Source organism: Nicotiana tomentosiformis, chromosome 2, assembly GCF_000390325.3.
Source record: "Nicotiana tomentosiformis chromosome 2, ASM39032v3, whole genome shotgun sequence".
NCBI lineage: Eukaryota > Viridiplantae > Streptophyta > Magnoliopsida > Solanales > Solanaceae > Nicotiana > Nicotiana tomentosiformis.
The window spans coordinates 25,985,635-26,055,324 of record NC_090813.1 but is presented as its reverse complement, the minus strand read 5'-3'; the positions used below and the strand labels follow the sequence as shown (position 1 = coordinate 26,055,324).

At 37.8% G+C, this 69,690-nt stretch overlaps 3 protein-coding genes and 3 long non-coding RNA genes across 6 annotated transcripts; 3 read left to right on the top strand and 3 right to left on the bottom strand.

Moving 5' to 3' along the window:
- Positions 1–34,188: 34,188 nt before the first annotated feature.
- LOC138904507 (uncharacterized) lies at positions 34,189–35,752 on the bottom strand. The gene is made up of 3 exons (XM_070193008.1): positions 35,646–35,752; positions 35,018–35,154; positions 34,189–34,691 (listed from the first exon to the last, which is right to left on the bottom strand). Exons 1-3 carry the CDS (start codon positions 35,750–35,752, stop codon positions 34,189–34,191), a joined length of 747 nt encoding a protein of 248 aa, XP_070049109.1.
- Positions 35,753–35,797: 45 nt separating this feature from the next.
- Positions 35,798–36,841, bottom strand: LOC138904506 (uncharacterized). The gene is made up of 2 exons (XM_070193007.1): positions 36,361–36,841; positions 35,798–36,273 (listed from the first exon to the last, which is right to left on the bottom strand). The coding sequence occupies exons 1-2, from the start codon at positions 36,839–36,841 to the stop codon at positions 35,798–35,800; spliced, it is 957 nt and encodes a 318-aa protein (XP_070049108.1).
- A 925-nt stretch (positions 36,842–37,766) lies between these two features.
- Positions 37,767–40,763, top strand: LOC117281406 (putative disease resistance protein RGA3). The gene is made up of 2 exons (XM_070193006.1): positions 37,767–40,673; positions 40,747–40,763. Exons 1-2 carry the CDS (start codon positions 37,835–37,837, stop codon positions 40,761–40,763), a joined length of 2,856 nt encoding a protein of 951 aa, XP_070049107.1. The 5' UTR covers positions 37,767–37,834.
- A 38-nt stretch (positions 40,764–40,801) lies between these two features.
- On the top strand, positions 40,802–43,859 carry LOC104115998 (uncharacterized). Its single transcript, XR_004512038.2, has 3 exons — positions 40,802–41,576; positions 41,959–42,144; positions 43,121–43,859. It is a non-coding gene; the product is annotated as an uncharacterized lncRNA (long non-coding RNA).
- Positions 43,860–44,136: 277 nt separating this feature from the next.
- Positions 44,137–48,483, bottom strand: LOC138904359 (uncharacterized). The gene is made up of 2 exons (XR_011413427.1): positions 48,405–48,483; positions 44,137–44,204 (listed from the first exon to the last, which is right to left on the bottom strand). It is a non-coding gene; the product is annotated as an uncharacterized lncRNA (long non-coding RNA).
- An 848-nt stretch (positions 48,484–49,331) lies between these two features.
- On the top strand, positions 49,332–54,333 carry LOC108948463 (uncharacterized). The gene is made up of 4 exons (XR_011413741.1): positions 49,332–49,715; positions 49,817–49,963; positions 50,103–50,222; positions 53,962–54,333. It is a non-coding gene; the product is annotated as an uncharacterized lncRNA (long non-coding RNA).
- Positions 54,334–69,690: the final 15,357 nt, after the last annotated feature.

Genomic DNA, 69,690 nt, shown 5'->3' with positions numbered 1-69,690 from the left:
ATGGCCAAACGCTAGCTAAATCGAGGTATTCCAACTTAGATTTTGTTAAAACTCGTATAAAAATGCATATTAGTTCTTTTTAATGTGCTATATGTTATTTTGTGATTGTTTTGTGATTTAACTAACTTGTTATTTTTTATCCGGACTATAGTATTATTGTGCTAAAAAAATTAGTAAAATAGAGAAATTGTTATTAGTTGTTAAAAAAATTGTTAATTAGTTACTTTTTACTGTGGTGTACTATGTATTTTCGTGATTATTTTTTTATTAAATTAATTTGTTTCTTTTATCCGGTTTAGATTATTTATTTGCTAAAAGACTAGTAAAATAGATAAATTGTTACTTTAGTTCCCTGTAATGGTATCTTGTAATGTAGTGCCCTTTTAGCGTTGTAAAATGAAGTGTCATTTAACGTAGTATCCTTATAGTTATTAAAATTAATCATTTAAGTATCTCTTAAACCCAAAGATACGTAAAAAAAGATGATAGTTCAAACACAAACTCTCTCCAATTTTAGTCAACAAACGTAATAAAATAACATGAGAAAGCAATAATATTTGTCAAACTAAGTATTATTTAATGAATATTTAATCATTAAATCTTGTATAGTTATGAAAATTAATTAGTTAATTTTATTATAATTAAAAATAAGTGAGTAACTAACAAACAAATAAACTAATAAAACTAACATATAAAATAATAAACTGACATATAAAATAATAAACTAACATATAAAATAACAGCCCTGATGAGTGTTAAATCGGAGAAATTTTCTCATCATGAACACAAGAATTCGGATACCTTGGTATTATCGGGCCTCAAATATCGAGTCCGGAACCAAAATGTGAATATTTAATAATTAAATCTTGTATAGTTATGAAAATTAATTATTTAATTTTATTATAGTAAAAAATAGGTGAGTAACAAACAAACATATAAAATAATAAAACTAACATATAAAATAAGAAACAAACATATTAAATAATAAACAAACATATAAAATAGTAAACTAACATGTAAAATATTAAAGTAACATATAAAATATAAAATTATAATATTAAAAATGTATCAACCTAATTAACAATATAGTAAAAATATCGAATAGATTTTAATATTAAAGGTATTGCAATATATTTAAGCAATGAAAAAGAAAAATACTTTAATTAATATTGTTCAATTTACAGTAGTCGTCATGGAGGTTCTGCCTTTGCATCTCGGACCTGCCTCGCTAGAGCTACTGTTGCTACATGCCGAGCATAGGTCTTCCTACATATAGGAGGGGCAGTTGTTGGCCCGGACGTTCCGTGCTAGAAGAGTAGACGATATATGAAACTTTCGTAGGGCCCACCATCTCCATTCCCGTATAGTCAGACGGCTTCAGGATACGAGTTTCTATAGGATTGTTGAGATCGACCGGCTGCAGCTGGATTTGTCGTTGATCACGGCTTTGATAGAGCGGTGGCGACCGGAGACACGCACATTCCATTTACCCATTGGCGAGGCCACTATCACGCTTCAGGACGTGGAGGTTCTATATGGGCTGCCGGTTGATGGACATCATGTTGCTTTACCGCATGCCATCAGAGAGTATACGGGTTTGCAGTACTTAGAGATATTGCAGCGGCTCACCAATTTCCAGTTAGCGGATGAGGGTGCATTAGTTGGGGCTAGTCGTCTGCAGTTGACACCCGTCCGGCTGCATCTGGAGGCGATGCATACTGACATTACGGATGATACACCAGATCTTCATATTAACTGGTACACGAGGTTGCTGTTGTTGCTTATGTTTGGAGGGGTATTGTTCCCGAACACTTCGGGAAACCTAGTCAGCTTGAGATTTCTTCATCATCTTGAGCGGCTAAATTATTTACATGATTACAGCTGAGGTGCTGCTGTTCTTGGTTACTTGTACAGGCAGATGTGTCGGGCGAGCATGGTCACCCAGCGAGACGTTGCCGGATTTTTGCCGCTGTTGCAGGTGAAAACATAGTCAAATACTCTCTTCATTATAACATACATAGTAAACATATATCTTAAATTTTACGTCCACATTGTATATTAGGTTTGGGCCTAGGAGCGGTTCCTGCAGTTGCAGCTACCTCTACCACCCTTCGCTTCGGATGCACCACCTCCGTTTCTCCCTTTAGCTAGGAAGTGGGTTGATAGGCGAGGATATGGACGTGAGTACGAGGCTCGACATAATCTACCCTATTGCAGGGATTTGTTGGATTTGTTGGAGGGCGCGCAGGTAAATGTTTACTTAAGTTTACTTGGCTTGGCTTATATGTGTTGTGTATTCTCACGGTTCCTGTCTTTACTTAATAGTTCATTTGGAGGCCATATAATGACGAGCTAATAGCTGGTTTGCCCGATTATTGCTCGACCGGCCGAATTATGTGGAGCTCTTCCGCCCCATTGATGTGTCTCGATATTGTCGAGCATCATGCCACCGAGCAAGTCCTTCGCCAGTTTGGTCGACCATAACTTGTACCTCCACCGCCCGCTTGGATCAGGGCACATTACCATCGTGATCATCGTTCCAGGGTTGACCAGACATATGTGGCATGGCTAGAGGCTCAGATCGAGATTTGGGGCCAACGGTATGACTTGATTCCTCCACCCCCTCCACCTGAGCGTATGGATGGTGAGCATGAGTATATGGGCTGGTACCGCAGCGTTACCTGACTTTTCATTAGGAATCCCGTTCATCGCGCTGGCGGTTGGTACGTTCCATACATCGGGAGGCATAAGGCACTGGTATGTTATTTGGTATACTAGCTTATAATGTTAACCTAGAATTCCATAATTAATACTTTACATATTGTGCAGGCTATTGGCCCACATCTGTTCTACCAGTTGGGACTACAGATGCAGCAACATACCGGTGAGGGAGCAGCCGCTTTGCACGAGTATGGCCGACAGGTTATAGATATGGCTTCCTGGACATTGAGGCGAGCTCGAGATGATGAGCGCTTAGGATACGAGGCTGATTATGTGGCTCCATAGAAGTACCATCGTGGTCCAGTAGTGGAGCCGGAACGTGGTCGACGTGGCAGGCGTGCCTAGAGAGGTAGGGGTGTCCCACGAGGTCGTGGGGGTCAGTGAGGATGTGGTCCCCAGCAAGGGGGCGTTGAGGCATCTGTTGAGGATGTTGGAGTTTATCAGCCGTATGACCACCCTGAGCCAGACCATTGTCCTAGTGATATTCCATCATTCAGCCTGCAACTTACTCCAAGGACTTCGCAGGTGACCCCGTCAGATCCATTATTGATCACGGGCACGACCATTACACAGCAGGAGTGGGATCAGTATTTTTCTGATCGACCAGGGCCATCGACGGTTGCTGAGGATCGTCCGATACGAGAGGTGCATAGTGGGCGACGACTGAGTTATGTCTCATCATCGAGGGATGCTGAGGATCTTTCACGGGATTTGGTTAGTTTGTATTACTATTATTTATATTTGTTTTTATCTCATTGATTAGTCATAAATATCTAAAGTATTTTTTTAAGGCATCATCCTCGCCCGTCACAGAGGCACTTTGTGCGATACTGACATGCCTGAGACAGATGATTATATTCAGGAGCCCGCCGAGACCATGGTAAATAATAGTAGCATTATTTATGGTTTACATTATATCTGCATTATGTTTTTATTTCTCGGGTTCTTTGTTATTTTAATACTACAACACAAAAACAAACATAACAACTTAACATAATTTAAATTTGGTACAACTAATGAAAATACATGATACGGAAAACATAAACATAAAATACTAGACTCAAAACATACTTGTGTTTGTTTAGTCACAATCACCCATTATTCTCTACTTCAACCACTTAAATTTCTCTTCCAACCTAGTTTTTCTTCTTCCGCCTCTTTTAGATTCTCCTTAACTGCCACAAGTTGTTGTTGTAGTTTAAATATCTGGAGTTCGTATTCACCGGTCATATTCCAAATATAGCGCAAATAATGTTTGTAGTATTCCTGATTAATGGGTTCATCGTACCATTATTCAAATGTACATTGATTTTTATCCTACAAATGGGGACTGTAACACAACACTATCAATAAACATGTTATATAAAAATATTAACAAACAATTTTTCCAAAACAATAACTTACAAGTTGTTGACATATCCAGCGTCTGCGCCCCACATTACCATTTGACCAATATGGCTTCAAAATTGCACGTTTGCCACAATAACAACTTGGTATATTATTGCGTCCAGACATTTCTTAACGCAAGACAAATGAAAAATTAATGGAAAGTTTTCTACTTGTTTCGTTAAGTGAAAATAATAACTAAAATGCACTAAGTTTTTATAGACAGATATTACACATAACGCATATTGGCGCGCACTATGTTTCGTGTGATAATGATTCTTTAGGGTACAAGACAGCTTTTTCAGAATGACAGATTTTTCAGGTCGACAAAACAATACACATAACGCATATTGGTGTCGCGCTATGTTGCCGTGATAAGGATTCTCAAGGATACAAGACAGCTTTTCCAGAACTACAGCTTTTACAGAACTCTAGCTTTTCTAGATCGACAAGATATTAAATATAACGCATTTTGGTAGCGCCCTATGATTCTTTAGGGTATAAGACAACTTCTTAAACTGAAACAAGAGATATGCATTCAAAGACAATTTGAAGAAACATTACAACATCGATTTAAAAAATGACACTAACATTTAATAAATGGTTCACGAAGAGGCAAAAGGGTGAAGGTTCTTCAACAGATCCCATGGAACACGTCTTAACACTATCGATCCCTACCTTAAAAAAAATATGCTAGGTTGCTATACTGATTTGGTTGATGACAAGTGGTATGGTGTTCTGCGACCCTTGGAAAATAAGCCTATCAATATACACACTGATCTCAAAGTTGCATGGCACATTATTGAGGGCGAAGCGCATTCTCAAAAGTCTGAAGGTATGCGAATTTGGGGCGAAAAACTACAATGGGTTCCCCTTTATACAAAATGATCTAATTATGAAGTACTATGTCGCTGGCATGGGCTTGTTGTGCCACAAGCACTGTCTGCAACCTTCCAAACAAACACACACAAAGATGAACCAGAAGTGATTCGGCATTTGATGAAGGAGATTCTAGAGATGGAAAAGGCACTAGATGTTCATCATGCAATGGATAATCTTAACTTCCAGGGAAGAACAGATAATCAGTACTGGGATTTACTAGAAAATAAAAAATTGCATAAAGACAACGATTATCCTGTTTTTCCAACAGTTGTCGAGTAGGAGGGACTACCTAAATTTCTACCGCATACGTTGAACGTCGGAGTCCCATATTGCTGTAGAAATCTAGCAAGTGGTCTTATTGATGATAGCGATAAAATACAAGAAATGTGTGCCAACTGGGACCTAGATTACGATTCCCTCGGTCCCGAAGGATATGTACACGATGTTGACGAAGAAGATGAAGACAATGACAATGAAATAGTGCAATACAACGACGATAATGGCGAATGACAATTGTTCTTTTCTTGGGGTGTATGTTAAATTGTTGTACTGAAGTATTAATGCTAAATATCATTAAGACTTAACACCAATGGAAACATAATTTTATTTCATACGTTCTGCAAGATGAATATATACATACACTTATTACAACAAATTATTGAAATACAACACTACAGAAATCCTTGATAATTGGTCACATTGCATGAACTTCCACCGGGAGTTGAATTACTACCGCTACCCAAACCAACTGAAGGACATTTACGACGGCTGTGTCTTGTAGCATATGCCACATTTACGCACATAAACGGTATCACTAACATCCATTTGGTTTCGTATATACGTTCTTTTTTGCACTTGTCGTGGACGTAAATAGTCTTTGTTACACACCATTTTAAAAGATTCTGGCGGCCAATAATGCTCGGCACCCACTAGCTACAACTGCCCACTATAGGTGTTTAAGTATGCAACAATACTATATTCTTTATCAACATAGTTGGTTGCCGCGAAACCTGTATGTTGAAAGCACTTCATGGCATCTGAGCACGACATGTGGTAGATGGACCATTTCCCACAAGAGCATAACCTTCTGGCTTCATTTAAGATGTGTGTATTGTTCCTCCGGTTTTGATGGATAGCGGTGCAAATTCCAAAAATATTTCGCTTGTTGCAATACTGTAAATATGAATGCCAATGTGCTCGCCTCCTGTATTTCTCAAATCTTTTCATTGGTATTGGCATAAATTCAACACTCCTTTCCATCAATGACGATAAACCTCTAGCCCTTTCAACAAACCTCTCCGCCATCTTCTTGAATGACATTCGCACCATGGCAGTGACATGCAATCCACGTACAGACTTCAATAACCCGTTGAAAGAGACACATTTATGTCATAATTCCCCATCTTCTTCCACCATCCGCATGCAAAGTCCACTTGTCAAGCTCATGTCACATTAACCAACAATAGGCTCCTGGGTATTCCTGCCTGATCGATTTCATGCGCCTCCTGAATTTACATTCTTGGTGATCAGTTGCAGCCATCCATATTAAATCATGCAAATCCTTGTCGGGATATGCCTTCTAGAAATTGGCCTTCAGGTGCCTCACACAGTAACGGTGGTAAGCATACGGTCCTTCCATGCAGGCAAATTCTGTATAGAACTTAAAATACCGCCATACCGATCAGATATTAGACAAATACCTGAATGTTGTCTGACAACGTGCTCCTTCAAGTGGTTCAAAAATAGTGTCCACGTATCTTGGATTTCATTGGCACAAATAACAAAATCTAGGGGAAATATACCTCCATTAGCATCTACTGCAATGGCGATCAACAACTTAATATCATACTTTCCATAGACATGAGTGTCGTCTATGGATATTACCGGCCGACAATGCACAAAACTATCAATTGCTAGTTTAAATGCCCAGAACACATAACTGAATATATGTTCTAGTATTCCCGGACTCCGCTCAAACTTCCATTCAACAACAGTCCCGGGGTTAAAGTGTTGCAATGCGGCCATGTACCTGGGTAGAGATGCAAAGGATTTATCCCAGTTACCATAAAAAATTTCAAACGCACGTTTGCGCCCGAGAAATGCCTTTCTTTTGGTAATGGTACACTCATATTCCTGGTGGACAAATGTTATACACTATTTGATCTTGTATCTTATGGACGCTTCAATGTGTGAAATCAAGACAATAGAAATCAAGTCAACATTCAAGTTAAAATGATTCCCACTGAATGTGTCCATTTCACAATTGTGGGTGCCAATGTATTTACCCACAACCCATATATTTGTTTTCTTCTTCCTCGCACGCAGCATCCAATTACAACCCGTAACCATCTACATCAAATAACCTTGTATACATCCGGAGATGATTCTGCTACCATCATCTCACGACACTCTTTTACGTTGTACATTCGCACCGCCCTGCTTAGGAGAGCTTTATCAGGAAAAAGCATGCCCTTTGACAGCACAATTGCTTTAGATTCATCCTATATTGCTGTCTGAATTTCGTCAATATCCCTTTTGAAGGAATCCACATCCGGCATACTTGTTAAATTATCAAGGTAGGGAATCTCCCTTGAATGAAACGGCACGTGAGACTCATACACTCTTGGTCTAACGGGAGGTGGAGCATGCTCCCTCGTCAAATAAGGTTCAGCATTCTCTCCCTCCTCATCATTAACCTCATCAGGGAAGGGTGTGTCATCTCCAGACTCGTCGGCATTGTTGTCATAATCACTATTCTATTTCTGACTCTGCGCATCTTCCAGATCCCGATTAAATATGTCATCTTCAGCCAATTGAGTAAGGACATGACCTTCAAGTTGCTCATTTTCACTGCACAACCAACAAAATAATGAGTTACTCAAATTAATCCAAACTTTACATATAGCTTTATCACTTCACTTACAAATCACAATGTGTTGACATCCCATGATGGACATTATCCTGTTGGTGATGACTTCCGGATGGACCACCATGATCCAACATACCAAAATTAGGCATATTCCAACTGGGCGTTGGTTCATAACTTATAAAATTCATATCTGGCTGGTACCCCATTTGGAATATATGAGTGTTAATACAAATTTAATACATCAAAAATAAACATCGTAACACAAAGGAAAATTGAAGTTTACCACTCGGCTTGTGGATTATATAAACTAGGGAAGAAATTATTTTCTCGCTCCTCATTCGCCCGTGGAGATAAGTTTTGATCAGGCCAAACTCTTTCAGCCGGAACTTGTTCGGTTAAAACTGCTCCAAACTAACCACCCGATGACTGAGGAATATCCCTAATTTGCGCAATCTCATTATTGCGAACGTCTTCAGCCTTGACGTATATTTCCAACATTTTTATCATAAGAAATTCCCGGTATTCATTCGGAGTCCTCAAAAAATCTCTCAGAGTTTCATCGTCTTCGATGTTAAACTCAGCATAACAAGCAACCCCGTGCGGAGTGACAGAATTCGGATATCTTCCGGTTACATTAATATTCACTGAACGTTTGCTCATATTTATTTTTTTACATAACAACGATACCAGTGTATCATACTCCATTGTAAGTGGTAACTTAACATGACACTATAGAGATAAACTATAGCTTACTGAGTTATTCGCCACCACAACCTCACCCCCCAATATAATGAAACCCTAATTATTCGCTCTTCAGATATTATGACAAAATACAAAACAACTTAACGAAGAAATATTTTAGAAGACTTGAGAATATTTATGAATGGATTTTTACAAAATCCTTAACCTCTTTAAATAAGGCAAAAACCAATCCCGGGGGTAGAATTATTTGAGGTATAGCGCCTTAAATATGGGCGCTATACCCAATTAAATTATTATTATGTCAGTTAAGCCTAGAAGAATTATTGGTGGGCCCACATAATATATATAGCGCGGTAAGGAAGTGCTTTATATATATAACGTCGTTTAAAAGGGCGCTATATTTAACTGGGCAAACAACCGTTAAGGTATAACGCCCTTTAAAAGGGCATTTTATATATTATGGTCACCAGTTATTTTTTCTACACATTATGGTTCTTTGGGTTATACCTGTTAATCGGGTCGGACTGACCCGTTTACAACCCGGTTCAACCCAATTCAGCCTGGTACTGTAGCGTTTGGGGGCGGGTTGGGACGGGTTGGGCGGGGAGCGGGTTTTAGACGAATAATTTTTTGATACAGGTGCACCGGAACCCGCTAAGCCCGGTAACCCATTAACGGATTTTTAATGGGCTACTACCCGGTTCAGCCCGGTATCCATTACAATTATTTTTTTTAATTTTATTTTCTGGACCGTTGCCAATGGTCAAATTCAAAAATGACCGTTGGCCAACAACCCTTTTTTGCAGAAATGGCTATTTTGGCCTACCCCCTTAAGAAAATAGACCCACCACTCCTAATATTTGATAAATTATAATTTTAACCTTTTAAAAACTATAAATAGCCCCCTTCTTCTTCTTCTTCTTCTTCTTCTTCATTTTTCCTCACAATTCACTCTCTTACTACTCTAATTGTCTCTCAATTCTCTCTTGATATTGTTGATTATTGTTCTTAAATTCTCAATTACTTAATTGGTACTATTTTAAACCCTTTTATCAAAATGGCCATTTGTCGCCAATTAATCAGTGCTTTATATTCTTATATGGATATTGAACCAACTGAAACTCCTCATATTGACACATGTATTTCTGATCTAAACAAACATTTACAAAATTTATATAATTATTATGCTAACATTGTTGATGCTTCTTCTGCTGTAGATGCAAATATTCCTTCAAGTTCAGTTTCAACATCTGGGACCGGTGCTTTGGATGATAATGATGATGTTGAAGATTATTTGATTTGGTCTACACTAGAAGAGCATCAACAAACCAGTAGAAGGAATATTGATGAACTCCAATTCTACTTATAAAAGTCAGCAAAGCGCCGCACAAAGTAATTTCTACCGCTGGGTTGGTGGAGGAGCAACTCAAATCAATTTTCTGTTCTTTCGACCATGGCTCGAGACGTGCTAAATGTGCTGATTTCAATAGTCGCATCAGAGAGCGCATTTAGTCAAGCAAGGCAGCAACTAGGAGATATCCGTCATTCATTGGGCAACAACGCTTTGGAAATTCTAGTGTGCTTCAGATATTGGATAAGATCAGAACGGCGAAATCAAGGGCGTGACAAGGTAGATTAAGCGGAGGACCAAGAAATTGAAGATATAATGGTTTATGATTCCGATTCAACCAATGCCGAAAATCACGAACCTCATGTTGACATGAATGAACTTACAAAAATGATGCAAAGCATGTGATGTACTATTTCTTATTTTTTATAATTATTGTAAACTTTTAATTTGCAAGTTCAAAAATTAAAAAAATCAAAAAAGAACTTGCAAATTAATTTGAAGTATTATATATTATTCAATAAAAATATCAAATGAAAGCCTTCGGAGCTTGATCCTTATATATTGCCTATTAGTCTTATTAAATAATTTTTTGTAGCCACTTACTTTCAAATTTTAATTTTAAAATTTTAAAATTCAAATTTGAAATTTAAAACTTTAAAGTTTAATTCTAAGCCTTAAAAATTTGCAAACACTTAAGTATCAATAACATTGAATAAGAAAAATAAAATTTAATTAAAAAAAAAGTAGCCCGTTAAGCCTGAACCCGGACGGGCCCAAAAAATCCAAAAATGTACAACCCGCTAACAGCCCGTTATCTTAGCCCGCTAACCATCCCGGAACGTTAAACAGACTTGCTGGTTATTTTTGTATACAGCCCGTCCCAACCCGCCCGTTAATCATCCATACTTTGAGTCCAAAAGTATCACATTTTGGTTCGAGACTCACCATTGTTGTCCAACTTGAACTTGCATTGACTCTTCTGACATTTTTTTACTGTATTTTTTGTTTGGTTATTGGGGAAATGTACGCGTGGTATACTGATTTATACTTTTGGATAGATTTGGTTAAAGATAAATTATGCAAGAATTAGTATTGTATTAAAAATTAATAATACAAAAGCTATAAAGGATTATAGTGCATGGATTATTTCTTATAGAATGTTTAGTTTGACATATTATAAATTTGTATATAATGTATAGAGTAATATAGATATGTTTAAAGTTTGTTACAATCACGAGGGTTATCTTTGGTTCTCGCATAATTTATACATGTTATCTACGAAAAACATAAAAGTAACAACCAAATATTGTATAAATGAATACTGAATTTTAGTTTCAAGGGTTATTTGGTTTGAAGATCTAAGGTCTCACAAACGTGCACTTCCCTTATGCATCCAATCGCTTCACTAATGTGAATAGGGTATACAGAAGGGTAGGTTGGTTATATACTCTTATGCGCCTTCCTTCTTCGAACCTTTTGGTATGTATTGCCCCCTAACTATAGATCATATCCACCAGACAAGAAACTCAATTCCGCACTGCTGCTGAGTCAGCAGGCATCGGTCCATAGAACCTATAAACAGGAGATGGTTGTAGCGCGAAGTATTCTTGTGCACCTATGTCATAAGTTATGTAGGCATTACTGCACGGACTACTAATATAGGATATTAATAATATATTGACAAGTAATGCAAGAATTATTTTTTGATAGGTATTTGGTATTGTACTAAAATAAGATATATAAGATATTATGTAAAATATTTGTTTATTCTATACATTAAAAAATAATGAGTTTACAATTATACCCTAAAATTCTAGGAAAAAGACAAGGGTAGTTTTGTCCTTTTTGATGTTTTTTTCCATAAATAAGCTATACATGCATTATTATTCCATACAATATTAAAATTGGTGTGTAACTTTATACAAGTATTAGCTATACATGAATAGAAAACAAATACTATTAGACTCTCTATAACAATATTATTACTTTAATAGTCATCGTTCACTATAAAAGCTAAATTTCTCTAAGAACCGATTTTTTAAATGTTATATTTTATCTCTCTATAACACCTTTTTATCTATAAAAGTAACATCTATTTTTATAGCAGTACGCTTTATATAAAATTACCCCTCTATAACATCGATATAGAATCTCTAAGATCACCAATAATAAGTTTAAAGATTTTGTTTGTCACAACCCAAACTTCCTCTGTATAATGTCGTGATGGCACCTAGTCTCTACGACTAGGTAAGCCTAACAAATCGCGAAAAATAACAAAACGAAAGTAAAACTTGATAATTAACAGAAGTGGATAACTGAATAACCAGTAACAATGCCGCTCGGCATGTACAACAACTAATACTCAATAAATAAACAGTCTTCCCAAAATTCGAAACATCATGTGTCACAAGCTACAGAAGGAAACTAGTATCTCTATACACCAGAGTCTAATAAAAGAAGTACGGAAAGTAAATGACATAAGAGAGAATAGAGGGAGACTCCGAGGTCTGCGGACGCGACAGATGTACCTTGAAGTTTTCGTACAACAGCAAGCACTCTCAGCTAATAGCGGGGCTGATAAGAAGTACCTGGATCTGCACACAAAACATGTATAGAAAAGTAGCATAAGTACACCACAACGGTACCCAGTAAGTGCCAAACGTAACCTCGGTCGAGTAGTGACGAGGCTAGGTCCGGCCCACTAGTAATTGATAAATAAGGCAAGAAAATATACAGTATAATAAGAGACTAGAATTTAACAAAAGGAAACACAACAAAATAACAGTACAACACAGGGGTAAACAGTAGGGGATCTCCCGAGATACTGTCTCGTAGTCTCAAAATAAATATGCAAGGAGAACACCCGAGGTAGCACCTCGTAGTCTCAAAAGTAAATATACAGGGAGAACTACCGAGGTACTGCCTCGTAGTCTCGAAAGTAAATGTGCAGGGAGAACTCCCGAGGAACCGCCTCGTAGTATCAAAGGTAAATATACAGGGAGAACTCCCGAGGTACCGCCTCGTAGTCTCAAAAGTAAATGTGCAGGGAGAACTCCCGAGGAACCGCCTCATAGTCTCAAGAGTAAATGTATAGGGAGAACTCCCGAGGAACCGCCTCGTAGTCTCAAAAGTAAATGTGCAAGGATAACTCCTGAGGAACTGCCTCGTAGTCTCAAGAGTAAATGTATAGGGAGAACTCCCGAGGAACCGCCTCGTAGTCTCAAAAGTAAACACACAACTCAAATCAATAAATACAACAGTTAACAACAAGAATTCTACAATTAAAACTAATAAAGAATAAGGAAAAACAAGAAAATAACTTGGCATGCTGCACAGAGTTCAAATAAGCAGTTAAAGCACGTACAACTGCGATATTAGACTAAACAGGATAACTATACCTATTGGAATAGCTCAATTAAGAATGAAAAATAGATTATTACTCACTAAAATAGTATAAATCAAATTAAAAGGAAAACAGGTTGCTGCTTAGTAAAATCGGTTTTTACAACAAATAGCCTGTGTACGTACTCGTCACCTCACGTACATAGCGCTCACATATCACAATAGTTCCAAATCCTAAGAAGATTTCTCCCATATAAGGTTAGGCAAGCCATTTACCTCGAATCGAGCTCAATCAATCCGTAAGAATGCCCTTTCCTCGATTATCCGACTCCGAATGGCCCAAATCTATCCAAACAAAATTGCATATCATAAATACAACTATAATAGACTCATCTAATTAATGAAATCAATACTTAAACAAAAATTCTGAAATTCGCGCTACAAAGTCGACCCGGGCCCACGTCTCAAAATCAGGTAAAAGTCACAAAATATGAACACTCATTCACTCACGAGTCTAGCCATATCAAATTCACAAAAATCCAACACCAAATGGTCCTTCTAATCCTCGAATCAAACTCTCCAAATCCCTAGTCTCAAACTCCCAAATTTCACCTTAAATATACACTAACTAGTGGAAATATAAATGGGGAAGCAAGATTATTGATCAAAAATAAGCATAGGAGACTTACCTCTAGAAATCCCTCGAAAATACTCTCAAGAAATCGCCAAACCCGAGCTCAAAATGTTAAAAATGAGCAAATATTGCGAACCCTTGCATTTAAGTGTTTTGTCCAGAAATCTCACACCTGCGGACCCATTGTCGCACCTGCAACGCCGCACCTGCAGAAATTTCCATCGTAGGTCCGGACTTGACTTACATACCTGGGTCCGCTTCTGCGATCAAAAGGTCGCACCTGCGAACAAATGTTCGCTTTTGCGGACTCCCCTTCTAGCTCACTCTCCGCATCTGCAGAACTTCAAGCGCATCTGCGGGTTCGCATATGCGACAACCCACTTGCACCAGAGACCTCTGGCCACTTTCCTCAATCCTGCTTCTGTGCTTGGCCTCTCGCACGTGCGTGTCCGCACTTGCTGTCTCCCCCTTCGCAGGTGCGAAACACCAGAAACCAGAAAACTTCAGCCATTTTCCTAAGTTCAAATTCAATCCGTTAAGCATCCAAAACACACCCGAAGCCCCCGGGACCTTGACCAAACATATCAACAAGTCTTAAAACACCATACAAACTTAGTCGAGCCCTCAAGTCACATCAAACAATGCTAAAAATACGAATCACCCTCCAATTAAAACTCAATGAACTTTGAAATTTTAAACTCCTACAACCGATGTCGAAACCTATCAAACCATGTCCGATTGACCTCATGTTTTGCACACAAGTCATATTCAACATTAAGGACCTACTCCAACTTCCGGAATTCCGATATCAAAAAGTCCACCACCGGTCAAACTTCCCAAAAATTCAACTTTCACCATTTCAAGCCTAATTTAGCTACAGATCTCCAAAACACAATTCGAGCACGCTCCTAAGTCCAAAATCACCCAATGGAACTAACGAAACTGACGAAACTCCATTCTGGAGTCGTCTTCACACAGTACCAACTACGGGAAAAACTCTTAAGACTTAAGCTTCTGTTTTAGGGACTAAGTGTCCCACAACACTCCGAAACCAAAAATAAAACCTCCCGACAAGTCACATAAGCAGAAAACGATACGGGGGAAATAATAAATAGGGCATCAGGGCTATTACTCTCAAAACGACCGGCCGTGTCATTACATACCCACTCTAAACAATCGTTCATCCTCGAACGAGTATAGAGACATAACTGAAGTGGTGTAAAGATGAGGATAGCGGTTGCACATATCATGCTCGGTCTCACAAGTCGCCTCCTCGACCGGCTGACCCCTCCACTGAATCAATGTTCTTTGACCTAAGATTTCGAACCTGCTTGTCCAAAATAGCCACTGGCTCCTCAACATAGGATAAATCCTTGTCCAACTGGACTGAGCTGAAATCCAACACATGAGATGGATCGTCGTGATACTTCCGGAGCATAGAAACATGGATTACTAGATGAACTGCAGAGAGACTAGGTGGTAGTGCAAGTCTGTAACCCACCGCTCCAACCCTCTCAATAATCTCGAAAGGCCCGATATACTTAGGGCTCAATTTGCCCTTCTTCCCGAACCTCATAATACCCTTAATGGGTGAAACCCAAAGCAAGACCCGTTCCCCAACCATGAATGCAATATCTCGAACCCTCCGATCCGCATAACTCTTCTGTCTAGGCTGGGCTGTGCGAAGTCGATCCTTAATCACCTTCACAAGTCTGTACCCAATAATCTAGCCTCCCCCGGCTCGAACCAACCCACTGGGGACCGACACCGCCTCCCATATAAGGCCTCATACGGTGCCATCTGAATGCTCGACTGATAACTGTTGTTGTAAGCAAACTCCGCAAGTGGCAAGAACTGGTCCCAAGCACCTCAAAAATCTATCACACAAGCACAAAGCATATCTTCTAGTATTTGAATAGTGCGCTCAGACTTTCTGTCCGTCTGAAGGTGAAATGTTGTGCTCAACTCAACCCGAGTACCCAACTCCCATTGTACAACCCTCCAGAACCGTGATGTAAACTGCGTACCTCGGTCAGAGATGATAGATACCGGTACGCCATGAAGCCTGACAATCTCGCGGATATAAATTCGAGCCAACTGCTCGGAAGAATAGGTAGTCATCATAGGAATGAAATGAGCTGACTTGGTCAGCCTATCCACAATCACCCAAACTGCATCAAACTTCTGTTGAGTCCGTGGAAGCCCAACAACGAAATCCATCTTGATCTGCTCCCATTTCCACTCCGGAATCTCTAACTTCTAAAGCAATCCATCTGGCCGCTGATGCTCATACTTTATCTGCTGGCAATTCAGACACCGAGCTGCATATTTCACTATGTCTTTCTTCATTCTTCTCCACCAGTAATGTTGTCTCAAGTCCTGATACATCTTTGCGGCATCCGGATGAATAGAGTAGTGCAAACTGTGATTCTCCTAGAGAATCAAGTCACGCAAACCATCTACATTGGGCACACATATCATGCCGTGCATCCTCAATGCACCATCATATCCAATAGTGACCTCCTTAGCATCACCGTGTTGGACCGTGTCCATAAGGACAAGCAGATGGGGGTCATCATACTGACGCTCCCTGATACGATCATAAAGAGAAGACCGAGAGACCACACAAGCCAATACTTGACTCAGCTCAGAAATATCCAATCTCACAAACTAGCTTGCTAAGGCCTGAACATCCAATGCCATGGGCCTCCCTGCTGCTAGTAGATATGCTAAGCTCCCCAAACTCTCCGCCCGGCGACTCAAAGCATCGGCCACCACATTGGCTTTCCCGGGATGGTACAAAATGGAGATATCATAATCCTTAAGCAGCTCCAACCACCTTTGCTGACGCAAGTTAAGATCCTTTTTCTTGAACAGATGTTGCAAACTCCGATGATCGGTGTAAATCTCACAAGGGACATCGTACAAATAGTGTTGCCAAATCTTCAAGGCATGAACAATTGCTGCTAACTCAAGATCGTGGATAGGATAGTTCTTTTCATGCACCTTCAACTGTCTGGACGAGTAGTCAATCACCCTACCGTCCTGCATCAACACCGTGCCGAGACCAATCCGCGACGCATCACAATATACAGTATAAGACCCCGAACCTATAGGCAATACCAATATTGGGGTTGTAGTCAAAGATGTATTGAGCTTCTGAAAGCTCTCCTCACACTCCTCTGTCCACCTGAATGGAGCACCCTTCTGGGTCAGCCTGGTCATAGGTGTTGCAATAGATGAGAAACCTTCAACAAATCGACGGTAATACCCTACCAAACCAAGAAAACTCCGGATCTTCGTAGCTGAGGATGGTCTGGGCCAACTCTGCACTGCTTCAATATTCTTCGGGCCCACATGGATCCCATCACTCAATACTATATGACCCAAGAATGCTACTGAGTCTAGCCAAAACTCACACTTTTGAAAATTTTGCATATTACTTCTTTTCTCTCAAGGTCTGAAGCGCAATCCTCAGGTGCTGCTCATGATCCTCCCGAGTCTGGGAGTACACCAAAATGTCGTCAATAAACACAATTACGAATGAAAACACTGTACATCAAGTGCATAAATGCTATTAGAGCTTTGGTCAACCCAAAATACATCACCAGGAACTCGTAGTGACCATACTGAGTCCTGAAGGCAGTCTTTGGGATATCTGGCTCCCGAATCTTCAACTGATGATAGCCTGAATGTAAGTCAATCTTGGAAAACACTAGCACCCTGTAACTGATCAAATAAGTCATCAATACAAGGCAATGGATACATATTCTTTACTGTAACTTTGTTCAACTGGCGATAATCAATGCACATACTCATAGAACTATCCTTTTTCTTCACAAACAAGATAGGAGCACCTCAAGGTGACACACTGGGCCGAATGAATCCCTTATCAAGCAACTCTTGTAACTGCTCCTTCAACTCCTTCAACTCCGGAGGAGCCATACAATATGGAGGAATAGAGATGGGCTGAGTGCCCGACAACAAATCAATGCCAAAATCAATATCTCTTTTGGACGGCATGCTTGAAAGATCAGCTGGAAATTCATCTGGAAAATCCCTCACTACTAGGACTGACTCAAATGTAGGGGTATCAATACTGACATCTCTCACATAAGCTAGATACGCGTCACACCCCTTCTCAACCATTCATTGAGCTTTAAGAAATGAAATAACTATGTTGGGAGTATACTCTAAGGTACCTCTCCACTCTAATCGCAAAAATCCTGGCATAGCCAGCATCACGGTCTTAGCGTGACAATCAAGAATAGCATAATGGGGCGACAACCAGTTCATGCCCAAAATAATATCAAAGTCTACCATGCTGAGCAATAATAAATTGGATCTGGTCTCAAAACCACTAAGAATAACCAAAAACGACCGATACACACGGTCCACAACAAGAGAATCTCCCACAGGTATAGACACATAAATAGGAGAACTCAAGGAATCACGAGATACGCCCAAATACATGGCAAAATAAGAGGACACATAGGAATAAGTGGAGCCTGGATCAAATAAAACCGACGCATCTCTATGACAGACCAGAACAATACCTGTAATGACAGAGTCAGAAGCAACTGCCTCTATACGAGCTGGAAGAGCATAATATCTGAACTGGCCTCCCCCTCTAAGATGACCTCGACCTCCCCGGCCTTCACCTCGAGCTAGCTGAGCAAGTGGAGCGGTAGCTGGTGCTGTAATCATAGCCTGAGGACCTTGTGGAGCACGCTGTGCCTGAGAAGTCTGTAGAGGTGCACCCCTCCTAAGTCTGGGGCAATCCCTTACCATATGGCGAGTGTCGCCATACTCAAAGCAAGCTCTCGGAGGGCGTGGCTGCTATGACTGACTCGGGCCAGGTCTGCTGGACTGGCCGCTAAAAGCACCCCGTGCAGGAGGTACACTAGATACTGGCGGTGCATAATAAGGCTCCTAGGGTCTAGAAGGGGTTGCAATACCACTGGCGGCCGGAAGAGCTGAATGAACGGGGCGACTCACATAACCCCTACCTTGGCAAACTGCAGCTGGGGCACGAGTACCACTGTAAGTGCCCGACTCTCGATACCTCTTGGACTCCCTCTCCTCTCTATCCCGAGCAAGCATGACCTCCAATCTCCTAGCAATACTCACGACCTGCTGATAAGAAATATCCATTTCCAACTCCCTGGCCATACTAATCGGGATACTGGGGCGGATTCCCTCAATAAACCGATAAACCCTCTCTCGAACTGTAGCAACCAAGGTCGGTGCATGTCGGTCCAAATCACTGAAGCGAACTACATACTCTAGCACAGTCATAGCACCCTGGCACAGCTTCTCAAACTCCGGGCGCTATGCGTCCCTAAGGCTCTGAGGAACATACTCCCTCAAAAATATGTCTGAGAACCAAGTCCATGTAAGTGAAGCTACCTCAGCCGGACTACTTAACTCATAAGCACGCCACCACTAATGGGTTGCTCCTCTAAACTGGAATGTAGTAAAAGAAACCACACTCGACTCTGCTATGCCCATAGTACGGAGAATACGATGGCACTCCTCCAGAAAACCATGGGCATCATCTGTCGCCAATCCACTGAAGGTAGGAGGGTGGTACTTCTTGTACCTCTCAAGTCTGAGCTGCTCCGCCTCAGAAGCTGTTGTCCTAACCCCGGGTTGAGCTGGAGCTACCGGTTGTATTGGTACAATCTCTAGAACCTGGTCGACCTGAACCCGCTGCTCTGGAGTACAGGCGACGGGAGTCTGTGCTCCTTCCCTGGCCTGAGATATGGCAGGAGCAAGTGGAATCAATCCAGCCTGAGCTAAGGTGTTGAACATGCTCAAAATCTGGGCTAGAGTATCCTGGAGGGTTGGTGCAGCAACAGGTACCTCAAGTGTCTGCCCTCCAGCTGGAGCTACTGGGGGCTCCTCTATAGCAGCTCGTGCGGGTACTCTAGCAGGGGGCGCGAGTGCCTGGTCATCAGATCTGCCTCCACGTGTCCTCACCATCTGTGAGAGAATAGAATACAAAAGTTTAGAATTTTTGAAGTCAACAATTTTCGCATGACAAGGAATCAAAGTAGTGAAAATTTCCTAACAGTTCCATAGCCTCCCGAAGATAAGTATAGACGTCTCCTTACCGATCTGTGAGACTCTAACAAACCGGCTTATGACTCGCGACACCTATGAACTTAGAGCTCTGGTACCAACTTGTCACGACCCAAACTCCCTTCGTATAATGTCGTGACGGCACCTAGTCTCTACGACTAGGTAAACCTAACAAATCGCAAAAAATAACAAAACGAAAGTAAAACTTGGCAACTAACAGCAGTGGATAACTGAATAACTAGTAACAATACCGTTCGGCATGTACAACAACTAATACTCTATAAATACACAGTATTCCCAAAACCCGAAACATCATGAGTCACAAGCTATAGAAGGAAACTAGTATCTCTATATACCAGAGTCTAATAAAAGAAGTACGGAAAGTAAATAACATAGGAGAGAATAGAAGGGGACTCCGAGGTCTGCGGATGTAGAAGATGTACCTAGAAGTCTCTGTACAACAGCAAGCACTCTCATCTAATAGCGGGGCTGATAAGAAGTACCTAGATCTGTACACAAAATATGTGCAGAAGAGTAGCATAAGTACACCACAACGGTACTCAGTAAGTACCAAACCTAACCTCGGTCGAGTAGTGATGAGGTTAGGTCAGGCCCACTGGTAATTAATAAATAAGGCAGGAAAATATGCAGTATAATAAGAGACTAGAATTTAACAAAAGGAAACACAACAAAATAACAGTACAACACACAGGGGTAAACAACGGGGGATCTCCCGAGATACTGTCTCTTAGTCCCAAAATAAATATGCAGAGAGAACTCCTGAGGTACCACCTCGTAGTCTCAAAAGTAAATATACAGAGAGAACTCCCGAGGTACTGCCTCGTAGTCTCAAAAGTAAATGTGCAGGTAGAACTCCCGTGGAAGTGCCTCGTAGTCTCAAAGGTAAATATACAGGGAGAACTCCCGAGGTACCGCCTCATAGCCTCAAGAGTAAATGTACAGGGAGAATTCCCGAGAAACCGCCTCGTTGTCTCAAAAGTAAACACACAACTCAAATCGATAAATACAACAGTTAACAACAAGAATTTTACAATTAAAACTAATAAAGAACAAGGAAAAACAGGAAAACAACTTGGCATGCTGCACAGAGTTCAAATAAGCAGTTAAAGCACGTAGACCTGCGATATTAGACTAAACATGATACCTCTACCTATTGGAATAGCTCAATTAAGAATGAAAAACAGATTAATACTCATTAAAATGGTATAACTCAAATTAAAAGGAAAACATATTGCTGCTCAGTAAAATCGGATTTTACAACAAATAGCATGTGTACGTACTCGTCACCTCACGTAAATGGCGCTCACATATCACAATAGTTCCAAATCCTAAAGGGATTTCTTCCACACAAGGTTAGGCAAGCCACTTACCTCGAATCGAGCTCAATCAATCCGTAAGAATGCCCTTTCCTCGATTATCCGACTCTGAATGGCCCAAGTCTAGCCAAACAAAAATGCATATCATAAATACAACTATAATATACTCATCTAATTAATGAAATCAATACTTTAACAAAAATTCCGAAGTTCTCCCTAAAACGTCGACCCGGGCCCATGTCTCGGAATCGGATAAAAGTCACAAAATATGAATACTCATTCACTCACGAGTCTAACCATATCAAATTCACAAAAATCCGACACCAAATGGTCCTTCAAATCCTCGAATCAAACTCTCCAAATCCCTAATCTCAAACTCCCAAACTTCACCTTAAATACACACTAACTAGGTGAAAATATAAATAGGGATGCAAGATTATTTATCAAAAGTAAGTACAGGGGACTTACCTCAAGAAATCCCTTGAAAATATTCTCAAAAAATCGCCAAACCCGAGCTCAAAATGTTAAAAATGAGCAAAACTTGCGAACCCTTGCATTTAAGTGTTTTGTCCGGAAATCTCGCACCTGCGGACCCATAGTCGCACCTGCGACGCCGCACATGCGGAAATTTCCATCGCAGGTGTGGACTTGACTTACACACCTGGGTCCGCTTCTGCGATCAAAAGGCCACACCTGCGGACTCCCCTTCCAGCTCACTCTCTGCATCTGCGGAACTTCAAGCGCATCTGCGGGTTCGCAGATGCGACAACCCACTCGCAGTAGCAACCTCTGTCCATTTTTCTCAATCCCGTTTTTGCGCTTGGCCTCTTGCACATGCGTGTCCGCACCTGTGGTCTCCTCCTTCGCAGGTGCGAAACACCAGAAACCAGAAAACTTCAGCCATTTGCCTAAGTCCAAATTTAATCCGTTAAGCATCCAAAACACACCCGAGGCCCCCGAAACCTTGACCAAACATACCAACAAGTCTTAAAATACCATACGAACTTAGTCGAGCCCTCAAATCACATCAAACAACGCTAAAAACACGAATCACCCTCCAATTCAAACTCAATGAACTTTGAAACTTCAAACTCCTCCAACCGATGCTGAAACCTATCAAACCCGATTGACCTAAAATTTTGCACACAAGTCATATTCAACATTACAGACCTACTACAACTTTCGGAATTGGAATCTGACCCCGATATAAAAAATTCCACCCCAGATTAAACTTCCCAAAAATTCAACTTTCGACATTTCAAGCCTAATTTAGCTACAAACCTCCAAAACACAATTCGAGCATGCTCTGAAGTCCAAAATCACCCAACGGAGCTAACAGAACCGACGAAACTCTATTCCGGAGTCATCTTCACACTGTTCCAACTACGGTCAAAAATCCTAAGACTTAAACTTCCGTTTTAGGGAATAAGTGTCCCAAAACACTCCGTAACCAAAAATAAAATCTCCCGGCAAGTCACATAAGCAGAAAAAGATACGGAGGAAACAATAAATAGGGAATCAGGGCTATTACTCTCAAAATGACCAGCCAGGTCATTACATTGACCTCAACTAAGATAGAAGATTCAACTATTTAGCTCTTAAATTGCATACATGTCACGACCCGAAATGTTCACCTTCGGACCGTGATGGCGCCTAATATTTCACTTGCTAGGCAAGCCAATGTTAGAATAATATTAACCAATTTTTAAATAATTTTTCAATTATTAATAATCAAAGAAACAAATGCGGAAGCAAAGTTTGAAATATAGTGAATAATCCATAAAAAATAACGGTGTCCAAATACCATCCCAGAATTGGTGTCATAAGTGCACGAGCTTTTAGAATAAGGGTGGCAAGTGGGCCGGGCCCGGTCCTATACGGTCCGGTCCTAAACGGTCCCGGGCTTCGCGGGCTTATTGCTGGAACCGGCTCGGGACCGGGACCACGAACTAACGGTCCCGGGTTAAGTGGGCCGGTCCCGGGCCTAAACGGGCCCAAACAGGCCTAAACGGGCCCAACAGAAACTTTGTATTTTTAATTTTTTTTTATTTATAGAAGTTAGAGAAAAAAAATAGTAATAAAGATATATAAGCTATATTCGATTTATATACTATATATACATCTTAAAATATATATATATATATACTATATTATATATACATAGTATACATCTTAAAATATACTATATATACATCTTAAGATATACTATATACATATATAGTATAGTATAGTAGATCTTAAGATATATATATATACATCTTAAGATATATAAGCTATATATATATATATATATATATATATATAGTAAGATGTATATATAGTATATCTTAAGATGTATACTATCGAATATGACTTATAAACTATGTATATATATTATAGTATATATATATATATATATATATATATATATATATATATATATATATATATATATATACACACACACACACACACACATACACACACACACACACACATACTATACTATATATACATAGTATATTCAATATACTCGATATACATATATATATATATATATATATATAAGCTTATATATATATATACTATACTATACTATATATACATCATAAGATATATAAGCTATATTTGATTTATATACTATATATACATCTTAAGATATATATATATATATATATATATACACACACTATACTATATATACATAGTATATAAGTCATATTCGATAGTATACATCTTAAGATATACTATATATACATCTTAAGAGATATATATATATATATATATATATATATATATATATATATATATATACACACACTATACTATATATACATAGTATATAAGTCATATTCGATAGTATACATCTTAAGATATATATAATATATATAGTAAGATGTATATATATTATAGTATAGTATAGTATATACTATATATACAACTTAAGATATATAAGCTATATTCGATATATTCGATATACATATATATATATATATATATATATATATATATATATATATATATATATATATATATATATATATATATATATATATACTATACTATACTATATATACATAGTATATAAGCCATATTCGATAGTATACATCTTAAGATATACTATATATACATGTATATCTACTATACTATACTATATATATATCTAGTATATCTAGTATACTATGTATATATAGTATATCTTAAGATGTATATATAGTATAGTATAGTATATATAGTATATCTTAAGATGTATATATAGTATATCGAATATAGTTTATATATCTTAAGTTGTATATATAGTATATATATACTATACTATAGTATATAAGCCGTATTCGATAGTATATTTATAGGCTTATATATATATGTATATCGAATATAGCTTATATATATTATGAGATGTATATATAGTATAGACTATAGTATAGTATAAATATAAGCTTATATATATATATATATATATATACTATACTATACTATACTATATTATAGCTTAAGATATATAAAAAGACAAAAATATTGTAAAGAGATATTCAAATCAATGCGTTATATTTTTATTATAGCATTAAAAATCATGGCAATATCTTTCTTAGTCTTCCTCTCCCCTATGGAATGAGCACAACAAGGTGCTAATACCACCATTGAGAAGAAAAAGAAACTAATCAAGATGTACCAAAATACAAGTTACATATTAATTTACATGGTATCTCTTACAAATTTCATAAATCTTTCAAGGTCCAGAGGAATTTCCGTTGGTGGTGGCGAAAATGAAGCTTGGTCATCACCGCTTCCAGGCGAAGCATCATCCTCCGCAAGTTCAGCTAGCATTTCTTCGTAAGCTTCGTCTACCTCTGGTTGTGATTCAGCAAGTCCAAAATTTCTTCTTTCCGAACGAATCCAATCTCTGAAAAGTACTGATTTTTTCAAGCTCTCCCTCATAGACGCTCTATAATCACCGAGTTGAAGTCTTGCTTGACTGAAAGTGCTCTCTGATGCCACTGTTGAAGCTTGAATAGTTAAAATATCTCGGGCCATCCTTGAAAGAATCGAAAAGTGTTTTTCTTTGTCCTTCCACCATTCCAAAATATTAAATGAGCCGTCGGGATTCACTTCCTCAATTCCCTGTGATAAATAAATTTCAAGCTCATTTAGTTGTGAAAAATCACTAGTACTAGAACCTTGAGAACCCCTGAACCCTGCCCTTGTCCCCTCAGCCAAAGCTTTCATACGAAAATATCTAGCTTTATCTTGAGGGTGTAGCAATATGTGTCTAGTCAAACTTCCCGTCCCCCCGACTTCCAACATATTGAAAAACTAACTCTTTACCACAAGTTTTACACTTAGCCTTATTTTTTTCTCTTAGTTGAGTAAAAAATTGCCAAACAAGAGATGTTTCTGCCCAATTAGATGGTTGTCTAGAAAAAGTAGGGGCACAAATAGGAGGGTCAAACGGGGGATCATCTAGATTATTATTAGTTGGGTTAACTTCAGGAGTAGGACTAGTGGGTGTATCATCATCCGGTTGTGTTTCATCAAAATCTATTTCTTCATCATCGTTTTCATCAATAGTTGGATTACCATAAAGAGCATTCATATATTCATGGTTTAATTGTTCACCGAGTGCAATATTATGGCAAAATTGACTCTCGATAAATTGTAATAAACTATTATCGCTATCAAGAATAGGAGGTGTAGGACGGGTAACATGTTTGGGTCAGGGAACCGGGAAAAGTGGAGGAGGAACATATTGGCCACTAGATTCACCACTCTTCGATTTTCCCTTATTTTTACTAAACATATTTTTTAAGGAATAAGCCATCTTAATTAATCAAGCAAAGTAAATAAAACAAATAAAATTATAATATTAAAACTTAAGAGTTGGAACGAGTTTACCGAATTGACGAACAACTTGTTGGAAATTGATTATCGTTGAAGACTTCAATTCACCAACTTCACAATTGTTTCACAAATTGTAATAATAAAGTAAGCAATAGTAGCAATTATAGAAGTAAATTAGAGAGAGATTGTGATAGATTGATGATTTTGTAAGAAAAAATGAAATAATGATAGGGTATTTATAGTTGAAAATAGGAGAAAAGTGTAATTATAAAAAAATTTGGGATTAAAACAAAGATGGGGGGGGGGGGGAGGGGGAGTTAAATGGCTATTTCATAAATAGCCAACGTCTATTTTTGACAGCCCATCGGCTATTTTTTTTTATAAAAAAAATAGCCGTTGGGCCCGCTAAGGGACCGGGCCGGTCCCGGGCCTGACGGGCTCAAATCATAGGACCGGCCCACGAGACCGGACCAAACGGTCCTGGCCCGTTTAGCCGTTTGGCCCGCGGTCCCAGACCGGTCCCGGGCCTGGACCAGCCCACTTGCCAGCCTTATTCTAGAATAATACAAATAAAGGTCTCAATAAAATGAAGATGTCTGGAAATAAACACACAGTTAAAGTAAAATAGACGGGGACTTCAGAACTGCGGACGCCATGCAGTTATACCTCAAGTCTCCTGCGAGTAGCTAAAATCCGAGCAAGTCTATGGCACGCCGCTGGGACCAACTCTGAAATCTGCACAAGAAGTGTAGAGTGTAGTATCAGTATAACCGACCCCATGTACTGGTAAGTGCTGAGCCTAACCTCGATGAAGTAGTGACGAGGCTAAGGCGGTTCACTTACATTAACCTGTACGCAATATTAGTAATAACAGCAATAATAGAAATAAATCAGGTAACTCATTTATAATGATTGAAGCCAACTCACCAGTTATACCCAATTATTATTTCCATCAATTCTGTTGCAGCGTGTAACCCGCTCTCACAATATTTTCACATTCAATTCTGTTGCAGCGTGCAACCCGCTCTCACAATATATTCACATTCGGTTCTATTGGCGTGCAACCCGCTCCTCCAATATATTCATTTTAATCAAGTCTGTTGCGGCGTGCAACCCGATCCACCAATATATATATGTATGTCGACTTTTAAATAAGTCTGTTGCGGCGTGCAACCCGATTCTCCAATATGGACTTTTAATAAGTCTGTTGCGGCATGCAACCCGATCCTCCAATATGAACTTTTAATAAGTCTGTTACGGCGTACAACTCGATCCTCCAATATGGACTTTTAATAAGTCTGTTGCGGCGTGCAACCCGATCCTCCAATATATTCATTATAATTAATTCTGTTGCGGCGCGCAACCCAATCCTCCAATGTATTCATTATAATCAATCTTGTTGCGGTGTGCAACCCGCTCCTCCAACATATTTATTTACCAATTCTTATAGAAGAATTTTCCCAATAAATGCAATAATTAATATAAAATTATAAGACAACAAGCATACAATAATTATGATTTAATTACGAAATAAACAAAGGCAATTAACAAATTATTATAGAAATCAGAGAGAAAATATGCAGTTTAATATTTAATATGCTAAATATCAAATAACAATTAAGGCACATTATTCAAATAGCATGTAACAATTAATGCAGGAATTCAAGAATTAATATTTGACAAAGAATAGGAGGGAAACAATTATTATAATAATTAATTCATAATTTAAAATAATTTATGATTTTTCAAGTAAATACACAAACAATTAATTTGACGACGTATAGACACTCGTCACCTCGCCTATACGTCGTTCACATACATTTCACATAATAAATAATTTAAGGGTTCTATTCCCTCAAGTCAAGGTTAACCACGACACTTACCTCGGTTTGCAAATTCCAATCAATTACTCAACCACAGCTTTTCCTTTTAAATTTGTCTCTAAAAGTTTCAAATCTATTCACAAACAATTCGATATATTCAATACTAATCATAGGAATTAATTCCATATGAATTTATTAATTTTCCGGATAAAAATCTGAAATTTATTTAAATATTCGACAGTGGGACCCACATCTCAAATCCTGAAAAACTCGCAAAATTCGAACACTCGTTCCGATACGAGTTCAACCATATAAAAATTGTCCAATTCCGATATCAAATGGACCTTCAAATCTTAACGTTTCATTTTTGAAAGATTTTATAAAAATCTGATTTCTTCCATCTAAATCCGAAATAAATGATGAATATAGACATGGATTTGTGAATTATAATCACTTTTGGTTAAATAATACTTACCCAATTCAAAGTCGTGAAAATCTCCCTTGAAATCGCCCAAATCCGAGACTTGAAACTCAAAAATGAATAAAAATGACGACTTCCGAATTTATGGGCTCTGCCCAATTATTTTCGCATCTGCGGATAAAAGTTCCGCATTTGTGGACTCGCATTTGTGAGACAAAGCTCGCATTTGCGATGCCAGGCTGCCAGGTGAAGTTCCGCATCTGCGGACACTCCTGTCGCACTTGCGACATCTGCTTCTGCACAAAATGACTGCACCTGTGAAGACCCCAGGCCAGCCTAGTCCCGCATCTGCATGATTTGGTGCGCATCTGCGGACACGCTTCTGCGAGAAGATGTCCGCTTCTGCGATCGAAGCCTTGACATGCCTGGGCGCATCTGTGATGGAAGGCTCGCATCTGTGAGCTCGCACCTGCGGGCAATAATCCGTAGGTGCGATTACAACAGAAGGAAAAAAATTCAGATTTTGTTTAAGTCCAATTCTTGATCCGATTTCAATCCGTATCACTCTCGGGGTACTCGGGACCCCATACGAATATACCAACAAGTCCAGTAACATAATACGGACTTACTCGAGGTCTCGTATCACGTCAAACAACGTTGAAATTACAATTTAGACCCTGATTCAAACTTTGAGTTTTAAACTTTTTAATTTGCAAACCTCGTGCCAAAACATATTAAATGAATCCGGAATGACTTCAAACTTAGCACACAAGTCATAAATGACATAACGGAGCTGTTCAAATTTCAAGAATCGGATTCCGGCTCCTATATCAAAAAATCAACCCCCGTGGTCAAACTTAGAATCTTTAGCCTTTAAATTGCTAGTTCCGTTAAATGGTCATAACTTGAGTTAGGGACCTCCAAATTAAATTTCGGGTATACGCCCAAGTCCCAAATTACGATATGGAGCTACCGGAACTGTCAAAATACTGATTCGGGTCCGTTTGCTAAAAATATTGACCAAAGTCAACTCAGTTGAGTTTTAAAGCTTTATTTCACATTTTAATCCATTTTTCACATGAAAACTTTCCGAAAAATTTTACGGACTGCGCATGCAAGTCGAGGAATGATAAATGGTGCTTTTCGAGGTCTTAAAATATATAATTACTTATTAAATTTAAAGATGATATTTTGGGTCATCATAATTCAAGGGAAAGTTATGAGATACCTTTTTACCGAAAGTTTGGAACAAAAATCTTTACCAATTCAAGCGTTATATTTCTAGTAAGAGACTATAATCTACAGAACAAGCTATAATTATAGAGTTCTTCCGTCAATCTTGAAATAATTCAATCTTTTGGTAGCTTTAAAATGTGTGTCTTATTTAAATCTTTATAAATTTAGTTATGAATTATTATTACCTTTCTTTAATACTTAATCAGAAAAATATGCATATATTTTGGGTATTTAATTTTGAATAAATTTTTTATTTGTGTATGTAACATTAAAAAGATTAATTTTTGGATAACTTTTATTTATAACAGCCAAAAATTATTTAAACGTCAAATGTTGTTACGGGTGTATAATAGTCATTCACTGTAAAAATCAAAAACCTTAGAACAAATGATGTTATTATAGAGAGATTTGATTGTACAAACAATATATAACTAATGCAATTTCCTTATGCCATGATTATTTCCTTCTACACCTCAAACCAGACGTCCTCTAACCTTCAATAATTAAGTTTTATAAACTAGAAATTTAAATTAACATATCCCAGTTGTCCATCCTCTTTCCATTTGTAGCCATATATGATTACTTCACCATTTTCATTTGGATATAATAAAGGGATTAGATGTAAACTAGTTATATGGTATAAATAATCTGAGGTACTTATACTCATGGGCTGATACGAGTAAGAGACGGTGTGGTACGTCACCCACAAGTTTTGGTCGAAACTATGCAATAATATGTATATATGCATGTATATATAGAAGGAATGCATACAAATATTTTAAGTGGCATCCTCAGTAACAAAAACGCTCAACGTGCCACTGGCAAGGCACTATAATTTTCACCTTAGTGCGATTCCTGCCTAGCTCACATATTTAAAAGCTTTTATTTTGTGCATTTAAGACAACTACAATTACATGAGGATCCTTTGTTTCTTCTTTCTCTTTCCTTAATTGCTCTTTTTTGTTTATTAGTAGTTCCCATTAACTTTTTGTTTGATTTTATTAGTTTATTCTGAAATTTCTTTTCTCCTTTTTTTAATTTAACAGAAAAAATTTAAAAAAATCTTTCACAAATCTATTCAAAAAAATCTTCATTGTTGCGCTTTCCTAACCCCTCTATGATTTATCAATAGATGATGAAAATATAATAGTTTCTCTAGGAGCACAACTCTAGTAATCTATTTGCACAAACCAAAAACAAAACTAGAAATCCTTGATAAGTTATTGTTCTAATCAATGATAGAAGTTTATTTTGTCGTCAGATTGCTCTAAAGTAGGACAATTGTATATAATATTGAATGAGTTAATTTTCATAAAAAATATAAATTAAAAAATGTCCGTAAACTTACTTATGTTTTAATGTTTAGAGTGCTTATTAGTATAAGTTTTTGCCTTGAGTATCTAAATATAAAGTGATAATGAGCCTTTTTTCTTGTACAAAATGCATAATCCAGTTGATTTATGCTTTTTTCCCAAGTTATTATCATTATTACGTAATCTTTTTGCTCGATCGATTTGTCTATATTATCTCAAAAAATGAATAATCCGAACTGAAACCCAAATGGACCAAATTGATTAAATTTATACCTTATTTAGACAATCTAAATTCTAATATGACTATGTTCAAAATTTGTGGCACCAGGTGCTTCTAAATTATGAATCCGCCTCTGCTTATACTATAGTAAAAGTAAACTTGAGATAAGATAATCCCACATTTTTTCTTGAAATTATATCGTATCCCTTCAAGCAAACAAACTCTTAAAAGATAGGATTGTAATAACTACAAATTAATTTTAATTATCCTCCATGTACTCTCCATATTTCTCTATATCGTACATTGTATATGTTATCTCACTGTATTCAAAACTAGAAAATCAGTAAACATTAGTTTAAGAAAACAATACAGAAAAATTCCAAGCCCACAAGTTTCTTGTGTGTCCTTAAGAAATTTAATCCCCTCACGGTTGCCCAAGGTTTCAGATTAATTCCTCCCAAGATAGAACGGAATAACTATTCTGTGATAGAGGCACTTCAAATTACAGAACTTCGGCGAACTCAAATGGCGGAGTAAATCACACAAAATGCTTACGTTTTTGCTTTTGAAAAATAATGCAGAATGCAGAAGATAGAGGGGAGAGATGTTCAGATTTCGGTGGTGAAAAATGAGGCTAAGCCTCTCTATTATAGCAACGAAGTTGAGTTCCAACAGGTGCAAAGGTGCCATGTCGTTGATAAGGTGTCTATTCAGCAGAAATTATTTAAATTTCTGTTGAATGGAATGTTTGGTCGCGAACTCGACCGATGGAAAATAATTCCACGATCTTCCAAATTCAAATTTTTCCGAGAAAAAATATTAGAAAAGAAAATATTAAATGATGGGAAAGGAAAATAAATTTGGTCCAAAAAATTATCAATCAATCATATCAATTGACCAAATCCGAATCCGAATCCGAAGTCGAAGTCGAAGCCGAAGTCGAAGCTGAGCCGAGCGAGCGACGACGACGACGGCATGAGGCTTGCTCTCTTCTTAACTCTTTAAGAGGTAGAAGAAGTGCTTCCATATATAAGCACAAGAATTTCCTCTTCCTATCCAATTAGGGACAAAGTTCCTTTGTAAAATGAACTAATTCAAAATTTTATTTCCCTCCATTTTCCATTCACACCTCTTTTATTTTTACTAACAAAACCCAACAATCCCCCACAATCCCCCACATGAATGGGGAATGGCTATCCGAAAAAAATATGCATGAAAAAACTGTGTGATTCGCAAGTAAGGATTAATCGCATTTAGATAAGTAGGTTTTCCTTTGAACATATGTCGGATATACTCGATCAATCGGTAGATTTTATATCTTTGAACCATCGAATTTTGGTGTATACCTAGACAACCATACGTTACATAATCAACCCTTAACCGTTTTTTGTTCTCATTGTTATGTTCATTTCAGCCATGAATACCGCCTGGTTTCATAAGTGCGTAGAGAACTGGCCTTAAAACATTCTCCTTGAAGTGGCTTACACGTCACACTTACATAGGTGATTCCTAAACGTGTTATTCCGTAGATACACTATTTGATATACCCCGTATCAAACTTAGAAACCATTAAAAAGCCTTAATATTTTATCCTTGGTACTGAACATTGTCTTCATCATGAGAATGGACCAAAATTTTATTTGACAATGTTGAACCGTCACTAATGAATTTGTTTGATCTCCTTGAACCTAGATCTTGGGATCTCCAGTCTTCTAGGTAGAGTTACCGCAACAGTGACTTGTCCTTGGCCATAGTCCCATTCTCTTTGATGACTTCTCAACCGCCTCTCTAGGTAGACCTTTTGTAAGCGGATCTGTTACATTATCTTTTGACTTTACATAGTCAATTGTGATAATTCCACTAGAGATTATTTATCTAACGGTATTATGCCTTCGTCGATGTGACGAGATTTCCCGTTATACATAACGCTCACAGCCTTTCCTATTGCCGCTTGACGGTCGCAATGTATGTATACAGGTGCCAAAGGTTTGGTCCAAAATGGAATGTCTTCTAAGAAATTCCGGAGCCATTCAGCTTCTTCACTGGCCTTGTCTAAAGCTAAAAGCTCAGACTCTATTGTAGAGCGGGTGATGCATGTCTGTTTGGACGACTTCCAAGACACTGCTCGTCCACCAATGGTAAAAATGTATCCACTTGTGGATTTTGATTCCGTTGATCCAGTGATCCAATTTGCATCACTATATCCCTCAATAACTGCGGGATAATTATTGTAATGCAGTGTATAGTCTTGGGTATATTTCAAATATCCCAAAACTCGTTTTATTGCTATCCAATGAGCTTGGTCGGGATTACTTGTGTATCGACTAAGCTTACTTATCGCATAAGCTATATTAGGTCGTGTACAATTCATAATGTACATCAAACTTCCCAACACTCGAGCATATTCCAATTGAGACTTGCTTTGACCTTTATTCTTTACAAGAGTATGGTTTAAATCAATTGACGTTTTTGCTTCTTTAAAGTCCAAATATTTGAACTCTTCAAGTACCATTTTAATATAATGAGATTGAGACAAATCTAGACCTTGAGGAGTCTGAAGGATCTTAATTCCCAAAATTAAATAGGCAACTCTTAAGTCTTTCATATCAAACTTACTAGTAAGCATGCGATTAGTAGCATTTATGTTAGCAATGTCGTTACTCATTATCAACATATCATCCACATATAAACAAACAATGACTATTTAATTTGGAGTATTCTTAATGTAAACACTTTTATCACACTCATTGATCTTGAAACCATTTGACAACATTGTTTGGTCAAATTTCGTATGCTATTATTTTGGTACTTGTTTTAGTCCGTAAAGTGACTTAACAAGTCGACACACCTTCTGTTATTTTCCGGGAACTACAAACCCTTTAGGTTGATCCATATAAATTTCTTCCTCCAAATCTCCATTTAAGAAGGTTGTCGTCACATCTATCTGATGGATTTGAAGGTCATACACGGCGGCTAACGTTATTAACACCCGGATAGATATAATCCTTGTTACCGGCGAGTATGTGTCAAAGTAATCAAGACCTTCTCGTTATCGAAACCCTTTAACAACTAGTCTTTCCTTATATGTGTTAATAGTACCATTAGCTTTCATTTTCCTTTTGAAAATCCACTTAGAACCCAAAGGTTTATTTCCTGGAGGAAGATCAACCAATTCACAAGTATGATTACTTAATATGGATTCTATCTCACTATTGACTGCCTCTTTCCAATATTGTGCTTCCGAGGAAGACATTGCTTCTTTGAATGTTTGAGGCTCATTTTCCAATAAGAATGCCAGAAAATCTGGTCCAAAGGAAGTAGCTGTCCTTTGACGTTTACTACGTCTTGGATTTTCCTCATCAAAAATACTTTCCTTTGCTTCTTCCTGAGGCCGCTTAAATTTTTCACTAGAGGACTCACATTCCATTTTATACGGATAAATATTCTCAAAGAATTCAGCATTATCTGATTCAATTACCGTATTAATATGAATGTCGGTATTTCCTGATTTATGAATCAGAAAATGATATGCCTTACTATTTGTTGCATATCCTATGGAAACGCAATCAACGGTTTTGATCCAATCTTTACCCTTTTGGGTTTAGGGACTTTCACTTTAGCCAAACACCCCCACACTTTAAAATATTTTAAGTTGGATTTCCTTTCTTTTCATTATTCATATGAAATGGATTGCGTTTTGCTATGGGGAACTCGATTGAGTATTTGGTTAGCTGTAAGAATAGCTTCCCCCCACAAGTTCTGAGGTAAACCAGAATTTATTAACAAGGCATTCATCATCTCCTTTAACGTTCTATTCTTTCTTTCCGCAATTTTATTAGATTGCGGTGAGTAAGGGGCAGTTGTTTGGTGAATAATACCATATTCCAAATATATTTCTTCAAAAGGAGATTCATATTCGCCGCCTCTATCACTTCTTATCATTTTGATCTTTTTGTCTAGTTGCATTTCAACTTTATTTTTGTATTGCTTGAATGGATCCATTGCTTCATCTTTGCTATTAAGTAAGTAAATATAGCAATATCTAGTACTGTAGTCAATAAAAGTTATGGAATACTTTTTCCAATCGCGAGATGGTATTGACTTCATGTCGCATATATCTGTGTGAATTAAGTCTAAAGGATTGGAATTCCTTTCAACTGACTTATAAGGATGCTTAACATACTTTGATTTCACACATATTTAACATTTCGAGTTATTGCATTTGCATTCAAACTTAGGCAATACTTTCACATTAATCATTTTTCGCAAAGTTTTGAAGTTGACGTGGCCTAAATGTTCATGCCATAAATTATTCGACTCAAGAAAGTAAGAAGAAGCCTAAATTTTATTCATATCAATGGCAATTACATTGAGTTTGAAAAGGCCCTCACTAAGATAACCTTTTCCTACATACATTTTATTCTTACTAACTACAACCTTGTCGGAAACAAAAATACACTTAAAGCCGTTTTTGACTAGAAGTGATGTTGAGACTAATTCTTCTACATTTCAGGAACATGAAGGATATCATTTAGAGTCACAATCTTGCCAGAAGTCATCTTCAAAACTATCTTGTACGTTCCTTCAATTTTTGCAGTAGCAGAATTTGCCATAAAAACTATCTCGTTGGGTCCAACGGGAGTATAAGTAGTAAACAACTAATTGTTAGCACAAACATGATGAGTAGCCCCCGGATCAATCCACCATTCTCTAGGATTTTCGATTAGGTTGCATTCCGAAAGCACGGCACATAAATCGTCTATTTCATAATTCTTCTCAATCATGTTGGCTTGGCTTTTCTTCTTGTCCTTTTTTGGTGCACGACATTCAGCAGCCTTGTGTCCAACCTTTCCACAGTTGTGGCAATTACCTTTGAACTTCTTTTTTCTTGGGTAATTCTTTGGTCCAGACGGCTTCTTTCTCCTTTTGCTCGTCGAAGCTTCCTCAACAATATTTGTACCCATTATTGTTAAATTTTCACGAGACTTCTTTTCTACAGCCTTGTTATCCTCTTCAATCCTTAAGCGAACAATAAGGTCTTCCAACATCATCTCCTTGCGCTTATGTTTCAAGTAGTTTTTAAAGTCCTTCCACATTGGAGGTAACTTTTCAATAAATGTTGCAACTTGAAACGCTTCATTTATGACCATACATATAATCATAAATTTAGAATTAATAATATAATCAATATCTTTAATAAAAATATTTATTCAATTTATACCTTCGGCAAGGAGGTCATGAACGATGACTTGCGGTTCTTGAACTTGAGTTATGACAGACTTACTGTCAACCATTTTAAAGTCCATGAACTTTGCGGCAACAAACTTCTTAAGTCCAGCATCTTCCGTTTTGTACTTCTTTTCAAGAGCATTCCACAACTCTTTCAAAGTTTCCATGACATTGTAAACACTGTACAAGCCATCTTCCAAACAACTCAATATATAATTTTTGAATAAGAAGTCAGAATGCTTCCATGCCTCTGTGACCACAAATCGTTCATTAGCCGGAGTCTCTTCTCTCAAGACCGGAATGTCCTCGCTGATAAAGCGCTGCAGACTGAGTATGGTCAGGTAGAAGAATATTTTCTGCTGCCAACATTTGAAGTCCACGCCGGAAAATTTTTCGGGCTTTTCTGCCGGTACCATCGCCGGTGTAGGCATTGTGCCACTTGAAGACGCCGTAGCCATTGCAGCAGTAGTCATTCCAACAGAATCATTTTGTTGTTCCGTACTTGTTGTTATTTTTCTGTAAGAAATTGACACAAACAGAATTAGTATCTCGGTAAAAATTTTATATCTTCAAACCGAATACAAATAACCGAGTAGAAAATCACAAGGATTTTAATCTCGGATTGAGTAGAAAGTCACAAAGACTTTAATCTCAAACTGGAGTAGAAAATCCGAAAATTTTAATCTCCAAAACGGGAGTAAAAAATCACTACGATTTTAATCTCCCAAATCAGATAGTAAGATGAATACAGAAATAAATATTAAATTCTTTAAGCTTGTTATCTCATTGTATTCAAAACCCGAAAATCAGTAAACATTAGTTTAAGAAAACAATACAGAAAAATTCCAAGCCCACAAGTTTCTTGTGTATCCTTAAGGAATTTAATCCCCCAAAGTTGCCGAAGGTTTCGGATTAATTCCTCCCAGGATAGAATGGAATAACTATTCTGTGATCGCGGCACTTCAAATCACAGAACTTCGGCGAACTCAAATGGCGGAGCAAATCACACAAAATACTTGCGTTTTTCTTTTGAAAAACAATGCAGAATGCAGAAGATAGAGGGGAGAAATGTTCAGATTTCGGCGGTGAAAAATGAGGCTAAGCCTCTCTATTATAGCCAACGAAGTTGAGTTCCAACAGGTGCAAAGGTGCCATGTCGTTGATAAGGTGTCTATTCAGCAGAAATTATTTAAATTTCTGTTGAATGGAATGTTTGGTCGCGAACTCGAGTTGGAAAATTATTTAAATTTTTATTGAATGAAATATGTTAAGATCACAAGTTTTAAAAATATTTTTCTTTTTTCTTAAACTCTGTGACTAGTTAAACTAACTCATCTAAATTTAAAACTTAGCGAGTATCTTTATTTGAGTGGTTTACAAACAACTAGCAAAGCAGACTTCAGAAGAACTTTGAGAAGACTTTGGGGGTGTAGAGGCAGAAGACTTTGTGAAGGAAAAACGCAACAATGGCCGACCCTGTAATTGGTGCTACTGTTCAAGTTTTGCTTGAGAAGCTGCTTTCTCTCACTAGTGAGGAAGTCAAAAGTTTAAGGAACTGCAAGAAAGATCTCAAAATGCTGAAAAAAACTCTAACGATGATCCAAGCTTTCATTCATGATGCTGAAAGACGACAAGTTGAGGACCAGACTGTGGAAGAATGGCTCAAGATGCTTGAGAAAGTTGCCGAAGATGCTGAAAATGTGTTTGACGAATTCAGATATGAATCTCTCAAAGCAGAAGTTATGAAGATCCAAAACAAACCGATGAAAAAGGTCCGTAACTTTGTTTCTAATACAGTTTTAAAGTGGAAAATGTCTCGGAAAATCAACAACATCAGTGATGAGTTGAGTGCTATCAATAAGTTAGCCAAAGACCTCGGTCTCCAACCCCCAAGAGGTCCTTCTCGCCAAATATTACCAGTTCGAGAAACAGATTCTGTGGTAGTTGCTTCTGATGTTGTTGGTAGAGACAAAGATGTTTCTGAAATAAAGGAGAAGATGTTGAACATGAGAGAGGATGTTGTTCTGTGCACCATTCCCATAGTGGGTATGGGAGGCTCAGGGAAAACAACTGTCGCTAAGATAATTTTTAATGATGAACAGATCAAGCAACATTTTGAAAAGAGAGTTTGGTTGTGTCTACCTGAAATGTTAGAAACTAAGAGCTTTCTTGAATTGATGCTCGAATCATTGACAGAAAGGAAACTTGAGGTCCAAAGTAGGGATATTATAGTCAAGAAGCTGCAAGATGAATTGGGAGGAAAAAGGTATTTGCTTGTCCTGGATGATTTGTGGCGTGTTGACCCTACAATATTGTGGCACGATTTCTTGGACACCTTGAAAGGAATAAATACATTCAGAGGAAACTGCATTCTTGTGACTACTCGTAGGGATCAGGTGGCATCCTCTGTAGCAGCAGATCCTCATACGTTGAAAAAATTAACAGATGATCATTGTTGGTCCATTTTCAAACAAAGAGCATTTGTTGATGGGGAGGTTACAGAGGAATTAGTGAGCATGGGCAACAGGATTGTTGAAATGTGTAAAGGTCTACCATTGGCAGCAAGTGTGTTGGGAGGCATGTTACGCAACAAAGAAAAACATGAATGGCAGGCAATTCTTGAGGGCAATCCCCTTGTTGCAGGTGAAGATGATAGTGGGCAAAGTAGCTTGAAGAAAATACTAAAACTCAGCTATTTTTATCTACCATCTCCACATCTGAAAAAGTGTTTTGCCTACTTTGCAATGTTTCCAAAAGATTTTGAGTTTGAAAAGGACCAACTAATCCAACTCTGGATGGCAGAAGGCTTTCTTCGTCCATGTCAAAAGACCACTGTGATGGAAGACGTTGGTAACAAGTTTTTTGAACTTTTGTTGGAAAATTCCTTGCTGCAAGATGTTAAGCTAGATGAGCACAACAATATAACACACTGTAAGATGCATGATCTTGTGCATGATTTGGCTGAAGATATTTTAAAATCTAAACTATTTGATGGTGGAGATAATCTTTCTCAAGTTCGATACTTTGGATGGAACTCACCAAGAGATCAAATAGAGAAGATTAATGAGCCTGGACGTTTATGCACGTTGTTCTGGAAAAGCAGTGATATGTCTGAAGATATGCTATTGAGCTTTCAGTTCTTGAGAGTTTTAAATTTGTCCCAGTCAGGCATCAAGGAGTTGTCAGCCTCAATCGGCAAGCTAATATACTTGAGATATCTTGATCTCTCTAGGACTAGTATCGATGCCTTACCCAACTCCATTTGCAAGCTCTACAATTTGCAAACGCTTAGAGTCAATAACTGCAATATCCTCAATGGGTTTCCAGATGAGATGGAACACATGATAAGTTTGCGACACATATATTACAACTCTTATCGCTTTCAGATACTTAACATGGGTAAATTGACTTGTCTTCAAACGCTACAACATTTCAAGGTAGGTTTAGAGAAAGGTCGTGGGATAGAAGAATTAGGCCATCTGAAAAACCTTAGAGGTGAATTGACGATCAACGGTCTGCAATTGGTCCGTAATAGAGAAGAAGCTGGAAGAGCATACCTAAAGGAGAAACCAAATATCTACAAGCTGGCATATTTTTGGTCCAATCGTGGATGTGAAATCAATGATGAGTATGTTTTGGATGGTCTTCAACCGCATCCTAACTTGAAAACCTTAGAGGTAGTTGACTACTTGGGGACTCGATTTCCTTCATGGTTCAATGGAGAATTTCTACCAAATTTGGTCAAGTTGAAATTAATTGGTTGCAGAAAGTGCATAGAAATTCCATCACTTGGCCAACTAAAACTCCTTCGGCATCTTGAGCTGGTCGGGTTCGATAAGATGGAATGCATTGGACCTGCATTTTATGGTGTTGATGTTAACTATAATGGATCGAGCAGCAATAACGCCAATATCCAAGTGTTCCCGTTACTCAAAGAACTGGTATTGAAGCATATGCCTAGCCTCATTGAGTGGAAGGGAGTGGAATTGATGCCAACAAGAGATGGTGGTCGAGACAGAGTTGTAGTAAGAATGTTTCCTGCGCTTGAGAAGTTGAGCATTAGCAATTGTCGGCGGTTAAAAAGTACTCCAAATCAATTTGAAGTCCTACGTGAATTAAGCATTGAAGTAGTTGACAGTGAAATGCCATTGTTGACCTTGTGCAGCAACTTGACATCTCTCGTAGAGCTTACTGTCTATGATGTGAAAGAGCTCACTTGTCTTCCAGATGAGATGCTACGCAACAATATTTCTCTTCAGCATCTATCCGTCTTAAAATGCGGAGAGTTTCGTGAATTGCCACAAAGTATGTACAATCTCCAGTCTCTTAAGAGCTTAAAGATTAGATTCTGCAATATCAGTTCCGTTCCTGTTCCCAGTGGAGAGAATCATTTGACTTCCCTCCGAAGTCTTGATTTTTACAGTTGTGATAGATTGACCAGTTTACCAAGTGAAATGCTAGAGCATTGTCGGTCTCTGGAATTTTTGTCGGTCAGCTGCTGTAACAACTTAGTTTCCTTGCCTTTACATGAGTGGGAAATGCCTTCACTTTCATATTTAGATATATCAGAATGTCCCAAGATGAATAGTATACCCGCAGGGGGCCTTCACCGTCTCACTGGGTTAAGGGAATTGACCATAGGTCTTTTCTCAGAGTTGGTAGATTTCGAGGCATTCCAGTTGATGTTCAATGGCATTCAGCAGCTATCGTCCCTTCGTACATTCTGGGTGTACGGACGTGCGAACTGGGATTCTCTGCCCTATCAGTTTATGCAACTCTCTGCCCTAACAAGGATGGTAATATTTAATTTCGGAATCGAGTCCCTTCCTCAGAACCTTGACAACCTTATTTCTCTTGAAAGTTTAGAGCTATGGAGCTCCGAAAGGCTACAACGTGTGGACTTCTCAGGTGTCATGCCCAAATTACGGAGACTGGAGATCCATAATTGTCCATTGTTAGAAGCTCTGTCGGGTCGGGTCGTCAACCTTGTTTCTTTGGAAGCGTTATATTTATCAAACTGCAAAAAGCTACAGCATCTGCCATCCGGAGATGACATGCGACGCCTCACCAAGTTACGGTGCCTGAGAATTGAAGCTTGCCCACAGTTAGAAGAAAGTTGCACCAATCGGAGTGGCCCAAACTCCCAATGGTCCAATATTTCCCATATTCCAGAAATTTACATTAGGGGGAGAACCATTCCAATCTTACGTAAGTTTCTGTTTTTGTTTCTGTTTCTGAGTCAATTTTTTTCTTTTCTTTTTCAATTGTTCCTCTCACCATTCTCCTTCGCTCTTTTATTGTTTTCCAAACTATTCATTCCCAAAACCAATACATGTTATAACATTACTGAAGAATTCGATAAAAAAAAGTTTATATTAATTTGATCCTTTTCTTACAATTATTTGACATCAAGAAAATTGCAAAATTATCAGTGAATTGCATTTGTGCATTCCCTTCAGCATTCTTCCACTTTAAACTGTTGGACCGGTTAGAACCAATTGTTGTTCTTCAAATTCTTCATCAAACAAAGAATATCTATATTTCTTTAAAGTTGTGGTTTAATTATGAAAATTTATGTTCTTTCTCATAGGTGACTAGATCAAATATCATGCTACAAGGTTGCTCTAGCAGTCTCTCCTGAGCATGGAATCTGTGGTGGGTTGTCTAATTTGTGGTGCGCTTTGGTCTGAATTTTGCTGAGGACAGAATCTTTGCCTTGTAGAATCTCTCAAATGAAAGGAACAATCTCGTCTCTTTATGGCTCAAAGAGCTCCATGTATGCATACTTTGTCTCCCTCCTATTTTAAGTATTTCTGCTAAAGAATGCATCAAATGATGAATATGTTCTCATGTGATACTTCAAATGCTTGTTGCAAAATAAAAACCTCTTTTTGTTTTTGGCTAGTTGGTCTTCTTTTCTATCTTTTCTCTTTTCTTTTAGGCAACTGCTTTTATTCCTTGTAATAGGAAATTAGCTTGTTTTTTAAGTTATTTTATGCACAGATAATTCGTGTAGCATTTTATAGCTTATAAATGAGTATTGGCATTTTCAGTTTATCATTTGATGATTTCCAATAATATGACCTTCCCCGTTTATTAAGGATCTTTTCATTTTACTGTTTTGATAAACCTTGTCACATGCCTCAACAATATATGAAATTGTGTAAGTGTTAATATTTCAGTTTTGAAAGGGAATGCTTTTGTTAATTGCAAGGAGATTTAGGATGTAAGCTGTTAGGAAAAGCCTACATTAGTTTCTCTCTATTCGGTGCTTCACTCAATATAATTCTTCTTCTTTTTTTCCTTTGCTCGAGCTTCAGTCCATGCAATTACATTGACGATAGGAGTGTTTATTGCATTCTCACAATATTTAAACTTCACCTAGTTTCCTCATTTCTTTTGTTGGGACCCTCCTCTCTCTCAACCTGTACAAAAGAAGAATCTCAGTATTTAGTCCATCTAATCAGGTGCTATGGTGAAGATAATAAAGGATATGGATGGTCAGTGGCTACTCTGCTTATTGGACCAAGATTTCCATGAAGATAAAAAAGACTGTTATGTCATGAATCTTACAGCAAAGAGTGCTTTATCGGCTCTTAAAACGGCCTTAGCAGTATCTGTTCAGCTTAACATGTTTTGCTTTCTCCTAAAGCGTCTTTTTTTTTGGTTGTTACTTGTGATGATCTGCTTCTCCATTTTCCAAGAATGAAATGTTTGCCGAGACTGACTTTTTACCATTTCCTGTGTTTCAGATTCATGGTTGAAACAACATCATGGACTTTGTCAAAATGGTAGACTGGAAAAGACCTCTCTTAGATGTGATTCAGTGTCATGATTGGGAAGGGAAACTGCATTTCTTATAGGGTGCGGCCCTTCCTTGGATCCTGTGCGAACGCGAGATGCTTTGTGCACCGGGCTGTTTTTTTTTTTAATTTGCACTTGGCTGAAGCTGGATCAGAGACATTATTTCTTTGTATGAGGAAAATCCTGGACTAAGATTTAACATCAGAGGCCTTTCCCGCACAGTGTACATGCTACACCTGCCTCTTCTTATAAACAGAAATTTTTGTCTCCACCAAACAGTTTAAACTTTTAGCACTTATTTACTCACTTCAGAACGCCATTTCACTCTTTGATTGATTCGATGAGCTGATCTTTGATTCCTATGACGAAACGGCAAAGGTGATGATGTGCAGTTGTGTTAACTTTGGTGCTTTTTTGGGTATGTGAAAAGGAAAAGGAAGTGGATTTAGGTTAATTTGATAATCAACTTGATTATTTTCAAACCATTGATTTAAGTGTATTTTGATTTTAAGTTTCTTGTACCAGTGAGCTTTTTCGAGTTTATATTAGTAAACATGAACACGTGACGTGATAAAATTGGACTACTGAAGTGCAAACGGCTACAGCATCTGGACTTCTTAGATGACATGCCCAAATTACGGAATCTGGAGATAGATGATTGTCCATTGTTAGAAGCTCTACCAGATGGGCTCGTCAAACTTGTTTCTTTAGAAGAGTTAGTTTTATTGAACTGTGAAAAACTACAGCATCTGCCATCTGTAGATGCTATGCGACCCCTCACCAAATTAGTGTACCTGCTAATTGACGACTGCCCACAGTTAGAAGAAAGTTGTGTTGGGAATAAACCCCGTACAAAAATAATATTCACAGTAATAAAAGCAGAATAATCACGTAGCACCGAGATACGGTAATTAACAAGAATAAAAGAGTGACAACGACACCAAGATTTTTACGTGAAAAACCCTTTGAATAAGGGAAAAAACTACGGTTCCGAGACGAGCAACTGATATCACTATAGTAAGGAATTTTACACTTTGTAGGTCCGAGTAAAATAATCCAAAGACCACTACAATACTCAAAAGAAATAATCTTCTTTTGATATTCCCACCTCACTATAATATCGCTCACTCTCTATTTTTCTCACAGACTATTTTCTTATACTTTGTCTGTGAAACCTCACTCTTTCTTTCTCTCTCTGTTGGTGTATTTTATAATGAGAGCAAGACACCTATTTATAGTATTTAGGATTGCTTCATTGATGTCATCAATGATCTCATGAGTTTGACAAGAGTCAAATATTCAATGTGAAACCAAAGAAATATTTACCATAAAATCTTCCTTACTATTCTTTTAGTTGGTTTGACATTTCAAAGCCGAAAGGAAGATGTCTTCCTTACACATGGGATGGACCCATCAAATCTCCCCTTCCAGTCTCATGCACCTTAAGGAGGTAACTCCAGTTTTTCATATAGAGTTCATGCCGACAAGTTCTTTGCATAGCTCGAACTTGTCTCTTGGTACCACATTGGTCAGCATATCCAAAGGATTCTCACTTGTATAGATCTTCAAGACTTTTAGAGATTCATTCTCTACTATTTCTCGAATCCAGTGATATCTCACGCCGATGTGTTTGGTCCTTGCATGGTACATGGAGTTCTTGCTAAGGTCTATTGCACTTTGACTGTCACAATAGACGACATACTCCTTCTTATGCAATCCAAGCTCTTAAAGGAACCGTTTCAACCATATCATCTCCTTGCCAACTTCAGTAGCGGCAATATATTCTGCTTCAATTGTAGAGAGTACGACACACTTCTGCAACTTCGACTGCCATGATATAGCTCCTCCTGAAAATGTGAACAAATATCCAGTAGTGAATTTTCTGTTATCAATGTCACCTGCCATATCAGCATCTGTATAGCCCTTCAAGATTGGATCCACATACAACAACAATATAATAAAGTTAATTTTAGAAAATCTTTTAAAGTATACACATGGATCAGAATATGTCTTTGTGTAAGTTTGACTTTTCATGAATGAGTCAAACTTCTTGTACCACTACCTTGGTGCTTGCTTCAACCCATAAAGACTCTTATTCAGTTTGCACACCATGTGTTTCCTTTCAGCTACTTCAAATCCCTCTGGTTGCTCCATATAGATCTCCTCTTCCAAATCTCCATAAAGAAATGCAGTTTTCACATCCAACTATTCCACTTCAAGATCTAGGCTAGCTGTTAAGCTCAAAATTGTTCGAATAGAAGTCATTTTGACAACAGGTGAGAAAATTTCATCAAAATCAATACCTTTCTTCTGTTCAAGGCCTTTTACCACCAATCGAGCTTTGTATCTAACAAGCTTGCCATTTCCATCCTTCTTGAGTTTAAAGACCCATTTGCATTTGAGTGGTCTTTTTCCCTTTGGAAGTTCAACCAACTTGTACGTGCCATTTTTCTGTAGAGATTCCATGTCCTCTTGCATGGATTTTATCCACTGATTCTTTTCTGGATGGGACATCACCTCCTTAAGACTTTCTGGCTCTCATTCATCACTGATGATGATATACTCTGTGGAAGGGTACTTGCATGACTCTACCCTTGGCCTCTCTGATCTCCTCAGAGGTTGAGGTTATTCTTCTTCATGAGTGGGGTACTCCACTTGTTCGACATCATCATCAAGTTGCTCCCCCTGCTCAATAACCTCACTAGGTTGCTCCCCCTGCTAGGCAACCTTGTTGGTCGTACTTTATGCACTTGTGGGATTGTTAGAAGTAGAAGGAATAGTAAGAAGGTTAGGAATAATACCATTCTTGGCCTTCTCCGGCATATCATCAGCAGTTCCAACTTCACTTTCTCGGAAGACTACATCTCTGCTTCTGATGATTTTCTTCTTTACAGGATCCTACAATCTGTATCCGAACTCTTCATCTCCATATCCGATGAATATGCATGGAACAGATTTATCATCCAGCTTTGTTCTCTGCTCCTTTGGTACATGTCCAAAAGCCCTGCAACCGAACACCTTCATATGCGAGTAGGACACCTACTTGTTGGCCCAGACTCTCTCTGGGATGTCAAAGGCCAACGGAACTGATGGACTCGGTAACAGGCTGTCTGAACTGCTTCACCTCAGAATGACTTAGACAGTTTAGCCATTCTGAGCATGCTTCTCACCTTCTCCACAATGGTGCGGTTCATCCTTTCGGCTACGCCATTGTGTTGTCGGGTTCCAGGAACTGTCTTTTCATGTATGATCCCATGTCTAGAACAGTACTCTTCAAATTCCCTTGAAGTGTACTCACCTTCATTGTCACTTCGGAGACGTTTTAGTTTTTGGCATGTCTCTCTTTCCACCATAGCATGAAACTTCTGGAAAACTTAAAACACCTGATCTTTGGTTTTCAAAATATAAACCCATAATTTTCGTGAAGCATCATCAATAAAAGAAACAAAATATTTATTGCCGCCCATCGATTCAATTTCCATTGGACCACAAATATCAGAATATACCAAATCAAGTATATTCAATTTTCTTTCAGACGATGTCTGAAATGAGACTCTATGCTGCTTACCAAATAAACAGTAGTCACAAGGTTTTATCGTTGTACCTTTGGCATAAGAAATGCGTGATTTCCTAGAAAGAATCTGCAATCCCTTCTCGCTCATATGACCCATCCTTTTGTGCCACAAATCTGTAGAAATCTCATCTTGTGCTGCGTTCAATTCATCTTGGCATATTTCTGTATTTGTCCTGTACAACGTGCCACGAGCAACTCCCTTTGTAATCACCAATGATTCCTAGGTGAGTCTCCACTTTTGATTTGTAAAATAGTTCTCGTATCCATCTCGATCTAAGGCAATTCCTGAGATCAAGTTCATCCGCAAATCAGGTACATGTTGCACGTCCTTTAGAACCAATGTGCATCCGACATTTGTCTTGATACAAATTTCACCGATCCCCGCAATCTTTGAGTAGCTTGTGTTACCCATTCTCACAAGGCCGAAATTACCTGCTACATATCTGCAAAAAAGATCTCTTACCGGTGTGGCATGGTAAGATGCTGATGTATCAACCACCCATTCCGACTCTGGACCTGATAAGTGCATGCATTCCTCTTCCTCGTTTATACAGAGGACAACATTATCATTGTTTTGCACCATGGCGGCTATATTGTCGTCATTCTTCTGGCCACTAGTTTCACCTTTGCCTTTCCTTGGATTTGGGCAATCTCTTTTGAAGTGACCTGGTTGATCACAATTGTAGCAATTTCTAGCTCTTGATTTGGATCGGTTCTTAGACTTCCCGCGAGCTCCGGATCAACCATAGTTGCTCGAAATCTTTTAGTAACTCCTGCCTCTACCTTCTGTGATGAGAGCATGTCCTTGACTTTCAGGCTTCTTTCTCATCTTCTCATTGAGTAAAAGAGCCGATGTGACATCTTTCAACTCAATGGTAGCCTTACCGTGCAGGATGGTTGTTGCCAGATTATCGTACGAAGATGGCAACGAGTTCAACAACAAGATGACTTTATCTTCTTTCTCGATTTTTACTCAGAGATTGACGAGCTGTGTGATTAGTCCATTAAACATATTTAAATATTACAAAAAATTCATACCTTCACCCATGTGTAGGGCGTATAGCTGCTTCTTCAGGTACAATTTATTTGTTAGCGTTTTGGACATGTATAGGCTTCCAACCTTGCCCAAATGCCACGTGCGGTGTCTTCATCAATGATGTTATTTACCACATCATCTGATAAGTGTAACTTGATTGCACTAGCAACCCTTTCATCTAAGTCAGCCTAATCCTCAACTTTCATAGTATCAGGCATTTTGGCATCAACATCTAGTACCTTGTGTAATCCTTGTTGGATGAGCAGATCTCTAATCCTTCTTTGCCATGTTGAGAAACTGCTATCTCCGTTAAATTTTTCTATCCCATACTTTACTCCGAATATTTTTTTTTCATCGTGTATAGTACTACCGACAGTGAATAATATTTCTGTGAACGAGCAGAACCTGTGATCTGATACCAGTTGTTGAGAATAAACCCCTTATAAAAATAATATTTACAATAATAAAAGCGGAATAATCACGTAGCACCGAGATACGGTAATTAACAAGAATAAAAGAGTGACAACGACACCAAGAATTTTACGTGGAAAACTCTTTGAATAAGGGAAAAAACCATGGCCCCGAGACGAGCAACTGATATCACTATAGTGAGAAATTTTACACTTTGTAGGTCCGAGTAAAATACTCCAAAGACCACTACAACACTCAAAAGATATAACCCTCTTTTGATATTCTCACCTCAAATACAATATCGCTTACTCTCTATTTTTCTCACAGACTATTTTCTTATACATTGTCTGTGAAACTTCACTCTTTCTTTCTCTCTTTGTTGGTGTACTTTACAATGAGAGCAAAACACATATTTATAGTGTTTAGGAATGCTTCATTGATGTCATCAATGATCTCATGAGTTTGATAAGAGTCAAATATTCAATGTGAAACCAAAGAAATATTTACCATAAAATCTTCCTTACTATTTCTTTAGTTGGCTTGACATTTCAAAGCCAAAAGAAAGATGTCTCCCTTACACATGGGATGGACCCATCAAGTTGCACCAATCAGAGTGGCCCAAACTCCCGGTGGTCCAAGATTTCCCATATTCCAGAAATTTACATGGGGTAAAGAATTCAGAACTTAAGTAAGTCTCTATTTCATTTTCAGTTTCTGAGTCAATTTGTTTTCTTCTCTCCTCCATTCACCTTCTCTCCTTTAGTTTTTCCAAACTTTTCAATCCCCAAACTAATACACGAAAAAAGTTATATATTAATTCAATCCTTTTTTCTTGCAATTATATGACATCAAGATATATGCAAAGTTATCAGTGAATTGCATCTATGCTTTCCTTTCAGCATTATGCTCTTTCACTTGAAAATAATTGTTGTTCTTCTAATTCTTCGTCAAACGGGGAATATGTACTTTCCTATAAAGATGTCATATTATCATGAAAATGCGTTCTTTCTCACAGGTAACTAGATCAAATGGTGTGCAGAAGGTTGCTAGTATATTAAGTCAAAATCTATTGGCAGTAATCACGTTGGCTATATTTTGTTTTATTATTTGGTAGAAGAATGGTATGACAAGTTTGTCAAGTTCCTTTTGGCATTCCTTTCCACAGAGGAACCACCGCGTTTGTTTTGTACACGAGCCAATGTGGCAGCCTTTCCTGAGCATAATTGGAATCTGTGATTGTTGAAGTGCACTCTGGCCTGCCTGAATTTTGTTGAAGGATATGATCTTCAACTGTAGACTCATTACTGGACTCTTTCAGTTCTAAGTTCTTAGTCTCTTCAATCAGTGCTCGATAATGACTCAAATGCATTGCAAAAGGTTGCTCTAGAGTTTAGAATTTCAATAAAGCTTGCTGGAAGTCCAAAAAGAGAATATTCCCATCCAGGCCTTGTTTAGTTACTGAGAAACTACACGTGTCTGTTCTCCATCTTTGGATGGCTGTGGTTGCATTTTTATTTCCAATGTAAGTATCCCAATTTCTTTTGATGTATTATTAAATTGACCCTCCCCTCCCCCTACCTGTACAAAAGTAGAAGAATCTCAGTACTTGTGATATCCATTCAGGTGCTATGGTGAAGATAATAAAGGTTATGGATTATCGGTGCCATTGAAATCTGTTCATGAGCTATTCATGAGTTGCAGCTCAAATAATTCTCACTGATGGCGCTAAATGTAGATAGTTTCAATGGATGCAGCTAGGAGGTTGCTGTGGTACAAAGACAAATTTTGCATTTGCTCTCATGTCAGCCAAGTCTTATACTTGTGTTGAAGTATGCTTAAGAACAATTTCGTCAATTTTTATTTTGTTTTTCAACTCCTATTCTCATGAAAATGCTATGCTACTTACCAGGGATGCTATTCTAGCAGCCTCCTTGGGAAAGACCTGGGACTTGAATGGATTAAACAGTTTGAGGGATATTCATCCATTTGGTTGAAGGATTCTCTACTCTTATTGGACCAAGATTTCCATGTAAGCTTCTTTCAAGTTGGTAATTGTAACGACCCGACTTGTCGTTTTAAGAAAATATACCCCGTCCAGTAACTTAAGGTCTCGAGAAGTTTCACAATATGTATTATGACCCGCGTATGTGGTCGAGCTTAGTTTTCGGAAGATTCGAAATTTAATTTAAAGAAATATTCTCATTTTGAAGCTTAAATTGAAAGAGTTGACTGGAGAATTGACTTTTGAGCAAACGACCTCGGAATAGAATTTTGATGATGTCAATAGCTTCGTATGGCGATTTCGGACTTCGGCATACGTCCGGATTCTGATTTGGAAGTCCGTAGGACGATTCGACGCATTTTGGCGAAAGTTGAAAAATAGAAGATTTTTGGAAAAATCTTACCGAAGGGTGAATTTTTGGATAACGAGGTCGCATTTCGATTCCGGAGATGGGAATAGCTCCATTATGTCATTTATGACTTGTGTGCAAAATTTGAAGTCATTCCGGATTGATTTGATACGTTTCGACGCAAATATAGAAGTTGGGAGATTTGAAAACTCAAAATTTGATTCGATGCGCGATTCGTAATTTCGGCGTTATTTGATGTGGTTTGAAGCCTCGACTAAGTTCGTATTGTATTTTGGGATGTGTTGGTATAATTGGTTGAGGTCCCGGGGGCCTCGGGTGAGTTTCGGATGGTTAAACGGACCAAAATTTAAAATTGAAGGAGCTGTTGGAACTCTGTCACTGGTATCATCGCATCTGCGATGAAATGGAACGCAGATGCGCAATCGCAGATGCGAGGTTGAGATCGCAGATGCTAAAGTAGCAGGCCTGGGCAGTGGTCGCAGGTGCGAAAATTATCCCGCACCTGCGAGACCGCAGAAAACGGAACTTCTCCGCAGGTGCGAGAGGTCAGTGGGCATCGCAGAAGCAAGAAATTTCTCGCAAAAGCGAGCTCGCAGGTGCGTGAAATTAGTCCGCAGAAGCGGAATCTGGGCAAAACATTTAGGACAAAAAATGGTCATTTCATCATTTTCGATTTGAGATTTTGGAGCTCGGTTTCTGGGCGATTTTGGAGTAGTTCTTCACGACTTTGACTTGGGTAAATGTTCTATATCCTAAAGTGATTTTATTTCATGAATCTATGATTATATTCATCGTTTAATTCGGATTTAATAGAGGAAAATCAAGATTTTTGTAAAATCTTCCAAAAACGAAAATTTTAGATTTGGAAGTCGAGTTTTTATTGGAATTCGATAAAATTGGTATAGTTGAACTCGTATCGGAATGGGTATTCGGATTTCATGAAAATTATGTCGGGTTCCAAGAGGCGGGTCCCGCGTTGACTTTTTGGAATAAAATTTTTAGTCGACGTATTATTATCCAGAATTATTTTTGAAGAATTTTAATGAAGTTATACAATTAATTTGGATAGATTTGAGCTGTCCGGAGGTCAATTCAAGCAAGAAGACTATTTTGGAATATCGGCCTAACTTCAAAAGGTAAGTATCTTGCCTAACCTCAAGTGGGGGAATTATCCCCTTAGGCATTGAGTCTTATGTGCAATTTGTGTAATTGAAAACCATGTACGCGAGGTGACGAGTACGTACTTGGGTTATATGGGCAAATTACATTGGTTAAAAATCTTTAGACGCCCTTATGTATTAAATGGGAAATTATTGGCAACTATTAAATTCTCTATTTGTCATGCCTAGATCCTTGTTTGTTGAAATTATTTTTACATGATGATTTGATGTAATTGCCACCTTGATTTTTATGTAAAATATTATTTTGCTGATTTGTTAATTTTCGGATATTTTGTTAAGATTTTTGTGCACATTATGGTCGAGCCATGGGCTCCTTATTGTGAAAAATAAGGTATGGTTGATTTTTGTGGCAAGTTGTGATATTTGAGCACTTGATGTGCAATCTGTGATAATTGTAATATTTGAGCATTTGGTGTGCAATTTATATGATGTTGTAATATTTGAGTACTTGAGGTGCAGTTTATGAGATGTGATATTGGCACATTATATTGTGGGAGTTATGTTCGGGTGTTTGCACGAGGTTTCTGCCATGCTATTGTTACTATTGATATTTGCACATGCGGCGTGACAAGGCGGGATATATATATATATATATATATATATATATATATATATATATATATATATATGTGGCGAGACAAGGTGGGAACATTATTGTGCACGTGTGGCGAGACAAGGCGGGAATTCATTTTACTATTGCACACGCGGCGAGACAAGGTGGGCTATGTCGGAAATTGATTTGTGATGGCCTGGGGGCATTGTTGATGTTGCATATTTACTTTTGGGACTACGAGGCGGTACCTCGGGAGTACTCTTTTTGTTGATATTTTCTATGGTTGCACTTGCCTTTGGTTATTTTATTTTTCCGTGATATGTAAATCCGTGTGTTCTTCCGCGATGTATTATTTGATTATATTGTGTGTTTGTATTCCTGGTTGTAATGTGTTGGCTTTGGCCCTTGTACGAGACTCTGAGGATTTGTGTTTCCAGCTTTTACTAACTTTTAAGGTTAAGTTGTTTTGAATAAAAGAAATTATTGTATACTTTAATTCTTATAAGTTTCACATCCAAATCATCAACTATCAGGTGTTTCATTTTATTAAAATGTTATTTTTCTCCACCAAATGATTTCTAAAATAAATTTATTCTTTTGTTGATTTCCTACTTGATTTAAATTATAAACTTACATTAATGGGAATAAATTGATCATGCGGATCTTATATACATTGATATTATTGGCACGTGAGTAGTCCATGCAGTTGTGATAGAAATATGGGCACGAGGTGCCGTGAAAATATAAAGGTGGGTTGAAATCCGTATTTGATAATTATGAAATGAGGTGTCACAGAGTGACTTTTAAATTGAAGAATTTTATTTTAAAAGATATTTATTTGAATGAGTTTTATATTCGAAGGATACATATTCGAAGGAAATATATATATGGAATGTATTTTATTTGAAGAGTTCTTATGTGAAAGACTTGTTTAATTGGTTGTAATTGTGTTCTTTCTTATTTGTCGGGGCAATAATTGTGGTGTTCTTGCTGCCTTACTGTTTATATCACTGCTATTTGTTCTCGATTATTTTAGTATGACACAGGTTATTTGACTAGTGAGTGTCTTGACTGTACCTCGTCACTACTCCACTGAGGTTAGTTTTTATACTTACTGGGCACCGCTGTGGTATGCTCATTCTACACTTCTGCACATTTTTTGTGCAGATCCAGGTATGTTTCGTTAGTAGCTGTGCGGGTCGTTGCTGTGGAGACTCAAGGTAAACTTGTTGGTGCGTTCGCAGGCTTCGAAGTCACTTTCAAGTTTTTATTTTGCACTGTTTATTCTTAGTTTTGGACAGTTGTATTTAGAAGCTTTCTAGAAAACACTCTATAGAGCTTATGACTTGTACTGCCGGGTTTTGGGAATTGTAAAACTTTAAGAGATTTCTATTTCAAATTGTTAGATGTTGTTTAAATAATGTTGTTGTTTCAATTAATGTTAGGCTTACTTAGTCCTTAAGACTAGGTGCCATCACAATACCCATACGGAGGGGATTTTGGGTCGTGACAGTAATCTCCTAGGTCCTTTGATTTAATCACTTACCTTACCTCTACTGAGTTAGTCCCTATGCATCAAATGATTCAAAAGTTTTGTTTGCTTTGTTCAATAAAAGAGACTTATATCTTAATCCTCATATATTGTTATACTCTTCATTACAGGGTATAGTGGAAGATACAAAATGGTTCGATTCTGGATTCTGGATAAAGACAACGGCTCATTCTCTTCAGGAAAGTGAAGTGTCTGATTGGCACAATTGGTCTAATCAGTTTCTTTTGCACAAGAGGGAGAAATGTAGAGCAGCAAAAACAGACTCTCTAACACGTGAATGTTCATATTCTAGTGCACGAGGCGCCTTTATTATCAACTGCTGGTGTAATGGTAGAGGTAATAAAGCCATTTCGTCGGAAGCCACTGACATGGGATACTTAGATGCAAAGACAGATACCATTTTGGATCGAATTGTGACTCCTCTTGGTGGTAGAGGCTTCTCCAAATTTTGTGTACAATCTTCAACAGTATTTCCTATTTAATTTTCACATTGTGCACAGGGGAAGTCTTTCACAAGCTTTTCATAGCTTTAGTCATTCCCAATACTAGTCAATTAAGCTTTCTTTACTCTTTCTACCAGAACATTCCATTTATGCCAGAGGAGAAGCAGTGTCCTGTTCCCCATTATAAATCTTCTAAGCACATAATATATATATATATATATATATATATATATATATATATATTTCTGTGCTTATAGCCTGTTTGGCCAAGCTTCTCACCATGCCAAAAGTATTTTTTTTTTCAAAAACAATGTTTTTCCCCTCAATTTGAGGTGTTTGTGTAAAGCCCCGTAAATTCTTTTAGTTAATTCCTACTAATTTTGAACTTGAGAATGCAATGTAATTAAATCTGAGTTACATGATTATTCGAGTGGAACAAAGTTAGTGGAATGCTTAGGGACAATGTCGATAGTTAATCATTGAATTAGTGGAGGTTACAAGGTCATCAAATGCATTTGGAGTATATCAAGTTTCTATGTCATAAGTGCTGAAATTTTGAGAATTCAATGATATGTAACCAACTTGAAGAGTTGGAATTTAATAAGAAAACAAAAATTTAAAATCCTAGACTTCGATTGGCAACTAGAAAGTATTTAGAAAACTAGAAAAGTTATTAGCTAACAAAGAGATAAAGGGGACAAGGATATAAGGAGGGGGGGGGGGGGGGAAATTAATTAAATAGCAAAGATAAGAGAATAATGGACGTAATTATGAAAGACAAAAAACAAGCATATTAAGTTGGGAAATGGAATGATTAAAGTTGAAGACCAAAATATTGCTCCAGCGATGGAATAAATTGGAACCCAGCGTGAGTCGTGAGACAGTGAAGTGCAGCGAAGGCGTGCAACTTAGTACCCGAAATTTAAAACCCACAGCTGAAGTTTTTATAGGCATTTCGTCGAGAAAGAAATTATATTACTTTGGACTTGGTCTTGGGGATTAGAGAGAAGGAGGAACTCTTTACCATTAATACATCTTCAAGGTAAGAATTAAATACCTTTCTTTGATAGATTTGGTTCATTTATTACATCTCTTAACCCTCCAACATCGTGGGATTCATAGATTTTTGAAGATAGTCTCAAGGACATTTTAAGAAACTCAAATCTTGAAACTTTTAGGGTTTGACAAAGAGATAATTTCTTCACTCTAATCTAATGTACTATACTCCATGGGCGTAGTAGAGTATATTTATGAAGTTAGATTTATATTTAAACATCTATTCATAAAACCCTAGAAGCTAGTCTTGAAATTGAAGAGTTGGTTGGAAAAGATGATGAATAGTGTTGGGTCTTGAAATAAGCAAAGATAAGAGAATAATGGACGTAATTATGAAAGGCAAAAAACAAGCATATTAAGTTGGGAAATGGAATGATTAAAGTTGAAGACCAAAATATTGCTCCAGCGATGGAATAAATTGGAACCCAGCATGAGTTGTGAGACAGTGAAGTGCAGCGAAGGCGTGCAACTCAGCACCCGAAATTTAAAACCCATAACTGAAGTTTTTATAGGCATTTCGTAGAGAGAGAAATTATATTATTTTGGACTTGGTCTTGGGGATTAGAGAGAAGGAGGAGCTCTTTATCATTAATACATCTTCAAGGAAAGAATTAAATGTCTTTCTTTGATAGATTTGGTTCATTTATTACATCTCTTAACCCTCCAACATCGTGGGATTCATAGATTTTTGAAGATAGTCTCAAGGACATTTCAAGAAACTCAAATCTTGAAACTTTTAGGGTTTGACAAAGAGGTAATTTCTTCACTCTAATCTAATGTACTATACTCCATGGGCGTAGTAGAGTATATTTATGAAGTTAGATTTATATTTAAACATCTATTCATAAAACCCTAGAAGCTAGTCTTGAAATTGAAGAGTTGGTTGGAAAAGATGATGAATAGTGTTGGGTCTTGTTTGAACGATGTTATTTTAAGTTTCTAGTGAAACGACTAGATCCCATAACAAGTTTAATGAATGAGTTGGAGTTAAAATACAAGGATTGACCTTCAAATAATGAAATGAGAATTTTTGTTAAACTTATAAAATTAGACTTAAGTGTTAGACACTTAGTTAATTTAGTTGGTATCGTTGTGATGCGTTCTTGGATTATGTGAGTTCGTATATGTAAATTGTGACTCGTTGGCATTATTGGATCATTTGGGGGGTAAGGTTGGAAGCAATTTGAGGTACGTTGATACTTACTACCCTCGGAACTTTTCTCCATACTCATATCGAAATACGATTAAATTGAGTTTCTAAATGTGAGTCCTAGCTTGTGGGGACGAGCGAGTTGGGATTGTACCATTCTTGCATCATAAAAGATTTAAGTGCTATGAATATTATTTTCTTGAAATGTTTTATCTTAATTTTTAAAAACTAAATAAATAGGGAATAGCACTTGTAGTATTTTTTTTGAAATGAAAATACATGAGTTGTGAAATATCTTAGATTTAACTATTCTCAAATAGTTAATTTGGCTATAAATATCATCATTGATAAATGTAAAGGTTTTGGGAGTTACTTAAATTTACCGAGAATGACCTTGGATACTTTTCCTCATTAGGTCATGAAACTACACGTGCCGGTGTAGGCGTAGAACTTACCTTACGGTTGGGAACTACGGCAGAGTACTTCCCATTAGGGGTACTATTGTGCTACTTTATTAGCATGGATGAGTTGATTCGTGCGGTACAACGATGAGATGACCTAAGCAACTAGGGTATATGATACTTGCCGCTAGGTACATAACCTAGTTGACCTTCTTTCGTGTCGATGATGGCATAGTGCTCCCGGTAAATGAAAACTCTAACATGATTTTGCAAAGATCAATGCTAAAGGAAGACTTTGAAATATGTTTTACCACATTATTTTATTTTACTTTCTAAATTTTTAATTGATATGAAGGCTTCTTTCTTGATAGCAATTGTTATTGCATATCTTATATCTTCTTAAATCTTATTCTATTTTCTTTTGGAAAATGGTTCATGATTCGTACTAGGCATGTGGAGCTTAGGCCTTTTGGCCACATTTTCATTTCTATTTTCAGGGACTGGACCTGAGCAGCTTGGGCCGCGTGGATAGGATGGCTCTACATTCCCGTTGATATTATTTGGTGAGACTCCACTCTAGTATTCGTGGAGGAATTTATTATATTACTATCCTTTTGATCCACCGGGTTATGCCTTGGTTAACTATTCCATTCCGTGTCATAGAGATTCCATTGACAATAGTAGTATTCATTTTGGGTTGTAATCCTATGGTAACTTACATGGCGTTCATGAATGAAACTTTCTTTTATCTTTATGAAGCTTTGCCTTCAAAGGAAACATATTTACTTAAAGACATTATTCATATTTTATCATATATCTTAAAATGATTGTAATTGAAGAGGATTTCACATCCTCCTATTAGACATATAGATGTGTATTAATCTATGGGATGGTTCACTCGGGTCTGGTAGAGTACCGAGTGCCGGTCACATAGTTTTAGGGCGTGACAAACTTGGTATCAGAGCCCTAGGTTCTAATTCGAGTCCTAGGAAGTCTATGAAATCATGTTTGGTAGAGTTTTCTTTATTGGTGTGTTGTGCACCACACTTATATAGAGAAGGCTATACGGACATTATAAGAATACTTCACTTTTTCTTCTTATTCTAGAATCGTGCAATAGAACTAAGAAATATTTCCTAACTCGTGCGCTATATCAATTGGCAGAAGATGGTGAACACGCGTGGCGATAATATGAATTGGGAAGCTTCTCCTATACCTGATGTGGCTTCAAGAGGGGTACCTGCTAGACCTAGGGTCGCCAACCTCCGAAGGCTGCAAGAGCACGGACTCTGCCAGTTCCAATGGCTCCAAGGATGGTCCAGGAGCTCGAGAAAGAAGTTGATGAGGAACCTGCTCTACCTCCATAACCAAATCACTTAGAAAAGACCCTCACTGATATTAGAAAGGCTATGGATATTTATGCTGACCTCATAGATATGCAGACCCAACAGAAGGTATTCAGGCACTCCAACAAGGAGGGATGAGAGCACCAGCGGTTGAGGACATGGAACCGTTTGTTACATCCCGCACTTTTGCACGTTAGATTTGTCGTAAGATAATTGACATAAGTTCAAGGACAAGATTATTTTTGAGGTTATAAGTATTTATTCTATATTTAACAAGTGATAAGTAAGTGTCATGAAGGTCAAAGGGTAAACGAGTTGAAGAAAATGAGTTTCGTCGAAATTTGACATTTTGGAATAAAATACGGTCCAAGCTATAATACCCTGTATTTATGGATTAGTGCTACACAATATACCACATGACCATAATAGTAAAGTATATTATAGTAAGATATATGAAGTATATTAGTATTTAAGTGAAATAAAACCTAGAAATTAATTATGTGACTAATTGGTTAAATATTAGATTTTAGTGGAAGATTAATATATTAATTAGTGAATAATTATTATGTGGGGATGATTCACATGGGGTAGGAATAGGTGGAAGCCAAGTGATGGAGACATGAATGCATACAGTGGAGGGGACACATATTTTGTCTATAAAAGTTACATGTGTATTTAAAAGGTGTGTTGGCGTCTTATTAAAAAAGATGGCATATGTGTAACGACCCGACCGCTCGTTTTGAGAATTTTCACTTCGCTCAGTAGTTTGTGGGCGATCGTAGCTCCGTATGATGTATTTTGACTTGTGTGAATCGTCGTTTTTGATTTTCAGGTTATTCGGAACTGATTTGGAAGAATGATTCTCAACTGGGGAGCTTTAAATTTGAAAGAGTTGACCAAGTTTGACTTTTTATCATTAGACCTCAAATTGAAATTTTGATGGTTTTTTTAGCTCCGTTGGGTGATTTTGGACTTAGGAGCGCATCTGGATTGTGATTTGGAGGTCCGTGGTTGAATTTGGCTCGAAATGGCGAAAGTTAAAATTTTGAAAAGATTAACCGGGAGTGGACTTTTTGATATCGGGGTCGAATTGTAATTTCGGAAGTTGGAGCAGGTCCTTAATGTCGAATGTGACTTGTGTGCAAATATTGAGGTCAATCGGACGTGATTTGGTAGGTTTCGGCATCCGTTGTAAAAGTTTGAAGTTTTAAAGTTCACTAATTTCGAGTTGAGGTTTGATTCATCATTTCGATATTGTTATGTGTGTTTTGAGGCCTCGATTAGGTCCGTGTTATGTTATGGGAATTGTTGGTATGTTAGGACAAGGTCCCGAGGGGCTCGGGCATGTTTTGGATCATCTTCCTTCATGTTTTCACTGTTGTGTTTTGCTGGTTTCTGGTGTCTCAGCCCTTCATCACGTTTGCGTGGCATGTATCGCGAACGCGTAGTGTATTTTGATGGCAGTGGCATTTCTTCATCGCGTTCGCGAATATTGGTCCGCATTCGGTAGAGTTGGGGCAAATCTTCCTCGCATTCGCGTATGAGGGATCCCGTTCGCGTAGGGTTGAGCTGGAGCTAGAGGCCTGTCTTCATCACGTTCGCGTAGTTCTGTCCCCCAGTGTATATCGCGTTCACGAGGCTTGTGTCGAAAACGCGTAGAGTATTTTTGGGTGACTGATATTTTGTTCATCGCGAATGCGATGGTTTTTTCGCGTTCGCGAAAGAGGATGTCTAGGCAGTGTATATAGTACTCTATTTCGAAGGTTTCAGATATTTTTGCATTTTTGGAGCTATGGAACTCGGATTGAGGCAATTCTTGAAGCAAATTTTACCATATGAATTGGGGTAAATGTTCTCTACTCGGTTGTGGTTATATTTCACGAATCTGCCTTTGTTTTTGGTAATTGGATTGTGAATTTTATTGAGGAAATTGGGGGTTTTGGCCTAAAGTTTCATAATATGAATTTTTGAGTTTTGAACATCGAATTGGAGTCGGATTTGAGTGAAACTAGTATGGTTTGACTCGTAATTGAATGGGTTGTCGGATTTTGTGAGTTTTGTTGGGTTACGAGGTGCGGGTCCGGGTGTGATTTTTGGCCGATTTTGGGTTTTGATTAAGGATACGATCTTTATCATTTGGAATTGTTTCCTTGGGCTTTATTTGATGTAGTTGAGTTGCTTTTGGATAGTTTTAAGCCGTTCGGAGGTCGCTACGCACGTGATGGCATATTTGGAGCATCGCTTGGCTTGCTCGGCAATGGTATTGGCTTGTTCGAGGTAAGTAACTCTTCTAAACTTAGTGTTGAGGGTATGAAACCTCATAATACGCATTATGTGATCGGTATTGAGGTGACACATATGCTAGGTGACGGGCGTGTGGGCGTGCACCATGTGAATTGGGATTCTGTTGCTTCTATGGCACTGTATAGTGGTCCTACTTTGTTGATATCCGTGTTTCCACCATGTGATAATATAATTGAGCTGTCAATCATGCTAGATATCATGTTTAGGCTTTATGACGATACTGCTAGGAACCATAGTGGTCATTTCTTGCTATCATTTCATTGATTTTATTGATATTTCATACTTAGTGATATTCATGCATTCATATCATATCTCATTCTCAGTTGTTATTTATTGATACATCTTATCATTGTTGTCGGGCTAGTTTCATGACATTTTGAGCCCGTGAGTGAGACTGGAGATATTGATGACTGAGTGAGGCCGGGGGTCTGTTTGTGAAGATATTGATACTAAAGCATGTGATTTGTCTCTGCAACACGTGAGTTGTCCGTGCGTATCCAGATATTGATATTATAGCACGTGAGTTATCCGTGCTGCACGTGAGTTGTCCGTGCGGATCCAGATATTGATATTATGGTGAGTTGTCCGTGCAGCACATGAGTTGTCCGTGCAGATTATAGCGCTTGGGTTGTAGGAGCCCCACCGGAGTCTGCACACCCTTAGTGAGCACAGTTGATTATATATATATAGATCGGGCTGCACGCTGTAACAGGTATTGTACAGTGCTGAGTGATTGAGTGTGCTGAGCATTTAGCATAGTGAGAGAGAATGCGAGACAATGCGATTGAGTACTCTGAGAGTGTGAGTACATGAGCTCATCATTGAGATGCATTGCATTTGACATACGCACTTGAGATACATGCATAAAGATGCATTTCCTCCTGCTACCCAATTTTGGTGACATTTATGATTTTACCTATATCTTGACATGTAGGCATATAGACGTACTTTCCTCATACTATCTAAAAATGAAATATCTTACTTGTTATTGAAAGGAGTTTTGGGAAAAATCATAGTTTTCAAACTTACTCGTATTTTGGCATTTTCGGTAAAAGATTTGGGTTTTCATTGAGATACTTGAAAAACAATGCCTATTTTTCTGGAACTGTGAACGAACTAAGCATTTTATTTCTGAGATACCTTTTTTGTTACTTGTACTATGCTGTTATGAACTGTTGTGGAATATTGGTGTTGGACTCAACCTTTGTGTTAGTTCGTCACTACTTTCAACCTAAGGTTAGGTTTGTTACTTATTGAGTACATGGGATCGGTTGTACTCATACTACACTTCTGCACCTTGCGTGCAGATGTTGGCTGTTGATGTTGTTATGTTCGATGGGAGCTAGATTTGAAGATGTACCTACGTCCCGGTTGTAGCTGCCTCTTGTTCATGGTAGCCTTAGATCTATAAAACTCTGTTAATGTATTTTTCAAACAGATGATGTATTTACTTCATTTCAGCTTTGTAAACTCTATTCTTAGAAGTTCATAATTTGTACTACCAGTCCTTGGGAAACGTATAAGATTCAAATAATTTTTTTACTTAACTGACTTATTAAATATGATTGGAATTGGATTGTTGTTAATGGGCTTACCTAGCGGGTTGGGTTAGGTGCCATCACGACTAGTTGGATTTTGGGTCATGACAATATGTTTGACATATGTGTAGATAAAGTTACTACTTAATAAATTTAGATGACTTTCTTAACTTTTTATTTAAGTAAGATACTTGCTCAAAACGTGAATGGAGATGCATACCTCATTAACGTAATATGCCTAGGGATTAAGGTCATTCATGAGGTTATAGAGGATTTGTGAAGATATTGATACTAAAGTACGTGAGTTGTCCGTGCGGATCCAGATATTGATATTATAGCACGTGAGTTGTTCGTGCGGATCCAGATATTGATATTATAGCACGTGAGTTGTCCGTGCGGATCCAGATATTGATATTATGGCATGTAAGTTGTCCGTGCAGCACGTGAGTTATCCGTGCGGGTAGCGCTTGGGTTGTAGGAGCCACTACGGAGTCTGCACACCCCCAATGAGCATAGTTGATTATATATATGTAGACCGGACTGCACGTCGCAACAGGTTTTGTACAATGCTGAGTGATTGAGTGTGCTGAGCATTTAGCATAGTGAGAGAGAATGCGAGACAATAAGATTGAGTACTCTAAGAGTGTGAGTACATGAGCTCATCATTCAGATGCATTGGATTTGACATGCGCACTTGAGATACATGCATAAATATGCATTTCTTTCTGCTACCCAATTTTGGTGACATTTATGATTTTATCTGTATCTTGACATGTAGGCATAGAGACGTACTTTCCTCATGCTATCTGAAAATGAAACATCTTACTTGTTATTGAAAGGAGTTTTGGGAAAAATCATAGTTTTCAAACATACTCGTATTTTGGCATTTTCGATAAAAGATCTGGGTTTTCATTGAGATACTTGAAAAGCAATGCCTATTTTATTGGAACTGTGAACGAACTGAGCATTTTATTTCTGAATACCTCTTTTATTACTTGTACTATGCTATTATGAACTGTTGTGGAATATTGGTGTTGGATCCGACCATTGTGTTATCTCGTCACTACTTTCAACCTAAGGTTAGGTTTGTTACTTATTAAGTACATGGGGTTGGTTGTACTCATACTACACTTCTGCACCGTCCAAGCAGATGTTGGCTACTGATGTTGTTGTGTTCGATGGGAGCTGGATTTGAAGATGTACCTGCGTCTCGGTTGTAGCTACCTCTTGTTCATGGTAGCCTTATATCTATAAAACTCTGTTAATATATTTTTCAAACAGATGATGTATTTTCTTCATTTTAGCTTTGTAAACTCTATTCTTAGAAGCTCATGATTTGTTTTACCAGTCCTTGGGAAATGTATAAGATTTAGATAATTTCTTTACTTAACTGTCCTATTAAATATCATTGGAATTGGATAGTTATCAATTGGCTTACCTAGCGGGTTGGGTTAGGTGTCATCACGACTAGTTGAATTTTGGGTCGTGACAATTTGATTGACATATGTGTAGATAAAGTTACTACTTAATAAATTTAGATGACTTTCTTAACTTTTCATTTAAGTAAGATACTTGCTCAAAATGTGAATGGAGATGCATACCTCATTAATGTAATATTTCAAGGGATTAAGGTCATTCATGAAGTTATAGAAGATTTGTGACTATGTTATTATAAGACCCCGTAAGTTTAATAACCTTGATACCGTTAGATACATTTTGATATGATATTTATTTTGAGTGGAACATTTTTTGTAAAAAGTTTGAAATATATAATTTTATATAGTTATTAATATTATTACTTCTGAATATGCCTTAAAGTATACACATAATATGAGAAGTTTATGAGATTTTCTTTGTTGTAAATATAGAAGTTATTTTCTCACAAGAAAAGAAGGTTATGTTTTTACCATTTTAAGAATTAGGCGTACGTAAATTTGTACTCTTTATACGAGATTAGCAAAATTAAAAGTTGATAAAATCTATGTATTTTTTTACATGGATATTTTAATGAAATAATAGTGTATCTATTGATTTTATATGGTACCATATTTTATTAATATTTTAATAGTAGTACTTTAGGATGAGAATTTGTGGACAATTACAAGGTGACAAGGATGTCACCACGTGGCTACATATCAAGGAGCATCAAGTGACTAGTACAAATTATCATGTTGGTGGCATCTTTATAGCTAATTTCCTGGTGATAAAGTCGTGACTTTAGTTGTGTGGATCCATGGTCATCAATAGAGCAATTCTTCACTTAAGCTCTCATTTCAGTCATATGGAATTGACAAAACGAGGCTACTCCCTACAAAGTTTAGACAAACAAAAACGAACAGAGGGGTTAGTCACGACAAGTATACATTTGTTTGGTTGTTTCGAACTCGTGGTGCTATCGTTAAGCTGGAAGTAATTCGAGATTGAGATGTGGAGGAGATTGTTCACAAATACAAGTAGGAAGTTGATATTAAAGGTATGTTAAGGCTAATCCTTCCTTCTTTTGGCATGATCCAAGCATTAAATGTCCATTTGCTTTCATTTTGGCAAAAGCTACTTATAACATTTATGCTTCATTTTGTGCGGAGAATGAATTAACAACGTTCAACATCTTTTTGGTTAATGATTAATTCTTTCATTTGGGGAATCCATACCAACACCTTGAGGATAAGTTATTTTAGAATAAGTATGATATTGGCATGTCTACGTGGAGCCATGACAATATGTAACATATGACTAATGTCCTTTATAGGATTTATGAGCGGACATTTGGAAGAAGTTGGTGATATAGTGATAATGAAGAGGTGGGTGAACCCCACAAACCATGATGGATAAAAACACTCTCTTTGGACACTTCTTATGTGAAAGAATTGCAGCAAACATGACCCTCTTATCACTTTAGCTAAATATGGTATTTCATAAATAAAACTAGGCAACAACTATTTTGGTTCCTTCATTTTCACGAGAAGTAGAAAAATTTGAAGCAACCTTTCATCTTTGAAAATTATACATAGCAGCAGTACTACATCACAAGGGATATAGCATCAATGTGAATTTATATTGTAGTAGTAGCAACGTGACTTGGTAATTTATGGAAGAAGAGTGTAATCTTTCTCAAAGATAATATATGAGTTTTGTGCACCACCTCGATCTCGTTGTTCTGTTTTGGTGCGTTTGTTAATTCGGGTTTTCTTCAATGTAAAGTAAGGTATAATAAGAGGATTTCTTGGCAAATAAGGTAAGAATTTTCCTCTCCTTGGTATATTTAAATTCGTCTAGGTCATGACTAAATTGTGGAATGAGAATTATGGAATTAATAGCGGAAAATTGCATTTTGACGTTGTTGTTATTATGTTGGCTATTCGATAATATTCGAAGTTGTGTTGTGGCTAGAACTCATTGGAGTAACTTAGATATATAGTTGTAGTTGTTATTGATATGTGTTTTGAAGGAAATAAATATTGGAGAAGTATATTTGATAATTGTAGTCGAGCTTACCGCTCGTTGTATCATAGTTTAGGTTGTAAAATTTGTTGTGAAAGTTGCTAGTTGTGTTTTTGTATTACCTTGCCTATGGTAGGCTTGAGGGAATGATAAGAACAGTGGAAATCATGTCCATTTCATTGTAGGATAGGTTATTTTCCGTTATGCGATTAGGAGAATTGTTCGTATGGTTGACAATAGTATTATTCTTGTTATTGCATAGATCGTGAAGTGGATACGAGTTGAGCTCTTGAGCTAGTGGGTTAAGATTAGGTATATTAAGGCTATCCATTTTTTCCTTTTGGCATGATCCACACGATATAAATGAAACGAGCAAATGCACAACTTTCATAAATGTCTCTATTCATAGAAGCACTAGGGGTGCCTATGTTCTTGATTTCCCATGTGCCTTATTATTATATCGTCTGTTCATGGATCTCAGAAAATACGTAAGTTGATAAAGTTTATTTCATGATATTAATCGAAGGCATAATGATTTTATGACATTCCGAAAGATCTTATTGACTTACTTCCCATGCATTGCATTCATTTATACATGTACATTGACCCATGACCAGATGTCATTATATACGCATATATTATATGTATATGGGGTATGGAAAAAGGTTACAGCATTATATACGCACCACCACCTGATCAGTTGGTATACGTTGATGATTTCGCCCATAGAGGCCCAGATGATATGATGGGATGCCCTCAGAAGCTTGATGATGTTATGTACGCATATACATATGCATGATATGACATTTATATGCATATGCATGACATTATAAATATTTCATGATTTATAGAGTTATCAAGACTTACGTGTTAAGTCCTTTATTCCATGTTTCTTTCATGTCCTTTATATACTGATTTACATGCCTTACATACTCGGTACATTATTCGTACTGATGTCCTTTTATTGTGGATGTTGCATTCATGCTTGCAAGTATAGATAATCAGTTTGATGAGCCCTCATAGTAGACAAGGTTATCATTCAGCTAAGGATCGGTAAGACTCCACTTCATTCGGAGTGCGGCTGAATCTGTAAGTCACTGTGTCATAGTTTTGATACATACTTATGGGTAGGCCGGGTCCCTGTCCCGACCATGTTTAGATGTCAAATACTCTTAGAGGCTTTGTAGATACAAGTTCATAATGTATAGTATGTCAGAGGCCTTGACGGCCCATATGTATTTATGTTTTAAGTACGATGGTTCGTTGATACAACGTTTGTCCACTTATAGTTATACATTATGAGTTGTGGCCATGTTGGCCCATGATAGTTACAGAAGAAAAAAATAAGTTACAGAGTGGTTCGCTTGGGCCAGTACGACACCGGGTGCCAGCCACGCCTCCGCAGGTTTGGGGAATAACACAATTGGCCATCAAATTTGTGAGACTTGAACCGCCAGTTTTCACTGGTACAAATCCCAGTGCAGACCCTCAGGACTTCTTGGAGGAAGTTGAGAAAGCTACTACTTTGCTGGGAGTTAAAGACTATCGGGTGGTTCGATTAGCAACCTACCAGTTGAAAGACATTGCTAACCTCTGGTTCAAAGGGGTAGAGAAATGTCGACCGGAGGATGCACCTCCAATGATTTGGGCAGAATTTAAGAAGATCTTCATTAAAAAGTGGTTACCACCAGGAATGAGAGACGCCCTTGTGATATTGTTTGAGACCTTAAAGCATGATACCATGACCTTCCTTGAGTATAACATCAAATTTGAGAAGTTATCCCGTTATGCTCCCCACCTCATCCCCTCCGAGGATGAGAAGATTGATCGATTTGCTCATGGCTTGATTCCGGGCATCAGAAAATATACGGCTAGTGGGAGAAGAAACACTACCTTTACTGACTTTTTAGACCTAGAAATGCATCTCGAGAGTATTCATTAGGAGGAGAGAGCCAACAGGGAGAAGGACAAAAAGACTTGGAATTTTGGCACTTTCAGTGCAGTGCCTAGTTCAGGCAAGGGGCAGAACAACAGAGGATCATCTGTCCCATCACAGTCTAGGATGCTGACAACTTTCAGTAGCCCTCCAGTGGCATACAATTCCGGACAAGGAGGCCAGTCTAGGTCCATTCAGAGTGAGCATTGTACTGCACATCAGGGTCAGAGTAGTGTGGGCTCTCATCAGCGTCAGCCTAGTGTTACCAGGGGACCCCGTGGTCTATGCTATGGTTGCGAGTTGACAGGTCATATCTGAAAGTTTTGCCATAACAGGAAACAGGGTTGAGCGCTCACCCGACACCTTCTATGGATACTAATTCAGCTGCACCTCCCCCACCGAGGGGTAATGGCCCCCACATTAGGCGTAATGCATGAAAGGTGCCACAGACAGCTGCTACTTCTCAGGGAACTCATCCTCTTTTTTATGCCATACGTACTCACCCTACTGCATAGGCTTCAGATGCTGTCATCACAGGTATACTTATAGTTTGTGCTCTAGATGCTTATGCTCTTCTGGATCCTGGATTTCTTTATTCTATGTTACTACGTACTTTGCTTTGGATTTTGGGATAGATCCAGAACAACTACTTGAACCAATTTTTATGTCGACTCTAGTGGGAGATTCTGTTATTTTCTCCCGCATTTATAGGGGTTGTGTGATTATAATTCAAGATTGAGAGACTACAATAAACCTCATTGAGTTATAAATAGTTGACTTTCATGTGATTATAGGGATGGATTGGTTATACAAGTGTTAGGCCATTCTTGATTGTCATGCTAAAGTGGTCAAGTTTGAGTTTCTAATGAGCCAGTTCGTGAGTTGAAAGGCAATACTGCTGAACCTCGAGATAAGTTTATTTCATACATTAAGGCGAAGAAGATGATCATGAAGGGATGTATTTATAATTTAGTCAGAGTCATTGACACAACTGCGGAGGTAACAAGCATTCAGTATGTGCCAATTGTTAACGAGTTTCCTAATGTTTTTCCTGATGAGCTTCCGGGCATTCCACCAGATCGGGTTATCAACTTTGGGATAGATGTGGTGCCAGATACGCAACCGATATCTATTCCCATGTACTGAATGGCTCCAGCCGAATTAAGAGAATTGAAGGATAAATTGAAAGATTTACTTGATAAAGGGTTTATTAGACCTAGTGTATCCCCTTGGGGTACGCCAGTGTTGTTTGTAAAAAAGAAAGATGGTTCTTTTAGGATGTGTATTGACTACTGGCAACATAACAAAGTGACCACCAAGAATAGGTATCCATTACCTCGAATAGATGACTTGTTTGATGAGTTGCAAGGGGCGAAGTTCTTCTCGAAGATTGATTTAAGGTTGGGATATCATCATTTGAAAATATGAGAGAAGGATATTCCCAAAACGGCTTTTCGGACCTGCCACGAGAATTATGAATTTTTAGTGATGTCATTTGGGCTAACAAATGTACCCGCAACCTTTATGGATCCAATGAATCGGTTTTTTAAACCATTTCTTGACAAATTCGTGATTATTTTTATTGATGACATATTAGTCTATTCGTGAAGTCAAGAGGAGCATGCCAATCATTTGAGAATAGTGTTGCAGACGCTTTTGGAGAATGAATTATATGCCAAATTATTTAAGTGTGAATTTTGGCTTGAATCTGTGGCATTCTTGGGTCATGTGGTATCTCGTGAAGTTATTAAGGTCGATCCTCAAAAGATTGAAGCAGTTAAGAGTTGGCCTAGACTAACTACACCGACAGAGATCCGCAGTTTCTTGGGGTTAGCGGGTTACTATCGGTGGTTTGTTGAAGGTTTTCTACTCTTGCATCTCCATTAACCAAGTTGACACAGAAAGCTGCAAAATTTCAGTGGTCGAATGCTTGCGAGAGAAGTTTTCAAGAGTTTAAAGCTGCGAAGTTTCAGTGGTCGGTGACTTTATGGTTTACTGTGATGCCTCTAGAGTTGGGTTGGGTTGTGTCTTGATGCAGAAAGGTAAAGTTATCGCGTATACTTCTAGAAAATTGAAGATCCATGAGAAAAACTATCCGACTCATGACTTGGAACTTGCCGCGATTTTATTTGCTTTTGAAAATTTAGCGGCATTACTTGTATGGTGAGCATTGTGAAGTATACACCAACCATAAAAGTTTGCAATATACATTCAAGTAGAGGGA

What these genes read in the sequence shown, in the direction of transcription:
- LOC117281406 (XM_070193006.1), top strand. Translation starts at nt 37,835, where the DNA reads ATGGCCGACCCTGTAATTGGTGCTACTGTTCAAGTTTTGCTTGAGAAG.
- LOC138904507 (XM_070193008.1), bottom strand. Translation starts at nt 35,752, where the DNA reads ATGGCAAATTCTGCTACTGCAAAAATTGAAGGAACGTACAAGATAGTT. An exon ending in ATCCTTCATGTTCCTGAAAT is followed by an intron (nt 35,155 to 35,645) that starts GTAGAAGAATTA and finishes CTTACTTAATAG; the next exon opens with CAAAGATGAAGCAATGGATC. An exon ending in AGAAATATATTTGGAATATG is followed by an intron (nt 34,692 to 35,017) that starts GTATTATTCACC and finishes GCGTTTCCATAG; the next exon opens with GATATGCAACAAATAGTAAG.
- LOC138904506 (XM_070193007.1), bottom strand. Translation starts at nt 36,841, where the DNA reads ATGACTACTGCTGCAATGGCTACGGCGTCTTCAAGTGGCACAATGCCT. An exon ending in TCATGACCTCCTTGCCGAAG is followed by an intron (nt 36,274 to 36,360) that starts GTATAAATTGAA and finishes TCATAAATGAAG; the next exon opens with CGTTTCAAGTTGCAACATTT.